Source organism: Sorex fumeus, unplaced genomic scaffold (assembly GCF_029834395.1).
Source record: "Sorex fumeus unplaced genomic scaffold, SorFum_2.1 ptg000033l, whole genome shotgun sequence".
Taxonomy (NCBI): domain Eukaryota; kingdom Metazoa; phylum Chordata; class Mammalia; order Eulipotyphla; family Soricidae; genus Sorex; species Sorex fumeus.
The window spans coordinates 32,019,224-32,091,312 of NW_026606090.1; positions in this window are offsets into that span (position 1 = coordinate 32,019,224).

Genomic DNA, 72,089 nt, shown 5'->3' on the forward strand with positions numbered 1-72,089 from the left:
GAGCTGTATTACAGAATTCACTACCAGGATCTCACCATTTCACAAGAAAGTGATCATCCATGTCAAGAGAAGGGTTTGGCAGGGTGATACGATTCCACCAAAACTCATCAGTACCACCCTCGAGAATGTCACGTGACAACTGGAATGGGAAGGAATGGGAGTGAAGATAGACGGTCCGCAACTACACTATCTCCTCTTCGCTGATGACATCATTCTAATAATACCAAACATTAGCCAAGCAGCACAAATGCTGGCCGACTTTGACCATGAGTGTTGAAAGGTCGAACTACAGCTGAATCTCACAAAGACAATGTTTATGAGAAACAGTCTCATTCATGCCTTTCCATTTGCTCTCAATGGAACAAACATCTCCAAATCCAACAGTTGTGTACGTAGGTGGAAAAGTCAACATGACGAATGATGTGGAATCTGAGTTGCATAGGAGGAAGAGAGTGTCTTGGAATGCCTTCAAGAGATCAAAGAAATAGCTAAGAAGATGAAGAACCTCCAGCTCCGGGCACAACTCTTCGATTCCACTGTTCTTCCTGCAATAACATATGCCTCAGAGACCTGGGCCCTATGAAAACAGGATGAGAACACTATTCGGGTCTCTGAAAGAGGAATCGAAATAGCTATGCTTGGGGTATCATGCTTCACTCAAGTGAGAGAAAGACTCCAGAGTTCTGACCTCCATCGACGATCAAGAATCAGGGATGCTGTCTTGTTTGCCAAGGCATCAACAATCAGATGGGCTGAACAAGTAATGAGGTTTGGAGATGACCACTGGACTAGAGCCATTATCGACTGGATTCCGTGGGATGTCAAAAGATTGTGGCTGCCCACCTATGAGATGGTCAGACTTCTTCGTCAAGACCCTGAATGATTGGTTTGAGGCTCCTCGTGTTCCTAGAATGAGCAGACACCATTGAGTTACACTAGTATGTGACAGGGACAAATGGAGATGTTACTGGTGCCTGTTCGAGCAAATCAATGAGTAGTGTGAAGACCTTTCCAACTATTTTTTTTAAATTTTTATTAGTGAAACACCATGAGGTACAGTTGTAGAATTACAAAGTTTTGTGCTTGGGTTTCAATTATACAAAGATCAAATACCCATCCCTCCACCAGTGCCCATTTTCCATCACCATGGATTCCTGTATCCCTCCCACCCCCATCTTCCCCATTCCACCCTGCCTCTGTGGCAGGGCATTCCCTTTTATTCTCTCTCTCCTTTTGGGTGTTGAGAAGACCTTTCCAACTATTAATGAGTTTCTTTTGTTCAACTCTTTCTAGAGTTTTCTAGAAGAATATGGTTTCTAAGTAACTGTGTAACAACTCACCTGGATATGCTACAGGAAGATTTACCACAACACTGCAAAGCCAAAATTTCTTCATTCTGCTTCCAAAATTTCCTTTTTAAAAAATAATTTCTATTAAAACCCACCTAAACACCTAAATTAGAAATCTCAGAATCTACTACTCCTCCATCTTCTAATTTTCCACTTGCAGTATGATTTATTCATTGTATTTTGGAATTATTTTCTTATCCAATTTTAATCCATTCCCACTGACACAATCCTGTTTGAAACAATATCATTACTCCCAATAAAATCCTGGCAATCATTTCCTAAATCAATTTGTACAGTCACCTTCTATTAGCTATAAGAGATAGGTGTTTAACATAGATTTATAATTTCCCCTTACAGCTTTGATAATTCTCTTTGCTAGTTCTGTTACTTATGGAAAAATATCAACTTTCTGAAATGTCAACTTTCTGAGTCAGACCTTAAATGTTGTGTATCATTGCCCTTCCATCATATTTTTAGACCCTTCATTCCCCAAGTATTTTACTCTCAGTTTGTGTTGGTATCCTCTCAGTGCCTGTCAGCAGTGGTAACTTTCACTTTATACAGTAAATATGATCCATCAAAGCACATTTTTCTATATTCTAAAAATTCACCATCAATGAATTTCTTTCCTCTTTTATGAGCTACTAAACATAAACTTGCACTCATGTATACGCTAGTTGAACTGATCAACGGGTTCATGTAAGTAGTCTGAAATTTTTGCCACTATACTTTTGTTTCAATATCATTTATACAAGAATAATATTTCTGAGCTAAAGAGATAATACTGTGAGTAGAATGCTTGCCTTATATGTGCCTGACCCAAATTCAATTCCCAGTACCACAAGTGCTGATCCTCTGAGCCCTGCCAGGAGTGATCTCTGAGCTCAGAGTCATAAGTTAGTCTTGAGCACTGCTGGATGTGACCCAAAATTGAAAATAAAATAAAATAAAATGATGCTTCTTTTTTTCCTGTTTCTAAAAATAGAACTTATTTTTTTCGTTTTATTATAATAATATTAACACATAAAAGTTACACACAAAAAAACACTGTCCTCCCGTTGTTCGTCGATTTGCTCGCGTGGGCCCAGTAACATCTCCATTTTGAGACTTGTTGTTACTGTGTCTGGCATATCGAATACATCACGGGTAGCTTGCCAGGCTTTGCCGTGTGGGCAAGATACTCTCGGTAGCTTGCCGGGCTCTCCAAGAGGGGCAGAGGAATTGAACCCGGCTGGGCCCGGCTGGCTGCACACAAAGAAAACGCCCTACAGCTGTGCTTACACAAAATGTATAAAATCATACTTTTATGATACCTTTCTTTTTAATTGAATCACTATAAAGTACAAAGTTATAATCATTCGTGATTCAATTCTAGACGTACAATGCTCTAACACTAATCCCTTCACCAGTGTCCATTTCCCTCCAAGAGTATCCCCAGTATCCCCAGTATTAATACTTTTATTAATTTATTAAATTGTCAATAAAATACAGGGAATTCTTATTGCTTTTCATATTATATTTAGTTATTAAGTCAATGACATTTGTGGATATGGGGTAATTTTATTGAATTCAACAGACTTTGATTGTAACCAAAGAAAACTAAAGGTAAAAATCATTTTTCACTGATTCTTATCACCATATGATTGAAGTTACTAATTTCTGTGAGTTTCAAAGTACTATAATTTTTATATAGTTTTATCATATTTGTATTCTCTGTTGTATTCTGGCATCCGAGGCAGAAGTGGTCATCGAAGCCCTAGCCAATCAGGGCATTCAAGCCCAATACATCAAGATCCTCCGTGAGCTGTATTGCGGATTCACTACCAGGATCTCACCATTCTACAAAGAAGTGATCATTGATGTCAAGAGAGGGGTTTGGCAGGGTGATATCATTTCACCGAAACTCTTCAGTGCCACCCTCGAGAACATCATGCGACGACGGGAATGGGAAGGAATGGGAGTGAAGATAGATGGTCGGCAACTACACCACCTCCGCTTTGCTGATGACATTGTTTTAATAACACCAAACATCAGCTAAGCAGCACAAATGCTGGCCGACTTCGACCGTGAGTGTGGAAAGGTAGGACTACAGCTGAATCTTACGAAGACAATGTTTATGAGAAACAACCTCGTTCCTGATGCCCCATTCGCTCTCAACGGAACGACCATCTCCGAATGCAACAGCTATGTGTACCTAGGTCGAGAGGTCAACATGAGAAATGACCTGGCACCCGAGCTGCGCAGGAGGATGAGAGCGGCTTGGAACGCCTTCAAGAACATTGAAGAAATAGCTAAGAGGACGAAGAACCTCCGGCTCTGGGCACATCTCTTTGATTCCACTGTTCTTCCTGCATTAACATATGCCTCAGAGACCTGGGCCCTACGCAAACAGGAGGAGAACACTATTCAGGTCTCCCAAAGAATAGAAAGAGCTATGCTTGGAATATCACGTTTCACTCAAATGAGAGAAAAAATCCGGAGTTCCGACATCTGTCGACGATCAGGAATCAGGGATGCTGTCTCATTTGCCAAGGTGTCAAAAATCAGATGGGCTGGTCACGTAATGAGATTTAAAGAGGACCGCTGGATGTCAAAAGACCGCGTGGCCGCACACCTACCAGATGGTCAGACTTCTTCGTCAAGATCATAAACGATCGGTTTGAGACCCTTCATGTTCCCCGAGTGAACAGATGCCATTGGGCTACACTAGCACGCGACAGGGACAAATGGAGACGTTACTGGCGCCCGCTTGAGCAAATCGATGACTAACCGGAAGTTAAGTGATTAAGTGATTAAGTATTCTCTGTGAAGCTTTTTCAGGGGCACTTTTCTATTACTGGTGTTTCTAACACACAGTTTTCTGATTCTTGTTAATCCATGAAAAGTGGCTTGCCAATACAAGTATTTCTGGATTTGTCAATGTTCCAACTAGGTAAATGGTTTTCTGAGAATACAAATGGAGAATAAATATATTTTATTCTATTGATATTATTTATTCTATTTATTCACTTGAAACCAGAGCAGCACTGCTTTGACTTCTTAGAAAATCTCCTGTTAGAGCAAATATGTCTCTATATTTATTGGATATATAACCTAAGAATTTGTTTTAAACTCTCCATTATCTGCTAGTAATAATCCTTCTTTGTGTTTTTTTTTTTGCTGGGGACTGAATTCAGGGTCTTTTATATGCAAGACAAATGCCCTACTGGCTGAGTCATATCCCTAATACAATGATTGCATTTTTATTATGAAGATCAATCCCTCAAAAACTGTCTCACTATTTAGCTATTTAAACATCTCTACTCCACAATTAAACACCTGACTAAAATCTAAGCCAAACAATAGTACAGGCTTATTTGACAAAATGTGTTTTATGTTAATGCAGTAAAAAAACTTAGATATTGATCGAGGCTACTAGAATTGCTCTGAGGAATGTGAACCTAAAAAGATAAAACTCCTGCAACCATGATCTTATTAAGAAAAAAGACAAGAAATAGATGAAGTTAGACATGGAGAAAGAGAGAAGAAACTGATGCTATCATGGTAAACTCTTTGTCAGATGATTCTAAAACCTGGCAGTTACTGAAATACTGTCTCATAAGATAAAAATTACCTGTTTTGTCCAAGTCATAGTTTTGAGCTTGGAATTTTCTCTCATTGCAAAACGCGAGTGAATTGAAATGGGCTGAGATATTAGTTTATTATATCATTCTCTAATACTGTAATCACCGTAACCAAGTAATGTGAATGAAAATTCCCTATTGGAGTTAAAATATTTAATCACCATTAATTGCAAAGTTATTTATGGTTGGGTTTCAAATGTGCAATGTTCCAACCAATCACTCCATAGGGTCCCCAGTTTCCCTGTCACACCCCAAGCCTGCCTCTATGGTAGGTAAAGGAAAGGTAAAGGCCCTCCTGTTGTTCATCGATTTGCTCGAGCAGGCCCAGTAACGTCTCCATTGGAGACTTTGTTGTTACTGTGTCTGGCATATCGAATACGTCACGGAGAGCTTGCCAGGCTCTGCCGTGCGGGTGAGATACTCTCGGTAGCTTGCCGGGCTCTCCGAGAGGGGCGGAGGAATCGAACTCGGGTCGGCCATGTTGGCTGCGTGCAAGGCAGACGCCCTACCGCTGTGCTATCGCTCCAGCCCGGTAGGTACTTTTTCATTTTTACTTTTTCCTTGTATGCACTGTGGTTTTAATACTGTTACTCACAGAGGATTATGCGTAACTTCCATCTCCATGTAGCACCCAGTAACCACTCCTTTCTATCACTGATATCACATCCCTTCCTTCAGCTTCCCTCCCGCCCATACAGTAGCAAGCTCCTACTAAAAACCGTTTTTCCTGTTCATCATTTCTATTGTCTTTGGCTTTAATTATCCTCCTACTATGTTTCTTTATATTCTGCATCTGAGGGAGATCTTTCTGCATCTGTCTGTGACTCATTTCACTCAGCTTGGTATTCTCCAGATCCTTTGTTCTGATCTGCATTTTTTAATTTTTATTTTGTCCTTTAGGTAAATGCCCAGGGGTAGAATTGCTGGGCCTTATGAAAGCTTAATTCCTAGTTTTTGAGAAACGTCCATGTTTTCTTCATAAAGCTGCACCAGATGACATTTTCACCATCAGCAAATGAGGGTCCCCTCACCTGCATCCATGCCAACGCTTCCGGTTCTTTTTGATGTGTGCCAGTCTCTCTTTTGTGAAGTGATATCTCATTGTTGTTTTAGTTTGCATTTCCCCATGATTAGTGATAAAGGGCATTTTTTTCATATACTCTTGACCACTTTTATGGTTTTTGGGGGGGAAGTTTTTTTTTAATTATTTCTTCTTCCCATTTTGTGATGGGATTGGATAATTTTTTCTTGATTTTTTTTCTGTGCTTTATATGTCTTGGATGTTCACCCTTTATCAGATGAGTGTTGGGCAAATAATTTCTCCTGATCTGTGGATTGTCCTGTATTCTGGTCATCACTTCATTTTAGCCACATAAGATTCTTACTTTAGTGTAGTCTTATTTTTTTATCTTTGCTTCCACTTGGGCAATAGTGATTAATCTTTAAAGATGCCTCTAGCTTCAGTGTCATGGAGAGTTCTGCCTATGTTTTTCTCTATGTGTCTTATGGATTCAAATATATTATCATAATATTTAATCCATTTTAATTTTCATTTTGTGCATGGTGTTAGACAAGGGTCTAAGTCCTTGTTTTTTTTGCATGTGGCAGACAAATTTTAACATCAACACTTATTGAAGAGGCTTTTCTTGGTCCACTTCATAGGTTTTGCTCTTTTGTCAAAAATTAACTGTGTACCTGATGGTCTGTTTCTGAATTTTCAATTCTATTCCATTGATATGAGTGTCAGTTTTTCTTCCTGTACCACATTATTTTAGTTGCTAGAGCTATGTAGGATGGTGTGTAGCTATGTAGGTTGGGAAAAGTGATGCCTTCTGTTTTTCCCCATGGATTGCTTTGGCTATGTGAGGGTTGGGGAGAATATTGTTCTGTATAAATTTTGGGAATATTGGATACTTTTTTGAAAACTGTTATGGGTATCATTATAGAGACTACATGAATCTGTATAATGCTTTGGGGAGAATTGCCATTTTGATGAGATGTTTATCATTCTGTAGGGATGTTCCCATTTCCGCATGTCCTCTTTAATTTCTTTAAGTAGTATTTTGTAGTTTTCTTTGCATAGATCTTTTACCTCTTTGTTAAGTTGATGTCTACTTACTTTTTTGTGAGACATAATTGTGAATGGGATTGTTTGAAAAAAAACTCTTCTATATTATTATTTGCAAATAGAAAAAAGTGGACTTTTGCATGTTGATTCCTGCCATTTTGCTGATTAAGTATGTTGTTTATAAGTGCTTTTTTTAAAAGAGTCTTTGGGGTTTTCTAAATATAGTCAGGTCATTCACAAAGATTGAAATATTGACTTCATTTCCAAAATGGATGCCCTTTTTCTTACCTAATTTTTATGAGAAGTACTTACAGTACTAGATTCAATTGAAGTACTTCCAGTACTATATTTAATAAATGTGGTGAGAGTGAGCAACTTTGTCTTGTGCCTAATCTTAGAAGTATTTTATTTTTTTCCCCATTGATTATAATATTTGCTGTGGGTAGTGGTAAATGGCTTTGACTAGGTTGAGGAAAGTTCCGTTTTCCTATTAAACTGATTTTGACTCCAAGATATATTTGGTTCTTTGATATTAATACTTGAAATAAAGTTAAAAAAATGATAAGAACTTTTATGAGACTCAAATTTGGAGACTAGAGATAAGTAAGCAAAATCTGTCAGAACAATGTTTTCAACTATGTGACAGAAGCCAATCCAATTCATTAAAACATAAAGGGCAACAAGAAACAACTCCAGAATATTTGGATTTTTCATTAATTTCCTCCTTTGTTCCTAAGGTAGTTCACATACAGAATTGTGACAGGCAATAAGAAAGTAATAAGCACCACACTGAAATCTAAGTATATTGGACCCCAAAGCACATTCAGACCACTCCTATATTATTTTTTAAGTATCTTTAGTGCTTGATTCACATGGCAGAGTGAATGCATTTCTTTCAGTTATAGTCATATAATAAGTTCATGTTTTATAAGTACTTTAAGTATTTCTTTTATTGGCTATAAAATACTTATAACAATTATTCAAAATTGTATAGGAAGCCCTTAAATCAGAGCTTCTCAGCCTCATTTGGCTTAGTGACCTACTTTTGAAGAAAGTTCCTCAGTGTTCCCTTTGAAACTACCTTTTATTATTTTTATTTATTTATTTAGGGTTTTGAGCCACACCCAGAAGTGCTAGTTGCTTATTCCTGGCTCTGCATTCAGGGATCACTCCTGGGGTGGGGGTGTCCGGGCAGTAGGTGTTACTGGGGACCTACCATGGGGTGACATGCGGGGCAAGTGCACTTTCCACTGTCCCATTGCTTGGCCCCTAAAATATTCAAAATAATGGACGCAAAGTGCACTGCATGCCATCGTCTCTGTTCACCAGAGGTCACTACTGCCCGTCATAGCATTCCAGACTGGCCCCCCATTTGGAGAAAGGTGCTCTAGCTACTTACCAGAACTGTGTCTGAGGAGGTCCTGGTGCTCGTGCCTCTCTTCTCCTGGGTTGCTGTGTTGCCATTTTTCTCTCTTTTACCCTGTAATTGTTGAGGAGCACAGAGTGCATCTATATGAAGAAAGGTGTGTTTTCTAATGAGGCAGAAAATAAAAATGTGAAAACGTCTCCATGCCTTTTCCTGAGAGACGTAGCTTTTATCTATGTTAGCCTCATTGGGCATCAAACCCAGGACCTTGACACAACTGATGCAGGTACATCACCGCAAACTCATCCCTGACTCCTTGTGTCTATTTTTATTTATTCTTTTTGTTTGTGCAGAAAGACTGTAACTTTTAATAGAGCAATATTTCTAAACAGATATTTTTCTCCAGTACAAGTAGTAAAAAGGTTGTCTTCAGTCAGAATTTCCAACAGTGTCAGATTTGGCCTAATCGTTACTAGACCCAGGTCTAAGTTTATTGATTAAAACAATAAATTCTTACATTTGTTTCTTTTGATATCTGATCTATGATGATTTAGCAAAGGTAATTAAATTTTTCTACACATGCTGTTTAAGTTCTCCCCCAAAATAAATCCCTGAAAACAATTATGATTGCTGCTTCTTGATAAAGCCTGTTGAGAAGTTAATTCCAAACAGTCCCTTCCCCGCATGGGAAGGATATGAACTTCATCTTGACTTATTGTCATCAAGAGGGTTAAGTAATGCTTAGTTCAAGAGTTTTATACCTGGTCTCTCTTTTTGTTGTTGTTAGCAACTTATCAAGTATTTTGAGATGAACAGAATTAAATATAAGTTCTGTTCCTCTTGTCATCCAGTCAGTAGCACTCAACCACCCTGAGGAGATCATGTTATCCAGAAGGAGCTTCTGTATCTTTCCTCTGTGTAAGAAGGTGTGTAATGTGCAGTGTCTCCACGAGTAACAGGTTGGAGTGGAGAGGCCAACGGGACTCTGAAGGATATGGTCTCACTTTCAGCCAACTTATTAAGCAATCATTGTTCATTTTGAGAGTATCAATGGGAGGAAATGTGTCAGGGAGTATATTCTTTAATAAAGGTAAGATAAAGGCCCTCCCGTTGATCGTCGATTTGCTCAAGCAGGCCCAGTAACGTCTCCATTGGAGACTTTGTTGTTACTGTGTCTGGCATATCGGATACTCTCGGTAGCTTGCCGGGCTCTCCGAGAGGGGTGGAGGAATCGAACTCCGGTCGGCCATGTTGGCCGCTTGTAAGGCGAACGCCCTACCCGCTGTGCTATCGCTCCAGCGATAATTTAATAAAATTATTAAAGAATAATTTTATTCTTTAATAAAATTAAAAAAGATAAAATGTGTATTTTTATTATACTTTTTCTGAAAATATAATAAAATTTTACTTTGAGAGGCAGTACTACACATGTATTTATTTTGATTACTACTAAGCATGATAGCACAGCGGGTAGGGCGTTCACCTTACAAGCGGCCAACATGGCCGACCCGAGTTCGATTCCTCCGCCCCTCTCGGAGAGCCCGGCAAGCTACCGAGAGTATTCGATATGCCAGACACAGTAACAACAAAGTCTCCAATGGAGACGTTACTGGGCCCGCTCGAGCAAATCGACGATCAACGGGAGGGCCTTTACCTTTTACCTTACTAAGCATGAAAGGGTACAGGGGTGCACAGAAAAGCAATTCAAAGAGCTCAGTCATAAGCAGAAGATAGAAATTAGGATTACTGGGGTCGGAGTGATAGTACAGCGGGTAGGGCATTTGCCTTGCACGCGGTCACCCTGGGTTCAATTCCCGACATTCCAAATGGTCTCCCAAGCACGTCCAGGAGTAATTTCTGATTGCAGAGCCACAAGTAACCCCTGAGCATTGCTGGATGTGTGACCCAAAAAGCAAAAAAAAAAAAAAAAAGGAAATTAAAATTATCAATATAAGAAAGTTACAGTTTCAATATATAAAGATGAAAATAAACAAGAATGCTATAAAAATCTCTAGAGGTCAGAACAATGGCACAGTGCATAGGGGGCTTGCTTCACGTGCAGCTGACCCCAATTCGACCCCCGGCATTCTGTGTGGTTCTCTGAGCACGCTAGGAGTAATTCCTGAGAGCAGAGCCAGGAGCAAACCTTGAGCACTGAGAGGTGTGCCCCCCCCCCCCCCAAATAAAACAATCAAACAAACAGCAAGCAAACAAAAATAGGGATAAGATCAAGCTTGTCAGGGCTGGAGAGGCACTTAGTGGACTGAGCATACGCTCTGCGGGCAGGAAGTGCAAGTCTGTCCCTGCCACCACGTGGCCCTCTGGGTCTCTACTAGGAGCAAATCCTGAACATAGAGCAGGGACGGTCCCCCAGTACTGCCAAGTGTCACGTCAAGTGTTGTTTAAAAAAGGCCGACACATAAACTATCAAAACAAAACACACTATAATACATCAGTATGATATCATATTATTATTCTGCCATGCACACGCATACATTATACACGAACACAACCTCAAATTGAATTGTTAGTGGAGTTACCTGCTAGGGAATATGGTGGGAAATTATGACACAAAGGTGGTAAAAAATAACTTTTTTACTTTACAGAGAATGGATTCATCTATGACTTGTGCAATTAAAAATAAATTGTATAACTTTAATGAGAAAAGAAAAGCTTTTCTTCTTTTTACTTCATATTTTTATTACATTATTTCACTTAATCACTTAACTTAACTTCCCGTTAGTCATCGATTTGCTCGAGCGGGTGCCAGTAACGTCTCCATTTGTCCCTGTCGCGTGCTAGTGTAGCCCAATGGCATCTGTTCGCTCCGGGAACATGAAGGGCCTCAAACCGATCATTCATGATCTTGACGAAGAAGTCTGACCATCTGGTAGGTGGGCGGCCACGCGGTCTCTTGACATCCCGTGGAATCCAATCAGTAACAGCTCTAGTCCAACGGTCGTCTTTAAATCTCATTACATGACCAGCCCATCTGATTTTCGACACCTTGGCAAATGAGACAGCATCCCTGATCCTTGATCGTCGACGGATGTCAGAACTCCGGATTCGTTCTCTCATTTGAGTGAAACGTGATATTCCAAGCATAGCTCTTTCTATTCTTCTTTGGGAGACCTGAATGGCGTTCTCATCTTGTTTGCGTAGGGCCCAGGTCTCTGAGGCATATGTTAATGCAGGAAGAACAGTGGAATCAAAGAGATGTGCCCGGAGCCGGAGGTTCTTCGTCCTCTTAGCTATTTCTTGGACGTTCTTGAAGGCGTTCCAAGCCGCTCTCTTCCTCCTGCGCAGCTCGGGTGCCAGGTCATTTGTCATGTTGACCTCTCGACCTAGGTAGACATAGCTGTTGCATTCGGAGATGGTCGTTCCATTGAGAGCGAATGGGGCGTCAGGAACAAGGCTGTTTCTCATGAACATTGTCTTCGTAAGATTCAGCTGTAGTCCTACCTTTCCACACTCACGGTCAAAGTCGGCCAGCATTTGTGCCGCTTGGCTGATGTTTGGTGTTATTAAAACAATGTCATCAGCAAAGCGGAGGTGGTGTAATTGCCGACCATCTATCTTCACTCCCATTCCTTCCCATTCCAGTCGTCGCATGATGTTCTCGAGGGTGGCACTGAAGAGTTTCGGTGAAATGGTATCACCCTGCCGCACCCCTCTCTTGACATCAACGATCACTTCTTTGTAGAATGGTGAGATCCTGGTAGTGAATCCGCAATACAGCTCACGGAGAATCCTGATGTATTGGGTTTGAACGCCCTGATTGGCTAGGGCTTCAATGACCGCTTCCGTCTCAACAGAATCAAAGGCCTTCTTTAAATCAATGAACGTTAAGCAGAGCGGCATCTTGAACTCCCGAGAAACCTCAATGAGCTTGGTTATCGTGTGGATATGGTCGATGGTGTTGAATCCTTTGAGGAACCTGGCTTGCTCGTATGGTTGTCCTTCATCTAGTGTTCTGCCAATCCTATTCAGGATGACTCGAGTGAACAACTTGTAGATGACAGACAATAGGCAGATCGGGCGATAGTTGCCAATGTCATGGATGTCTCCCTTCTTGAACAGTAGTACGGTCCTGCTGGTTTTCCATTGGGACGGAACCTTGCATTCAGACAGGTAGCGAGTGAGGAGCCGAGCCAGTGTATTGATGAGTACTGACGGCAGGTTCTTCAGGTGTTCAGGTCTGACCTTGTCTGGGCCGGGTGCTGTTTGTTTCTTTACCGACGAAATGGCGTGTCGGATTTCGGAGGGGAGAACGTTGGGAACAACATACCCATCCTGTGGAATTTGGTATGTTGGCAAGTGGACATGGCTATTGAAGAGATTTGAGTAGAAGTCATGGATAATCTTCTCCATTGCCGTTCTGGAGGATGTGATGGATCCATCAGGACGTCGGAGGGCAGTCATCTTGGTCTTATAGTTGGCGAAGGACAGGCGGGCCTTACGAATACTTTTCCCGGCTTCTGCCGCATCTACCAGTACTTCTGCTCTTCTCTCTTTGAGGTCTTCCTTGATCGCATCTCTGCACTGCTTTGCGAGCTCGGACCTTAGCTTGCGGTTGCCTGAGGCATGCGCCAAACCACGCTGGCGAATTAGCTCAAGAGTTTTCGAAGATAGGCGACTTTTTGTGGCTATCTCTCTCTTGGCGTTCCTCGCACTTTCATGGAGGTGCTGAACCAGTCGATCGTATTCCTCGTCAATGTTGTCAACAATGGCATCTTCCCATGTTGCCGCAATAGTACCAAAGAGTTCCCAGTTGGTGGTCATTCTGGGAGTTCTCTTTTTGAACTTTGCAGCCCTTTCTCCCCGCTCTGTGAAGTAGAATTTTGCACGAAGGAGACGGTGGTCCGATCCCGTTCGAAATTTTGGGACAACAGCGACATCAGTCAGGCAAAACCGTCGATTGAATATGATGTGGTCTATTTCGTTGTGGAATCGTCCACCGGGAGACTCCCATGTCCATCGTTTAGATTCTGCCTTCTGGAACTGTGAGTTACCATGGATGGTCTTGGTCGACATGATGAACTCTGACAGTCTCTCACCCTGTTCGTTCCATTCTAGGCCATGGGTCCTGATGTGAAGTTCTTCAGCTGATCTTCTCGGTCCTATCTTGGCATTAAAATCACCCACAATGATCTTGTAGAAGGTGTGGTCTTCTTTATAGAACTTCTCAAGCTCCATGTAGAACTTCTCGATTTCTCTTTCATCATAATGAGATGTTGGTGCGTAGACAACGAAGATAGAAACTGCAGGCAGTGAGCCACATCTATTCAAATGTAAGCGTCCGATTAGGGTTGTTAGGCATTCGAATGAATCAATGCTCTTGGCCAAGTTTGTGTTGACAAGGACACCGACGCCTCCGACACCTCTTTTATCGCATGTTCCGAGGAACAATTCTTCTCCAGTGTCAAAAACGGCATGGTGAGATTCGTGCCTTCTTGTCTCGGTCAGACCAATGATGTCGTACTTGATCATTCGTGCTTGTACCATCAGGTCCTCGATGGATGCATCTGATGCTAGCATACGTGCATTGAAAGTACAGACGATCATTTTTGTCTTCCTTCGTTGTGGCAGCCTAGGTCGACTTTGAGATTTTGTCGGCCTCTCCTTTCTCATCCTTCTCAGTGCTGCCATGTCGGTGAAGCCTTCAGGGTCAGGTGAATGAGACCAGTTGTAGTTACTGGTTTTGGCATATCGAATACACAGCGGATAGCTTGCCAGGCTCTTCCGTGCGGGCGGAATACTCTCGGTAGCTTGCCAGTCTTTCCGAGAGGGATAGAGGCTTTTGGGGTGACTTACATTATTTAGAGTAAGTAAAATTGAAAAAAACTAGGATGCAATTTTTAAAAAGAAATCTCGTACTAGATTTAATTGCCCTTCTCCATAAAAATATAAAGTCTGCAAAATTGTAAAAGAATAGCAGTCAAAAGCAAATTGGACAAAGAATTTTTCCTCTTAAATAAGTAGCACTGTAGCACTGTTCTCCCGTTGTTCATCGATTTGCTCAAGCGGGCCCAGTAATGTCTCCATCAGGAGACTTTGTTGTTACCGTGTTTGGCATATCGAATACGTCATGGGGAGCTTGCCAGGCTCTGCCGTGCAGGCGAGATACTCTCGGTAGCTTGCCGGGCTCTCCGAGAGGGGCGGAGGAATCGAACTCGGGTTGGCCATGTTGGCTGCACGCAAGGCAGACACCCTACCCGCTGTGCTAGGGGAGATCACTGTGCACGATAAGTAGCACCTAGGCTAAAGTTCCGTTAACCAAGAATCTTTTTTTAAAAAGAAGTCCTAAATAAGTAAAAGTTACAAAACAAATATAAATAGCAAGCAATCATGGGTAGTTAATTATAGAGAAATATGAATTATAGTGATAAACTGTGATTTTAGTCCATAAAATTGTTAAACACTAACAATTTTATAGTCCTTAGAAGAGAGTAAATAGGGCCTCGCATAAGTTGGGTCAGCAGAGTTTAAAATAGATAAAAAATAAACATTTTGCACAGTAATTATTCTTTGTGTTTAAAGTTTCGAATGTTGTAGATTGATCAAAGTTTATTATGCAGGGATATGTTCATTAACAAATATTAATATTGATTGCCAAGTTCTTTTCTCAAATGTTTTATATAAGTAGTTTTACTTATTATTTACAGTACCACTAAGAGTAAACTTCTGAACTGTCAGAGGAGAAAACTATGTCAAAACAAATTAAAAATCTTGCTTAGGACCAGAGAGATAGTACAGTGCATAGGGTGCTTGCCTTGAACTCAGCTGATCCTGGTTTTGATCACCCAAACCTCAAATGATTCCCACCAGGCACTGACACTTGTGATTCACTGAACTCAGAGCTAGGAGCGAATTCTGAGCGCTAAAGTGCTTGATCCCTCTAACGAAGAACAAAGAAAGGAGAGAAAAGCTTTCTTAGGCCCTGGGGGCCTATTGCAGACTTAACTTTGTCTTACACATCACAGTCACAGATCTGAAACCCTAGAGAACCACATCTGCGGTGCGAAGGGTAACGGTGTTGTCTGTGACTTGCCAACTCCACAGAGACACGTGTGAGGAAGTGTCGCAACTAAAGGTGCAATCACTCAGAAGTTCTACACTGAAGTATGTGCATATGGCATGTGGGGTGTGAAACCTTGGTGTGCGCCCTGCGCAAATGTGCAAGCACTACACTCTGGTGTCCAAGCTCTGGCTAACTGTGTGAGAACGGGCAAGTGTGCAATCCTTAGTCATCGCCACAGCACTGAAAGGAAGGGAAAGCAGGACCGAAGAACAGAAGCATTCGCTGAATCAACAGCTATCAAGTTAGGAAAGCCACCACTCAAAGCCAGACAACTTCATCCCAGAATTCTATTCTTAGCATCTGAGCATGATGTCAAGAATATTGGGTACTGAGTGAATATCTCAAAGGGTGTTTAGTTGTATTCTTTCCATACTCCAGCTAAGAATCTATTCAAGAGATGGCAGAGTTCTTATTAGGAGATGTTCAGGAAACTAACATCTCCATACCTATTCATGCAGTGAAATGGACTGGCTTAGTCATTTAAAAACTTAGTCATTATAACCACCTTCTTTTTAAATTTTTTTTTCTTTTTTGGTTCACACCCGGTGATGCTCAGAGGTTACTCCTGGCTCATGCATTCAGGAATTACTCCTTGTGGTACTCGGAGGACCACATGGAATGCTGGGAATCAAACCTGGATCAGCAGCTTGCAAGGCAAACACCCTACCCGCTGGGCTATCACTCCAGTCCCAGATCCCAGTATTTTAATTTCAGTTTATTAACTACCTTAATTCTAACTCCAAAACAATTTTTTCCCTAATAATCAACATACTCACAAGACTAGACATTAAGATAAAAGTTCATCAGAGACAATAATTTCAACTTCTTTTTTTAAATTAATTTTTATGTTGTTGTTTATTTTAATTTGAAAGACAATTTTATTCAAGGCACTGCATTTTACAAACTGTTAATGGTGTGGCTTTATGGGTAAAATATTCCAGAGTGTCCCAGTGTCCTCCTTGCATTTGCCAACTGTGATAACTTCCGTTTCAGTGCCTTCTGTTGTCCATTGGTCCTCACTATATGTCTTTATATCCCATACTTGTGGGACACAATTCTGCCTCTCCTTCTGACTAACTTCACTCACATGCTGCTCTCCGAATCCCTTCACATAGAGGCAAATCGCATGAATTTATCTGTTCCCAAGGCCGAGTAGCATTTCATTGTGTATATGTACCGCAGTTGTCTTTATCCATTCATCTATTCTTGGACATTGAGGTTGTTGTTTCCATATTGGGCTGTTGTGAATGGTCATCCAATAAACATCAGAGTGCAAATGTCTTTTCTGGAATAGGGTTTCGGGGCCCTTTTGCCTTTTATAGCAACAAAGCAGTAATCAGTTTTGAAAACTTTGATCTATGCTACTTAAAGATGATGGGATAATTAAATATTCCTATTTAAATATCTATGCTATTCAAACAATTTTTTTCTAACTTCATCTTTGTGAAACTGAAGTAGAGCAGTGCTTTAGATAACAGATATACTAATAATTGTGGTATTTTGGTGAAAATTTTGTGTTCATAGATTTTTTGTGGACAAATGAAATTACAAAAGTATTTTGAAGCTCTACCATTTAATTTAAGCAAGCTGATTTTATTTCAGATATGTTAGGAGTTTCACAATGTAAATTAGAAATCTAATTGTCTGAGTCCTGGAAAAGGATCTTTATAACAGTGAGTCTATTTCTCCACCAGCACTGAAAAATGTGTTTTTAGGATATAAAATACAAAGGTTGAATAAAGCAACTTTCAACATGACCTCCAATAATTGCCAGGATTTGTTTTATGTGTCACATAGATAATTTATCTTGTAGTAATACCACAGTTTCATTTAGATAAAATGTAGGAAATAATTGAATTTAATTCATACAGTGCAGAGTCCATCTTTTCAACAAGCTACTCTCAAATGGTAATACCAGAATTCTATGTTTACAAATATTTGTAATTTTTTTAATAATGCAATTTGTTTATTTTTCAGTTCTGTACAAAAGATTTTGTTTGCAAGTCAAAAGGAGTGTGATTGAGGGAATATTTAATATATTTAAATTTTCAGAGATTTCCTTCCAAGGAAATTAAGCCATATAGATGAATGGATAATGAAAGTATGAGTTTAGAAGTATTGAAAGAGGTTGGAGGCCAAGAATAAAACATTATAGGATTAATATCTAACTAATTTGGATAGTAAAAAGAACATTAGCTAAAATTGGATGTGATAATTAAGATTTGAAGCTTTCTTTTTTTGGAGAAGGAAGATATACAGTGTGTAATGGGCTAGTGGAATGGTTCAGGGCATTCCTAATAGTGCTAAATTTAGTTTGACTTTAAGGTCATTGAAAAGAGTAATTTTCATTTATAATAAAGAAGTAAATCCAAATATCAACATATAAGATCTAAAGGAGACTATTGTCACCATAAGAGTAAGAGGGGGAAGAATCCCCTCTCCCCTTGCTTACTCTTTGTTTCTCGAATAACAATGCTTTCAGTCTATATCCACTAAACTGAGTGTTAGGCATTAGTGTTTTTATTTAGGTTATCTCCTCTCTATTCTCTAAATTCTTTTACTATCCAGTAATAATAGACCCTTCACTTTTGTGGAATGGAAGGTAATGCCAAGAAACAGATTGGAAGTTACATTCCAATTATTATTTGTAATAATGCCAATGTTTCTGTGGAATTTTATAGTTGTGTTTACTTTAGTCAGGAGGGGCTTTAGAAGTGACCTGAGGATTGCTCTCAGTTACTTTTGGTCGAACAGTGGGGCAGGGCCCAAGGATATCTGCTTCTCTGACTTTGCCAGAGTCCATTGTGTCACTCTGGTGGTATCCAGCACCAAGCCTGGTGATTCTCAGAGGATTATGTTATGCTGAGGATCAATCCAGACCAGACAATGCCAGGCCCAGCCTCTAACCACTGCACCATCTTCCCAACCCATTTTTGGGATAGTTTTAAAATGCTCTTAAAGTTTGGATCATGGGAGAATAATCAGTTCTAATGCTTTCAAACCTTGTTAGCAGAAGGTTTTTGCTGAGAACTAGTGACAGAAAATTTGCTGGGAAGCCCTGAGGAAAATTTTTAGCACTCATGTAGTGAAATGGAATTGGTGATTTTTTTTTAAACAACTCATTGTCTTGCTTAATAGTGATTTCAGAACTGAGAATTACTCATTTACAAATGATCGTTTTCATTTCTGTTTTCACTCCCACCTTTTCCCTCATCTCTGATTTTTTCCTCTTATAAGGTAAAATTTACATACATTGTAAGTAGGTCGATGGAAAGTGGTGTTGACAAGGCTTCAAAATAAAGAAACCCTAAAATATACTTGATGAAATTATATATTGTTATTACTTTTGGAAGAAAGATTTGCATGCATAAACAAGTTATTGAGGTAATATTTTTCAAGTCTGTATATGTTTTAGGGATACAATTTCACAATGATTTAAAATGTTTGTTAAACATACCATATTCCTCACTCAAGTACTAAAAAATATGCCTGCAACCTTCTGTGGAACTCCTCCACTCTTTTACCCTTAGTTGTCCTGTCGAAGTTCAAGCTTGATGGACTTTGTTCCTTTGCTTTTTTTTTTTAATATCCTCCACACATGTGTGAATCATCCAATTTGTATCTTTTCCTCGACTGACTTACTTTGTTTAGTAAGAACCCTCCAGTTCATCTATACTGTGGTTGTATTTAATCTAATAACTGAGTTATATTCCATTATCCATCAGAGTAGTCCTAAAATATCATCAATCACTGAATGATCAGATATTGAACAGTAGCTACAGGGTGAAAGAAAAAGGGAGGAGTACATTGAAAGGCAAATATTGATATAATGGTTTAACACGAAAGACTTTATTATAAAATATTAATAAATTATCATCATTATAAAATATGATGCCACTTACTTTGAGAGGATGTCTAACCTTAGTGACCTATAATCCTTAAGGTTGTAGGGAATTTAGACGTATTAATGCAAACAGTTATCTCAGAAAACATTAGGGCTAAAGAATTTTTTGGTAGTACTATGGATGTTGAGTATATCCTCTCTAGGCTCATCCTTTATGAAAAATAAACTCCAGAGTTGCTTGACTTGCTTTCAGTTCTTTCAAAGGAGAACCCAACAAGGAATTGATTTTTTTAAAAAAAAAAAAAAACTTCTTTTATTGAATCACTGTGAGATAAACCACTACAAAACTGCTCATTCTTGGATTTCAGTCATACAGTATTTCAACTCCCATCCTTCCACCAAGTGGACATTTCCCAGCACCAGTGTCCCCAGGTTCCCTTCCATCACCCCACACCTCCCACCCCTACCTCCCTCCAATGGAGACGTTACTGGGCCCGCTCGAGCAAAATCGACGATCAATGGGAGAGCCAGATTTGTTACTGTATGTTCCCCAGATGAATGCAATCTTTCTACGTCTATCCCTCTCCTTCTGACTCATTTCGCTTAGCATGATACTTTCCATGTAGTACCACTTGTATGTAAATTTCATGACTTCATCCTTCTGACAGCTGCACAGTATTCCATTGTGTAGGAATTGCTTTTGATTTTTCAGTGTCAGATATGGAGAAGATCAATGCTACAAGAGAAGAAAAATGGATCTCACCTTGCATAGTGCAGGAAACGTTTATTCTAAAGTTAATAGAACCTTCGAAGTATTCCTAACACAGAGAAGCATTGTTTTGAATCATAGAATAGTAAAAATACAAAGCCAGGGGCATGAGCAACAGCATAGCAGGCTGCCTTGCATGCAGCCTAGCCAGGTTCAATCTCCAGTATCCTGTAGATCCCCTGAGCACTGTCAAGGGTGATTCCTGATTACAGAGCCAGAGCCAGTGAGCACAGCCGGTGTGACCCCAAAATGCCAAAAACTGAAAGAGAAGCATAAAGCCAGATTTTATAATTATGGGACTATTTCCCTTGCCATTCGCAGAGGCTTAAGCTCCTGTTTACTTCTCATGAAAATCTTAACAGTGTCTTTGTCCCAATTAATTGGTTCTACTTCTTCTACTATTGATATACTTTTTACTTTTTTTTCAATGCAGAAATATGTACTAGGTATTTGGGTTTCTTATTTTATTCAGGGTGCTGTAAACACTGGGGCCTGAACATACATGGGAGCATGGGTAATGGTTCGTGTTTATTAATTTCTGGAAGCTTTGTAGAGTGAAAAGAGATGAATTTAAGTACAGAATGATGATGATGGAGAGAGCCTGTTCATCGGACTCAAAAGGTTTATTTAATGCAACAGTTATTTTTTGTATCAGTAAATCCTGCACATTTGAATTCATTTCCCGTTGCTGTTTCTGTAATGCCTCTTTCTGTGGGTGTCATTTTTTCCCTTCATGACCATCAGGTAGGAGAAAGAGTTGTGACCTCGATACGTTGGTGGCTTACTGAGTTCACTCAGAATTTTCATCATGTCCATACTTTCCAAATCCTCTCCCCAATTCTCACCCTTTCAATCTGAATGGAACTGTACACCTACCTTATGTCTATGAAATGCAGGAAAAAATAATGTGTGCTATCACCAGACCAGAAGAGTTAAAGTGAAAGTGTGCTGTCTACACCTTACAAGCAATTTGCCCCCAGGTATACACATGGAAACTGAGAGTTTGCAACGTAGACGGTAAACAACAGAGGAGAAAAACAGTCTTCAAGACCTTCTGGAGGACACCTTAGGACCAAGAAGGAGCCCCCGTTTCAGTTCTTCCAATAATGAAGAAGAAATAAACCTTGTTCTTGTTTAAGTCATTTTACATCCTGACTTGTTACAGCAGCTACTGTCACCTTGATTTGGGACTCAAATATTTTCATGCTCTGAATTTTATTATTTCAGTGGCTGAACATCCCTAAATACATCAGGTGTATGTGTGTGTGTGTGTGTGTGTGTGTGTGTGTTTGGGGGTGGGGAGTGGGGGCTTCCAGCTATTTTCTGTTCAAGACCTTTGTGGTGCCCCTGGTTGAAGTGACTGAACTGGCATCAGCTGTGTGGAAGGCAGTGCCTTAATCTCAGTGATACCCCCCCGCCCCGACCTCTTCACTTGCTTTGCCTGGTGCCGGTACAGAAGCATTTGCTGGATCTATTCTCGGCTTCTAAGTGCTATCCCTGTTAAGGATAGTTTTGGAGTTCTATTTTTACCAAAGTGAAGCAGAGACAAAGTCTCATTTCAACAGGAAGGGACAGGTTCTGTGACAATGTTTTCTGACACCAGCCTTGATCCCTCTGCTCACACAGGCATACCTTATTGCACAAGTAGGAACTGAGCACCGTTTGCAGGTAAAGTATGAAATCCTGCTTTAACTTAGTAGTAAGCCTAGAGAGCCCCTCAGAGAATCTACCACTGAGAATTTAATTTGGACAGTTATAGTGCAGTGAGGCAGTGAGTTTTGTATTCTGAAAATCTTGACTTCTTTACCTATTTAGTGGTAAAGGTAAAGGTAAAGGCCCTCCCGTTGATCGTCGATTTGCTCGAGCGGGCCCAGTAACGTCTCCATTGGAGACTTTGTTGTTACTGTGTCTGGCATATCGAATACTCTCGGTAGCTTGCCGGGCTCTCCGAGAGGGGCGGAGGAATCGAACTCGGGTCGGCCATGTTGGCCGCGTGTAAGGCGAACGCCCTACCCGCTGTGCTATCGCTCCAGCCCTATTTAGTGAGACTTTAGAAATATTAGGTAGTTTCTTGGTGACTTTCTTCATATGTAAAAAAATATGAAAATTATTGTAAAAATTAAAATTTTATAACGTTTATACAGGAGTTCTGCCAAGAAGTAACTTGCCAGAGATGAGTTGATGTAAGATCATTTTTTTTTTAAATTTTTGAGACCAAGGTATATGCAGAGCCCGATCCTAAAGGGCAATGCAAATCACTCATTAGGGTTAAGTGAATCACATGGGACTCGATAAAATAATCACTATGTTTTAAAGAACGTTAAACAGAGCAGCATCTTGAACTCCCGAGAAACCTCAATGAGTTTGGTTATCGTGTGGATATGGTCGATGGTACTGAATCCTTTGCAGAACCCTGCTTGCTCGCATGGTTGTCCTTCATCTAGTGTTCTGCCAATCCTATTTAGGATGACTCGGTGAACAACTTGTAGATAACAGACAATAGGCAGATTGGGCGTTAGTTGCCAATGTCATGGATGTCTCCCTTCTTGAACAGTAGTACGGTCCTGCTGGTTTTCCATTGTGATGGAACCTTGTATTCATACAGGTAGCGAGTGAAGAGCCAAGCCAGTGTATTGATGAGTACTGACGGCAGGTTCTTCAGGTGTTCAGGTCTGACCTTGTCTGGGCCGGGTGCTGTTTGTTTCTTTACCGACGAAATGGCGTGTCGGATTTCGGAAGGGAGAACGTTGGGAACGACATATCCATCCTGTGGAATTTGGTATGTCGGCAAGTGGACATGGCTATCGAAGAGATTTGAGTAGAAGTCATGGATAATCTTCTCCATTGCCATTCTGGAGGATGTGATGGATCCATCAGGACATCGGAGGGCAGTCATCTTGGTCTTGTAGTTGGCGAAGGACAGGCAGGCGTTACGAATACTTTTCCTGGCTTCTGCCACATCTACCAGTACTTCTGCTCTTCTCTCTTTGAGGTCTTCCTTGATCGCATCTCTGCACTGCTTTGCGAGCTCAGACATTAGCTTGCGGTTGCCTGAGGCATGCGCCAAACCACGCTGGAGAATTAGCTCAAGAGTTTTCGAAGATAGGCAATTTTTTGTGGCTATCTCTCTCTTGGCGTTCCTCGCACATTCATGGAGGTGCTGAACCAGTCGATCGTATTCCTCGTCAATGTTGTCAACAATGGCATCTTCCCATGTTGCCACAATAGTACCAAGGAGTTCCCAGTTGGTGATCATTCTGGGAGTTCTCTTTTTGAACTTTGCAGCCCTTTCTCCCCGCTCCGTGAAGTAGAATTTTGCACGAAGGAGATGGTGGTCCGATCCCGTTCGAAATTTTGGGACAACAGCGACATCACTCAGGCAAAACCGTTGATTGATTATGATGTGGTCTATTTCGTTGTGCAATCGTCCACCGGGAGACTCCCATGTCCATCGTTTAGATTCTGCCTTCTGGAACTGTGAGTTATCATGAATGGTCTTGGTCGACATGATGAACTCAGACAGTCTCTCACCCTGTTCGTTCCATTCTAGGCCATGGGTCCCAATGTGAAGTTCTTCAGCTGATCTTCTTGGTCCTATCTTGGCATTAAAATCACCCACAATGATCTTGTAGAAGGTGTGGTCTTCTTTATAGAACTTCTCTAGCTCCATGTAGAACTTCTCGATTTCTCTTTCATCATAATGAGATGTTGGTGCATAGACAACGAAGATAGAAACTGCAGGCAGTGAGCCACATCTATTCAAAGGTAAACATCCGATTCAGGTTGTTAGGCATTCGAATGAATCAATGATCTTGGCCAAGTTTGTGTTGACAAGGATACCAACGCCTCCAACACCTCTTTTATCGCATGTTCCGAGGAACAATTCTTCTCCAGAGTCGAAAACGGCATGGTGAGATTTGTGCCTTCTTGTCTCGGTCAGACCAATGATGTCGTACTTGATCATTCACGCTTGTACCATCAGGTCCTTGATGGATGCATCTGATGCTAGCATACGTGCATTGAAAGTACAGATGATCATTTTTGTCTTCCTTCATTATGGCAGCCTAGGTTGGCCTTGAGATTTTGTCGGCCTCTCCTTTCTCATCCTTCTCAGTGTAGCCATGTCGGTGAAGCCTTCAGGGTCAGGTGAATGAGACCAGTTGTAGTTACTGGTTTTGGCATATCGAAAACACAATGGATAGCTTGCCAGGCTCTTCCGTGCAGGCGGAATACTCTCGGTAGCTTGTCAGTCTTTCCGAGAGGGATAGAGGCTTTTCGGGCGACCTCTAATCACCCTTGTAGGTGTTAACATATTTGAACCCTATCAAATATGGTACGATAATTCCGGAAGATGGGTATTTAGTGTTCGCGGCCGTGCAGGTCCGAAAAGCGTCCTGAAGTGTGGCGACGGCTGGGTAGTGGAAGTAGTGTATTATTATTATTATTACAAATATTATATTATTTGTAATATATTAGAAAAAATAGTTACTGTCAAAACAACTACTATTGAAGATTTCTGGGGCCAGAAACAGTACAAATGGTAAGGCACTTGCCTTGCATGCAGTCAATCTGAATTCAATCCCTGGTCCAAACAAAGGTCACTGGAGCACCCATAAGGAGTGATTCCCTGGGCACAGAAGCCAGGAGTAGGCCATGAGCACCACCAACTATGCTCCCTCTCCATAGAAACCTGAATTCTTACTCAGGCTATTAAGGGGTGGTGGAATAAATGTTGCTCAATCTTCTGCTAAGGTGATAAATATAATTTAGTTAATTTTTTAAAAATAAAGCAAATATAATTTAAATTGTATTTGAATAAAGAATATTTAAAATTAAAGTTAGGAGTTAAAGACTCAGAAGAGAATTTAAGGGTTTAACTTCTTAATGATGAAAATAATCCCCAAAAGAAAAAAAGATATAAGCATTACATGAATGCATCAGTTCATCTCTTATAACAATAAATATAATAAGAAAATAGAGCTTCAGGAAAATATTTTTATTCCAGTTCAAAATGAAGACTATCTGTAATAAATACCCCACAAAAAGGATTTTGGGGTGGGCTACTTCAGTGGTGGCTTCTGGCTCTCCTTATTGGGTCTTGCGCTATCATGACATCTGGGAATGAACCCAGGGGTATCACATGCAAGTTATGTGTTTTGGCCCTCTGAGCTCTTGCCACGAATATTTGTAAATGCACTTATATGTGAAAAAATATGTCAGAATACTGTATCACTGTATCGCTGTCCTCCCGTTGTTCATCGATTTGCTCGAGCGGGGCCCAGTAACATGGTGAGACTTGTTACTTTGTTTGGCATATCGAATATATCATGGGTAGCTTGCCAGGCTTTGTTGTGTGGGCGAGATACTCTCGGTAGCTTGCCAGACTCTCTGAGATGGGTGGAGGAATCGAACTCGGGTCGGCCATGTTGGCTGCATGCAAGGCAAACGCACTACCCACTGTGCTATCGCTCCAGCCCATGGTATAGTATACATTTAAAAAATAATTCTCTTAGAAAATTTAGTTCCTAAATAATTATGGTTTTGAGATACATTTTAATATATATATATATAATCATCCATCATGAAATTAGTCCCCAAAATGCTACTTACTTTTTTCCGAAAAAATTTGTGTAAAATTATTTTTTTAATATTCTTTTTTGTTGTTCTTGTTATTAACTCAGGAGCTGTTGTCAGAATACGTGCTAATCAAATTATTTTATAATTGAACATTCATAAAGTATTATCTACATAAAACATTCATGATAATTACAACTGTAAAAATTAATAATAAATGCTATATGGTATAAACTGGGCCTGCTCGGTTCAGGACAGGGCCTTCTCCACCCAGATCCCTCATCTTCCAGTAGCTCGACAGTTAAACCCACCAACTGCCGTGTAACCCCATCAACGGCCAAGATCCAGAGACTATAAAAACAAGCTCCCAGAAGAACTAGACCTCTTATTGTCTAGTTCTTATTCTCAGAGAACCCAGCAGGCTACAGAGAGTATCCTGCCCACATACAAGCCTCACTCAGAACACCTGTAAAGGTGATTAGAAGCTGTCCCATAAGTCTCCATCCCTCTCGGAGAGTCCAGCAAGCTATGCCGCCCGGATAGCAGAGCCTGGCAAGCTACCCGTGGCATACTTGGTATGCCAAAAACAGTAACAATGATGGTTCTCATTCTCTTGACCCTGAAAGAGCACCCAATATGCCATTGGGCTACTCTAGGACATGACAGGGATAAATAGAGACATTACTGACGTCCACTCGAGCAAATCGATGAACAACAGGGTGACAGTGATAGTAATAATGATGGTCCACGGTCCACGGTCCTCCCGTTGTTCAATTTGCTCGAGCGGGTCCAGTAACATCTCCTTCGTGAGACTTGTTGTTACTGTGTTTGGCATATTGAATACGTCACGGGGAGCTTGCCAGGCTCTGCCGTGAATAATGATGGTATAACACTAAAATATATGTTGGATATATAATATAAGTTCTTTGACTAGAATTTAAGAATTTGGGTAAAACATTACTAATGAACTAGTATCCTTTTATCCTTTTGCTACTTTATTAATCGAGGGTATCCAGTTGCACTCAGCAGCGCGGTCTGTTGGTTGGTGCACCAGACCTGTGAGTTAGGGGTCCCTGAGTATGGCAGAGTAGCTACGTAATACAAGGCTTGCACTCCAACCTTCAAGGTGGGCCCTTTTATTTTTTTATCTTATTTTATCATTAGTTTATTTATTTATTTATTTTAGGCACTGTGGTTTACAATGCTACTACTAATTGGGCTTTATGCATGATGCATTCTGACACAGCTCTCCCATAGTCTAAAAGTATAATCGATATGAGTTCTAGCTTATTAAGTGTTTTTTTTCCCCAGTGGGATATGTTAAGGGGAGTGCACACCATCAATGCTGAGGGATTATTCCTGGCTCTGTGCAAGGCAAGAGCCTTTCTCACTGTGGTATCTCTGAGCCCTATCCTCTTGATTCTGTATGGTATGTCATATTTTATGGAATTTATGTTTGTGGAGGGCATATTATATGACCCGGCATGTAGCCTATCTTGGAAATGTCCCATGTGCATTGGAAAAGAATGTATATTTGAATAGGGGATGAAGCACTGTAGCACTGTCATCCCATTGTTCATGCATTTGTTTGAGTGGGCACCAATAAAGTCTCCATTGTGAGACCTGTTGTTACTGTTTTTGGCATATGGAATATGCCACGGGGAGCTTGCCAGGCTCTGTTGTGGGAGTGGGATACTCTTGGTAGCTTGCTGGGCTCTCTGAGAGGGATGGAGGAATCGAACCAAGGTTGGCCACGTGCAAAGCAAATGCTCAGGGACTGCTCATGACAGTTCTCAGGGGATCATATGGGGTGCTGGGGAGTGAACCCCGGTCGGTCAGGTGTAAGACAATTGCCCTACTGGCTGTATTATTGCTCTGGCCCTAAATTGAACATGCTTTTAAAGGATCAAAAGATTTACATTTTCTACTTCCTACTCTTATCTTAGTTGGGGCTATAAAATTACGTTATTTTTCTTTGATGTGGTTCAATACAAGTGAGAAAGCACCTATTAGAGGGATGAGATGACAACGTATACATGGCATTGCTGCTACAGTCAGGATGCTTGGTAAGTGCTGGATAAACAGATCACTTGCCCAGAATTTTTCAGAGATCTGAATGTCTTAATAGGTTAGGGGCAACATAGAGTACAGGAACTTCATTGCTTGTCAAACTTAAGGCAAGAAAAAGAAAAAGGAAATCTTTTATTTTTTTTTTCAGAGTCTCTCAGGGTCTAGCCTTCCATTGAATATGTGTCGGGAAAGTTTATGTTAGGGGATAAAAATTGAGATCTCTAGATAATTCGGCCTTCAGATCATTTGGTGCAGCCAGAGTAAGTCACCGGGATTTTTTTTGTTTTGTTTTGTTTTTGTTTTGGGATGGTGCTTTTTTTAAAAAATTTTATTGAATCACCATGAGATAGTTACACGCTTTCACGTTTGGGTTACAATCACACAATGATCAAACACCCGTCCCTCCACCAGTGCACATTCCCCACCACCGATATTCCCAGTATACCCCCCTTTCCCCACCCTCCCTCTGCCTCCATGGCAGACAATATTCCCCATAATCTCTCTCTATTTTTGTCACCAAGAACTCTTAAAGAGTGTGCCTTCAGGTAGGGCAAACAATCCAAGTTCTATATAGTCTTGAGAGCCTCTATTTACATAATACTAAAGTATGTTCATGCTTTTATATTATCTAAGTTGTCCTAAAAGTTTGTGACTTGCAGCGCTGGCTAGAAATAAATTCACAGTTGCCAACAAATTAAGTGTTAAAAATAGTTATAAAAGAACAGCGCATTATGACCTAATGGAGTTGATTTCTTAACTGCAAAATATACTTCAAAATTGACTATTATAATAATACATTCACTATGTTAATAGGAGGGCTGGAGTGATAGCACAGCGGGTAGGGCGTTTACTTTGCATGCAGCTGACAAGGCCCACCTGAGTTCAATTCCTCCGTCCCCCTCTGAGAGGCTGGCAAACTACCGAGAGTATCTCGCCTATACGGCAAAGCCTAGCAAGCTCCCCATGACATATTCCATATGCCAAACACAGTAACAAGTCTCACAATGTTACTGGGCCAACTCGAGCAAATAGATGAACAACAGTGACAATGTTAATAGGAGAAAGGAGAATTATCATTTCACTTGTCTCCAAAATTGCTTCTGATGAAACCTAAAAAAAATACACCTAAAAAAGTGCACTATTAAAAGATAGATCAAATAATTTGAATGTGGCTGTGTTTAGTGTGTGCCTCATGGATATGAGTCCTGGATTTAATTCAGGAACTACAAATACCTAGATAAAAAGAGAAAAAAATACATGCTTAGAATTGTACATAGAAAATTATAAAACTTCGAACAACCTCAAAGCAAGTATGAGACACACTATTAAACGCTCTCAGAATGATGCTGTGGAGAAAACTGGGCATGTGGCTTCCTCTCACACTGAAGTCCAGTTTTCATATTTCAAAATGAAGAATATGTACTGAAAATTAAAAGGAAGAGGGAACTATCAGTATACTAAAAGTTACAGATGAACCAACAGTAGACTGGGATCTGTGGTGGTGGGAAGTGGGCACTGGTGGAGGGATGGGTATTTGATCATTGTATAATTGAAACCCAAGTACAAAAATTTGTAAGTCTGCAACTGTACCTCATGATGTCTCACTAAAAAAAAATAAAAAATAAATAAAAATAAAAGTTACAGATGGACTAACAGTAGATTCAACTCTAGCAGAGTTGAAAAACAATTATAATTCAAAATTTATAAAGATTCGTGGCATCTTCAACAATTTCTAAAGCAAAATATAGTCACACTCAAAATTATGAAATTTCATCATTATCTTACACTATGGACCAAAATAAACTCAGATGGATTAAAGGCATACATATTATGTCCTAAAGCATAAAAGACAAAGCACAATGCTACATGTACTTGCCTCAGAGGTGAGTTAGGGGATTTGACTATTGTCAACAAAAACAATAAAAAGTATTACCTCAAAATTATTGCCACTCAATGCCTCTTTTGCAAACCACAACACCCAAAAGGAGAGAGAGAACAAAAGGGAACGCCCTGCCTCAGAGGCAGGGTGGGATGGGGGGATGGGGGGTGGCAGGGATACTGGGATCCGTGGTGGTGGGAAATGGGCACTGGTGGAGGGACGGGTACTTGATCATTGTATAATTGAAACTCAAGCACAAAAATTTGTAAGTCTACAACTGTACCTCATGGTGTCTCGCTAATAAAAATTAAAAAAATTAAAAAAATATAAAACTCTACATGGCAAAAGAAAGTATTATTAAAGCAAAAAATACATCCTACCAAAGGAAAGAAAATATTTTTATCTTCTAACAGTTATTATACAAGATACATAAGGAAATCATAATGAAAATTTATTGGGAAAATATTCTTGAAGAAAAATGAGTATCACTTGTATCACTTGTATCCCTTGTCATCCCATTGCTCATCGATTTGCTCTAGCAGGCACCCGTAACATCTCCATCCATCCCTGTTGCGTGCTAGTGTAGCCCAATGGCATCTGCTGGTTCCAGGAACACAAAGAGCCTTAAACTGTTTGTTCAGGGTCTTGACGAAGAAGTCTGACCATCTCGTAGGGCCCCACCTCATCATGGCAAGAGGGTGGCAACGGTGCCATCTGGCCAAGAGCAAACCAACATGCCACTCGTACAGCAGAGCCTGGCAAGCTGCTCATGGCATATTCAATATGTCAAAACGAGTAACAAGGACGAGGTAAAAAAATGAGTAATGAGTAAAAATTAAGTTAAATTTGCAATAGTTCTGGGTCCAAGAAATAGCATAGTTGGAAGTGCTCTGCTTTGCCTCAGCTGCCGCAGAGTCAGTCTCTGGCACTTGATGCTGTCCTCTCACCACCATCAAGATGACCCTTAGCAGGAGCTGGGAGGAAGCCCTGATCACAGCCCAGTGTGACTGAAAACAAAACAAACGATAATTTTTACTATTATGAACCATGGTTGTAGAAACAGTATAGTATTGATGCAGAACGTGTATGTTCATACATGCATCTAAGCACACAGAGTTATATCAGAGTCCAGAAATTGACATAAGTTTCTATGGGAATTTGGTATGTAATACCTACAGGTAAAGGTAAAGGTAAAGGCCCTCCCGTTGATCGTCGATTTGCTCGAGCGGGCCCAGTAACATCTCCATTGGAGACTTTGTTGTTACTGTGTCTGGCATATCGAATACTCTCGGTAGCTTGCCGGGCTCTCCGAGAGGGGCGGAGGAATCGAATTTGGGTCGGCCATGTTGGCCGCTTGTAAGGTGAACGCCCTACCGCTGTGCTATCGCTCCAGCCCTACAGTATTTCAAATATCATAGATAGATTGGTCAACAAATTGTGTTGCTGAATATGAATAGTCATTAAGGAGAAAAACTCGATCATTGAATCAATTCTTATGTAAAACATAAGAATTGATTATGTAAAACATAAGAGAGATTACGTTAATTGTAAATGAGAATAACTTCATTATTTAGCAATGTTTAAAGCAGAACCACATGACCTGAAAAAAAGAAGGGAACAAAAATTCTGTTCTGATTTTCTGAGTCTGTCTAGGCTATCTCCAGCACTTTCTCAGCTATACTCATCAGTGATTTGTTTCTGCTATTAGTAATCTCAGCAGGAAACTCAGTGATTAAGGATGATTTGGCGCAGACAGGAATGGATTGAGTTACTCTTTCCCTGGTGATATTATTTTACTTATCTGTGTGTGTGTGTTGGGGGGGGGTGTACTGTTCTACCCAGATGTGCTCAGGTCAGGGATTTCTGTCTGGCTCTGTGTGCAGGAATCACTCTGTGGAGGTCAGAGACTTTAAATGATGCTTGTTATAGAACCACAGTTGGTACTACGATGCAGTACTAGTCTTGCACACTGCACGGTAATCTCTCTAGCCCTTCCTATTAATTTTATGTATATTTCGTGGGTAGAATAACACTGAGAAATTCTAAAATAAGTATTGTCTTAAACACTATCAAATCCTAAGTTTTATTTACAGTTTTCCCATTATCCCAGCTATGTGAACATTTAAAAATTTATTCACAAGTGCCAGGACAATGGCCCATAATTAGAATGGAGTTAAAATCTTATAAAATTGTGACAAAATATAGAGCTGTATAAGCTTCCTTCATTTAATCAGATTGAAGACACAAGATATCAAAATCATTTTATTCCTCTTATGATAAGAAAATAAAAGCTATTTATTTGAGGAGATTTTATTCTTTTTACACAGTTTCAAGAAGTTTTGTAGGAATTGAACACAAAATTTTATTAAAGCAATTTGCTATTAATTTTCATATGCTTCAAAACAAAGCATATAATCGTCTTCAACTTATGTAAGTACCAAGTTGTACTTTTCTTTGGCTCTCCTAGTGATGCAGTGTCTGTGGCACATCTCGGCAGACCTTAATTGTTGCATGTGCTCCTCCAGGGGACATTGACAATGAGAAATAACTCTGCTCTGAACACTTTCTATTATCAAGAAACATTCTTAACAGTTTTCTTTACCAGCTTGCCATTGGCTTTATGAATTTCCATTTTAAAATAAATTTTAACAACTCTTTTGTGCTTAAAAGCAACATTTTTTTGAGGTTCAAAACCTTGGAATCTTGCTATTCTGCAAATGAATTGCGGCCAGCAGCATGAATGACTAATGAGAAAAGCTGAGTGGATGGCTTGATCCAAGTGTTTACATGAATTAAGTGGAAATCTTTGCATGCTTGCGTTATTAATGTTAAACATATGCCAGACAATATGTCTGATATCTGTCAGCTAAACAATCATTAGAACGGCCTCTGTGCAGACCAAGGTCACGAAAGCCATTACAGTTCAGAAAGTGTGATTTCTAAATGTAGAACACGCTATGAAGCACATGCCATTCCAATCACCACATAGCCTCCGTATGTTCTTTACCTGGAGGGCAACACGTGGTAAAATAAAGAAACCCACTCATCAATCCCAAGATTCCATTTCCTACCTGGCTAGGTCTGTTTCTGAAGAACACAGAACTAAACTTTTCCCAAAACTATGGTTCTAGCACATGCTCGGTTGATTTCTTCTTTTTCCTTGGGGAAGCACATTATCCACCTGTGCAACACAGTCTCATCAGGATTGGTAATTGCTGCCAGTGGTTGCACAATAACACGGCAGATGCTATGTTCAGGTGAGTTGAACTTTTTGAGACTAATATGTCACAAAACCATTTCTGCTTTGAAACAGGAAATTTATATTTAGTCCAAAAGATCATGGATAAATAATTCTGTTTATTAATATACACACTTCTAGGATATTGATATGAATAATTAAACTATTGTGTGTTACTATTTTCTCTAACAGACTTGATTTTTGCGATGTGGTCATTATCAGAATGTAGGAGAAAAACCATTAAGTCTAAGTCTGGAGTTTGAATTCAGTCTCTGCTTCATCAATGATCTGTAAATGCTCAGCTGTCTGACTTTCATTTTCTTTATATTATCTGGGAAAACACCTGAATTGTTTTCATCTTCATTTTCATGTATTGGAGTTTCTAAACACTGATATGATCTTTGAAATTTGGGACATTGTTATTACCATTGTGGTTTCTGTGATTAATCATAGTAGAGATAGTTGATGCCATAATATGGTAGGAAATTTTGGTTTTGGTTCAATAAAATAAGCTGCTAAAACTCCAGTCCAGTTTTGGACAATGTATAGCACTGAAGTTCATTTATTTGTAATATCAATGCTTTCAAAACTCGTTAGTATTTACCTACAATATTAAAAGAGTCTGACCTACTGGTAATGAAGCTTTCCAGTCGAGGAGAAATGATACTGCTTTGAAAACCAAGGACTTATTTTTAAATCAGGAGTCAATGCACTTACGTGCCGGCACTTTATTCACCTGGACTGGGGCTATGCGGGTGGTGGTGCAGAGGAAGGTGAGGTGGAAGGACAGAATAAAGTGAATATCCCTGGTTCTGCTTGAAAAGAATGATTCCTCAAAAACTTAAAAAGAGCAGGGAGCCAGGTGGCAGCTAAGTTTCTCGGAAGAGCAAACTTCGAGTTGGAATTTAACTTAAAGATGTTTATCAAATAATGTTCCCAGGACCAAATAGAGGAGAAGCAATATTAGTGGCAGAGCGAGAAATAGAGCTGTGACTCAGGGTTGATGATAACCTCAGAGAGCCTAGAGGAAAGCTTAAAAGCTGGGTCACCCCTCTGAGAGAGAAGGCCTGACCTCTTGGTGCAAGTGGGGCTGTGCTACCTCACATGGCCTTCCTCCACCGCAGTCCGACTTTTCTTAAGCACCGAGCAGCAGTTCAGGCAAGGCTGTGCAAGGCTCTCTGCAGGCAGCACTCGAGCTGGGCAAGACCTTGCTCCTTGAAAGTGAGTCTGGCACATTGTAGGGTTCACAATATGCCTTTGCTAACTGGAGGAGAGACTAACTGGAGGAGAGGCACAACAAAGGCAGAGGAATAGGTCAAACCTGCAACAAAGGACTAGGACCACATTCCAGGCACTGTACTAGACATTCTCTTGGTTATGCCATTTCAGTGACGATTTTAAAGTCAAGACAACTATCGTTCAGAGAAGTTAAGGACTTTGCCGCAGGTCACACAGGAGGTAGCCAAAGTAAGGTTGCTGCAGTTCAGGGTTCACAGCATAATTTATTCCTACCCCTCAAGCTAGAGGAGAGACAGAAAGTCAAAATTCAGGTGTAACTAGGGCGAGTTTCCAAACTTCTCTTTTGACTTGAATGTTCATTGAATACTGAGCAGGTGTTTAATGACCACTCAATCACACATGCCTTTTACAGCAGAGTTTCTGAAAATGCTAAAAGAGTCATCAGAAAAATGTTACACACTGTTACAGATGAGAATAAATACCTTGTTTTTTGGAGTAATTCAACCAAAGTCTAATGGAAAAATAATGAGGGAAATATTTGATTTGAATTCTCACAACCCCCAAAGCCAATTAACATTGCTGTCTTTTTGTTCACTGTTTAATTCAGCTGAACAGGTTTATATTTCTGTGTGAAGTTATGCTGTATGAAATGAAAAAGATCCTTATCACTTTAATCAAATGAGTTCCAAATTGCAAGCTTCCAATATATCATGGCTTCATAATAGATAGTAATACAAAGAAATGGGAAAGGGAAATATTTCCATGTGAAACTGCAATAAACTTCAGCGGATAATAGTAATTATCTCTGTTACAAACTATTGCAATACCAGATAATACATTATTTCAAAACTGTTTTTTTTAACTTTTTTCATGTATTTTATCTAATCACATATATATGATAGTTTCCCACAGCCAGTTATTTAAACCCTCAAAGTAAGATTATTAACCCCAAATTTTCCAATGGTAGATTTATTTTCATTCCCTTTAAAACAAAGTATACTAAATAAAAACATTTCTTAAATATTTAAATGAAAAAATAGGAGAAACTCCTTATCGTTGTTTTGTCTACTTCATCCTTCTCTTGATAGATCAATTAAATTAGGTTGGAAATGGAATGAAACCAATACATTTGCAGTTTTCATGTTGTAAAATGAAGTTTCTTTTATATTTATGGTATTACATAGTCACACACTTGACTGTAGTTTAGGTAACATGAATTAAGATAAGGGTTGGAGCAGCAGAGAGTAGGGTGCTTGCAATGCATGTGACTGACCTGGGGTATAGCCTTGGCATCCCATATGGTCCCCTGAGCACTCCAGGAGTGATCCTTGATCACAGAGGCAGGAGTAAGCCCTGAGCACCACCAGGTGTGGCCCAAATCAAAACATGGTCATGCTCACGGTCCTCCCGTTGTTCGTCGATTTGCTCGAGCGGGCCCAGTAACGTCTCCATCATGAGAATTGTTGTTACAGTGTTTGGCATATCGAGAATGTCTCAGGTAGCTTGCCAGGCTCTACCGTGCGGGCGAGATACTCTCGGTAGCTTGCTGGGCTCTCTGAGAGGGGCGGAGGAATCGAACTCGGGTAGGCCATGTTGGCTGCGTGCAAGGCAAACGCCCTACCGCTGTGCTATCACTCCAGCCCAAAGTTAATTCTAGAATGTAAAACTAATTGACAAACTCCATACCTTTTTCTCTTCTACATCACATTTTTTATTCTGCACAGACATCCATCCACTCAGGAAGTCTCCACTGTGAAGCTGTTTTCTCTATTTTTACTCATCATGGAAATACTAGTTTTTAACATGAATACGTAAGAATTCAAGTTTGTGCTACTGATGTACATACCAGTACCACTGCAGTGCTGTGATCCCCCATCGCCCTCTGGAAGTCACTTCCAGTCTGACCTTTTTTCCTCCTTCCCACATCTTTTTGTTGATTGACAGCTAGGGTTTTGCAGCATCCTGTTATCTCCCTTTGCATGACCCACACACTCCAGATCTGCCATTGTGTTCCCATATTACTTCTGGTCACCCTATTCATTCTCCTCCCTTTTCTCCCCTCGATCTGGTACTTTCAGGTGTGTATTCTTCTCTCTGAGATTTAACATCAATTGATAATGTCCCTATTCTTGAATTGCTTCTTTATATACCACAGATAAGTGAGATAATCAGTATTATTCCTGTTTTTTGGGTCAACAGGATATCTTCCAATTCTATTCAAGTTGCAAACAACATGGCTTTATTTTTCCAGTGACTACACACTATTCTATTACATATACATGCCACAAATTCCTTGTACCTCATTTATTGGTAGACATTTGCATTGTTACCATATTCTGGCTATTGTACTAAGAGCTTCCATCAATCCTGTGTAGATATCTCTTTTCTGAAATAAATTTACATGGCCTCTCTCTGAACTTAAAATTTCATGTTTGTGTTTTGTTTTTATATTTATTTATTTTATTGGTTTTTTTTAAATTCTTCACGTTCTTGTTTATTTCTTTTTCTCCAAAGGAATCTGCTTCTGAACTGAGTTTTAATAATCCCCATACATTCTTTTATACTTCTTATTCTTATGTATCAACATCAATGTAGAATGTAGCATGGTTCTGGAATTGAAAATCTCTTTATAAAATGAACTTTAAGTATCATTTTCTAATTTTTTGAATCACTATAAGATACACAGGAACAAAGCTGTTTCTTATGGGGTTTCAGTCATGATGAATGTTCGAACAGCCACCCCTCCATCAGTGCCCATTTCCCACCACCAATGACCCCAGTTTCCTCCCCGCCACCTCTACTCCCCTATTCCCCCAGCCTATATGGCAAGAACTCTCTCTCTCTGTCTCTCTGTCTCTGCTCTGTTTGTCTCTCTTTCTGTCTCTCTCACTGTCTCTGTCTGTATCTGTCTGTGTCTCTATCTCTGCCTCTGTCTTTGTCTCTGTCTGTCTGTCTCTTTCTCGCTTTATCTTTCTCCTCCTCTCTTTTTGGGTATTATGGTTTGCAACACAGGCACTGAGAGGTTATTATGTCTGTTCCTTTACCTACTTTAAGCATGCGGTTTTTATTCAGAGTGATCATTTCCAACTATCTTTGTTGTAGTGGTCTATTCTCTATCCCAAATGCTTTTTCTCCAAGCACTTGATGCAGGTTTTCAATTTTGGAATCCTCATCCTACCCATCAAAAACTGGAGAGAAGAAATGAACAAAATCTTCCTCAAAAAAGAAATACAAATGCCCAAAAGACACGTGGAAAATGCTCTGCATCACTAATCACCAGGGAGATGCAAATCAAAGCAACAATGAGATATCATCTCACACCACAGAGAGTGCCACACATCAAAAAGAACAACAGCAACCAGTGCTGGCATGGATATGGGGAGAAAGGGACTCACCTTCATTGCTGGTGGGAATGCTGAATGGTCCAGTCTTTTTGAAGAACAAAATGGGCATTCCTCAAAAAACTAGAAACTAAGCTTCCGTACTACCCACCAATACCATCTCTGGGAGTATACCTGGGGGCCCAAAACACACAGCGGAAACACCATCTGCACTTCTATGTTTATCCCAGCACTGTTATCAATAGTCAGAATCTGGAAACAACCCATCTGCCCAAGAGTAGACAACTGGTTAAGGAAACTATGGTACATTGCATAATAGAATACCATAGTATTCTATTATAGCAGTTAGGAAGAATGAAGTCATGAAATTCGCTTATAAATGGATGAGCATGGAAAGTATCATGTTGAGTGAAATTAGTCAGAAGGAGAGGGACACTCATAGAATGATTGCACTCATTTGTGGGATTAATTAAACATAATATGAGGCAAATACCAAAGGACAGTGTTCTGTTTGGGGACCACAACTGACAGGGCACAGGGCTTACTCCTGGCTCTGTGCTTAGGGATCATGTCTAGCAGGGCTCTTGGGACCATATGTAATGCCAGGATTAGAACTTGGGTCGGGAGAGTGCAAGGCCAATGCCCTACACAAGTACTATGACTTTGGTCCCTAAGCTTGAGATTTCTAATTTTTATAATGAATCTACAAAATAAATAACCTTTATGAGGAGCTGGAAAAAACAAATACAGTTAAAATACATGAAATAAACTTTATAGAAATTAAATCCTATGTCCGCCTTTTCATAACATAAATTATGTTTTAATAAGGGAGTACCAAGGCTAGTAATAGTTTGTGAGAGGCTGTTTACCCTAAACTTTTACCAGTAGAGTACATAAAGAAAACTTTTTTATCTTCCCTCAATTATATAAAAATCATCTAACATTTTGTTTTTAGGGCTGGGGCGATAGCACAGCAGTAGGGTGTTTGCCTCGCGCATGGCCATCCCAGCCGAACTGGGTTCGATTCCTTTGCCCCTCTCGGAGAGCCCGGCAAGCTACCAAGAGTATCTTGCCCACACAGAAAAGCCCGGCAATCTATCTGTGATGTATTCGATATACCAAACACAGTAACAGCAAGTCTCACAATGGAGTCGTTACTGGTCCCACTCAAGCAAATTGATGAAAAACGGACGGACAGTGCTACAGTGCTATTTTGTTTTAATGTACATTGCATTTATTTTAAGTGAGAGGGAAACCTTATATAATCTTCAAATATCTTCCTGCCAAGAACTCTCTGATCTTGACTTTTGGGTTTTTGTCTTTTACATATTAATTTTTAATAGTTCTTTAAAGTTAAAAATATTAATGTACTTAAGATATTGGCAAAATCTTGGTGATATTTTTATCTTTGCTGTTTGCTTACATTATCTGCCTTCATGTAGATATTTTAAATTTTATGGAGTCAAATGTTATTTTATTCATGATATCAACTTTTCATATCTCAGAAAAATATTTCTCTGTTCTTACAAATTTATTGTCCTATGATTTCTTTTAATGTTTATTGCAGTTTTCCCATTTAAAGTTATAATACTGGACTTTGACTGTGTTTACAGTCAAGATGAAGTAAGCTTAGTGTAATCTATCACTTCCACACTATATTATTAAAATATGTGGGAAAATACAAAAGTGTGTACTGACTTCAACACACTGGCAGATTGAAGAATATAGAGACTCCATAACTAGATCAGTTCTTAGTTAACTAATCTTGACAGGAGTACTAGGATACACTGCAGGGAAACCCCCAGTAAAATAAGGAAGTTATCTCTTTCTCTTTCCTCTCTCTTTCATTCACACACAACTCAAAATATATAAGACACTTAAATTTACTTTTGGTAACTATAAAATTCCAAAGGAAAATAAGGAGAACAATAAAATATTGGTCTTGGCAATGATTTTCTGCAGAGGACACTGAAAGCATAGACGGTTAAATAAAAATAAACACATCTGTATGGCAAAAGAAATAATTGTTGAAAATGTAAAGTGTGGAGTGGAAGTAAACTTCAAGAAAATATAGCATATAGGACTCCTATGGTTCAACAGTGAAAGAAGAAATCTAATGAACTGATTTGTAAATAAGCAAAGAACCTGAATAGACATTTATTCAAACAGGTCATGTATGTGCCTATTAGCATATTGAAAGATAGTCAAAATGACTAATTATTAAGAAAATGCCCTGAGGACCACAGAGATATTGTTATAGTAGGCAGGTTCTATACTCTAGCTACAGAAGATTGGAAGCAAGAAAAGAAATAAACTGGTGGAAACCCTGCAGAATTGTTGGGAGGGACGGGAGGCTGCATTGGAGAGCCCTGAGGATGTGGGTGACTAGGGGCTACCCCTACTTTTTATACCTTTGGGTCCAGGGAGGAGGTCAGGCATAGTTTTCATTTTGCTGTTCAGCATGGGCATGTTTTATATTTTGCTGTTAAGTCTAGATATGCTCTTTTAAAATTCTAAATGACATTGCATTTCATCACGTTAATGCATATCCAAAAGTAGCAACACTATTTGGCTAGAAGCTAGTGAAATTCAGATATTATTCTTCCCTCTATCTTTTTCATTTTTAAAATAAATTATTAAGTACTTAGAAAGGTGCCTGTCAAGAGGGCAGATATAGATAATTTTTTTTATCTTGTTAAAACTCAAGCTATGTAGGATGTTAAAACAGGAGATTTAATATGGCTGTCACTTTGTCCACTTACCAGATTTGACCTTGGAGAATTCTAGTTTTTTGTTCTCAGGGCAAAATCAAAATTTTCTTGCCTATATTTTCCCTGCATATTTCCCTGACCATTGTTATCCCCTTTATCAATATGTCATAGTACAGCTCAATAGCTATTATTGAAAACACAAATTATATGTATTTTTAAGAATACGGAAAAATGGAGCTCTTATATACTACACTGTTTATGGGAATATAAAATGGTGCTGTTGCTATGGAGAACAATTTAGAGGCTACTAAAATTGAAAATTCATATGGCTTAGCAACCCACATTCATTTACCAAAAATAATTAAAATGGAAATCTCTAAGTGATATTAGTGTTCTCATGCTCTTTTAACACTATTTGCAGTAGCCAAGGTATCTAAAACCAGCACATGCAGAGCTTAAGTCTTTGACAATACTGCAAAGAGAAAATACAATATACATATATACGTGAAGAATGCTACTCAGTCTTTAAAAAGAAAGGACAAGTCTTCTATATATGTGATAAAATAGATGAATCTTGGGAATGTAATGCTAAGTGGAATGACAGTCATAGAAGTACAAAATATTACATTATTCTACTTATATGTCGTATTTGAAATAGATTTTAAAAAAAATCATTTCATTTTTCATTTCATCATCCTGTTAGTCGTCGATTGCCTCGAGCAGGCCCCAGTAACGTCTCCTTCATCCTAACCCTGAGATTACATTCAAGGCTCTTTAGGAGAATGAGACCCATCATTGTTACTGGTATTTGGCATATTGGGTACGCCACAGGGAGTTTGCCAGACTCTGCCGTGTGGGCAGGCTACATTCGGTAGCCTGCCAGTTTGTCCAAAGTAGGAATGAGACAATAAAAAAAATCAAAGTGTAGAATAGTGGCTGTCAGGATGTCGTGGGAAGAGAATTTGGGCAATTACTCACTGATGGTAGAGTTTTCACTCTGCAAGATGAATAAGCAAGTGGAAAGACAGAAGAGGTTCAACCGACTCAGTAGCAATTAACTTAGCAGGGACATTCTATGATTTGCTCGAGCGGGCCCAGTAACCATACTATGATGATGTCCAGAATACCAACACGGACCAAAATGGGATGTAACTATGTATCTTATGCTATAACAAATGGAAATTCAACCAGACGAGTTAGGCAAGAGTGAAATGAAGTGGCAGCAACCATAATTGCTGAATATCCATCAGTTCTTGGGTTGTTAAAGTATAATAAAGGTAAAGGTAAAGGTAAAGGCCCTCCCGTTGATCATCGATTTGCTCAAGTGGGCCCAGTAACGTCTCCTTCGTGAGATTTGTTGTTACTGTGTCTGGCATATCGAATACGTCACGGGGAGCTTGCCAGGCTCTGCCGTGCGGGCGAGATACTCTCGGTAGCTTGCCGGGCTCTCCGAGAGGGGCGGAGGAATTGAACTCGGGTTGGCCATGTTGGCTGCGTGCAAGGCAAATGCCTTACCGCTGTGCTATTGCTCTAGCCCTCGTAATAATACACGTAAAATTAAAACAGTAGTAAAAATGAATATTTACAATTGTAACAACAAGAGAATTAACCTCAAATAGGTTAGATTAAAGAGGCCTCATAATGGTACACACTGTAATGATTCTGTATATATGTCATTTTTGAAAAAGTAAAACTATACAGTTAAAAAACAGATCTGTGGTTTCCAGGGGCTAGTAATGTGGAAACAACTATAAAGAAGCAATATCAGAAACTGTTTTGGGGATGACAATATATGATGCTGTTTATTAAGATGGCTGGATTGCATGAGGTTTCTGGAATCTTCAATTATCAAAGTTTATTACATGTATACAGAAATATATTTTTCTCTTAAGATAAAAATTAAGAAGTAAAACATCATGATCGGTCTGCTATAACTTATTTTGTTGCAGTTATTAAGTCCAATTTTGTAATTATTTCCCACTTTGACCATAAAACAATTATAATTTCTCATTTACGATACGATCATTTACGATTTTCTCATTTTCTCATTTACGATTCTCAATACGATCGACTGGTTCAGCACCTCCATGAATGTGCGAGGAACGCCAAGAGAGAGATAGCCACAAAAAATCGCCTATCTTCAAAAACTCTTGAGCTAATTCGCCAGCGTGGTTTGGCGCATGCCTCAGGCAACCGCAAGCTAACGTCCGAGCTCACAAAGCAGTGCAGAGATGCGATCAAGGAAGACCTCAAAGAGAGAAGAGCAGAAGTACTGGTAGATGCGGCAGAAGCCGGGAAAAGTATTCGTAACGCCCGCCTGTCCTTCGCCAACTATAAGACCAAGATGACTGCCCTCCGATGTCCTGATGGATCCATCACATCCTCCAGAACGTCAATGGAGAAGATTATCCATGACTTCTACTCAAATCTCTTCAATAGCCATGTCCACTTGCCGACATAACAAATTCCACAGGATGGGTATGTCGTTCCCAACATTCTCCCTTCCGAAATCCGACACGCCATTTCGTCGGTAAAGAAACAAACAGCACCCGGCCCAGACAAGGTCAGACCTGAACACCTGAAGAACCTGCCGTCAGTACTCATCAATACACTGGCTCGGCTCTTCACTCGCTACCTGTATGAATGCAAGATTCCATCCCAGTGGAAAACCAGCAGGACCGTACTACTGTTCAAGAAGGGAGACATCCATGACATTGGCAACTATCACCCGATCTGCCAGTCGTCTGTCATCTACAAGTTGTTAACTCGAGTCATCCTAAATAGGATTGGCAGAACACTAGATGAAGGATGACCTTGCGAGCAAGCCGGGTTCTGCAAAGGATTCAGCACCATTGACCATATCCACACGATAACCAAGCTCACTGAGGTTTCTCGGGAGTTCAAGATGCCGCTCTGCTTAACGTTCATTGATTTAAAGAAGGCCTTTGATTCTGTTGAGACGGAAGCGGTCATTGAAGCCCTAGCCAATCAGGGCATTCAAGCCCAATACATCAGGATCCTCCGTGAGCTCTATTGCGGATTCACTACCAGGATCTCACCATTCTACAAAGAAGTGATCGTTGATGTCAAGAGAGGGGTGCAGCAGGGTGATACCATTTCACCGAAACTCTTCAGTGCCACCCTCGAGAACATCATGCGACGACTGGAATGGGAAGGAATGGGAGTGAAGATAGATGGTCGGCAACTACACCACCTCCACTTTGCTGATGACATTGTTTTAATAACACCGAACATCAGCCAAGCGGCACAAATGCTGGCCGACTTTGACCGTGAGTGTGGAAAGGTAGGACTACAGCTGAATCTCACGAAGACAATGTTTATGAGAAACAGCCTTGTTCCTGACGCCCCATTCGCTCTCAATGGAACGACCATCTTTGAATGCAACAGCTATGTGTACCTAGGTCGAGAGGTCAACATGACAAATGACCTGGCACCCGAGCTGCGCAGGAGGAAGAGAGCGGCTTGGAATGCCTTCAAGAATGTCGAAGAAATAGCTAAGAGGACGAAGAACCTCCGGCTCCGGGCACATCTCTTTGATTCCACTGTTCTTCCTGCATTAACTTATGCCTCAGAGACCTGGGCCCTACGCAAACAAGATGAGAACGCTATTCAGGTCTCCCAAAGAAGAATAGAAAGAGCTATGCTTGGAATATCACGTTTCACTCAAATGAGAGAACGAATCCGGAGTTCTGACATCTGTCGATGATCAAGGATCAGGGACGCTGTCTCATTTGCCAAGGTGTCGAAAATCAGATGGGCTGGTCACGTAATGAGATTTAAAGACGACCGTTGGACTAGAGCTGTTACTGATTGGATTCCACGGGATGTCAAGAGACCACGTGGCTGCCCACCTACCAGATGGTCAGACTTCTTCGTCAAGATCATGATCGATCGGTTTGAGGCCCTTCATGTTCCCGGAGCGAACAGATGCCACTGGGCTACACTAGCACGCGACAGGGACAAATGGAGACGTTACTGGCGCCCGCTTGAGCAAATCGATGACTAAGGGGAAGTTAAGTGATTAAGTGATTAATTTCTCATTTAATCAAATCTTGGATATTAGCTTATTAAATATACATATGAATTTAAGATATACTTATTCTATCCATACATGTTTAATTATTGTATTTTCTTAACACTTGAAATAAATTTGTTAATCAAACTTTATTTTTTAATTGCTTTACATTAATTTTGTTTTATAATATATTTTTTGTTTTATAATAGATCGTTCTTAACATTTTTATTTGCCACAATGAAAATTTTATTCCTATAACTATGTAAGCAGATGCCTCTTTCATTAGGGAAATAGATGTCAGGATTCATTTCATAGAGCCCCCTGAGTACTTTGAGGACTAGAAAATTCTTTTTTAAACATAATTTCAATATTATTAGCACATTGTACAAAAATTACAAATAGAAAAGTATAAAACTATGACTATACTAAACTAAATCTCTATTAGAAGACATCTTTATTTAAGTGCAAAATTGAGAACATGTAATATTATAGATTTAAAAAGCACTTCTACTTATTTTTTAAAATTTGTCCAATACTTGCAAAAATCAAAGTAAATTATTATAAGCTAGAAGTATGAATGGTAGATTATTTTATAGTTTGCAAGATATCGTGAAACATGTACAGGACTTATAACAAATAAGTATATATATATCCAGTAACATGTATTAGTGGAACATGCTTGCTAACTTTAAAATTGGTACATTGAGAGCTGTTCGAAAAAGTGTTTTGCAACACCACCAGCATTGGGTAACAATAACATTTTAATAAGTTTGTTGTCAAAGAGGTACCAGTTTTGAAATTTAGCTATCATTAAAAATGTTTTTTTTCACTTTTTGTTCTCTTTGCATTACTCAATATATGTATTTATAATTTTGATTGTAGTAAACGGTTAGTTTGGATTACCTTAGGCATGAATGAATCCTGAGGACAAGCGTAATGAATTTCTGTAGAATGCTTAGAAGTAAAAAGTATTTTAGACAAAAAACATGAAAACTAAATGCAAATTTTTATCTTCTTAACCTAAGGATTATGCGTCAGTGTTCCCCATGTCTGAGTAAGGAATGAGTAAAAGTAGGGTTGTGTGTGCTTGTGGATGGTACAAGGAGTCCATTCCAGTGAAGCGTCAAACTTTTTCAAACGATCCCAATAATTTTCAGTTGTGCTAGTCTTGAATTGCTCTGAAAATATTTTTAGTCTAAAATACTTTTAGTATGGATTGCGACACGGCAGAGTCTGGCAAACTCCCCGTGGCGTACCCAATATGCCAAATACCAGTAACAATGATAGGTCTCATTCTCCTAACCTTGAAAGGGCCTTGAATATGGCACTTTTAAAAAAAAATCTCAGGGCTAGGACGAAGAAGACGTTACTGGGGCCTGCTCGAGGCAATCGACGAAGAACAGGATGGTCGTGATCGTGATGGATTGTGACTTATATAGATAATGAGCAAAAAATAAATACATAAACTGCATATATTCCATGATATTATATGATAAAATAAAATAAGCACATATATTTAGTTCCATTTCTACTTATTATATATGGCCCTCCCGTTGATCGTCGATTTGCTCGAGCGGGCCCAGTAACATCTCCATTGGAGACTTTGTTGTTACTGTGTCTGGCATATCGAATACTCTCGGTAGCTTGCCGGGCTCTCCGAGAGGGGCGGAGGAATCGAACTCGGGTCGGCCATGTTGGCCGCTTGTAAGGCGAACGCCCTACCCGCTGTGCTATCGCTCCAGCCCAGTTATTATATATACCATCTATAAAATCACATATGTTTTGTATCTTTAAAAATGTTAGTATGTAAATGTTAATATATATATTCCAAACACACATAAGTATATACTTAGTGTATCTAATATGATACCGTTGTGGCAGTGATTTGTATCCTCCAAAGAAGACACAGTCCTAATACCTGGTCTTCCTTGTGAATATAGCTTCATATTTTACATATGTAATTAAGATAACTTCAATACTAGTTTCTGCAAGAGGAGCATGGGCCTCTCCTAAGAGTGAGGTCTCTGTGGGAAGATGCAGTGACAGAACCCAGGAGAGAGTGCGTGCAAGCACAGAGTGAACACAGAGAATGCCACCTGTGGCCGGACGGGAAGGAGACAGTGGTGCCACATCTTCAAACCAAAAAAGAGCCAAGGACTTCCAGCAACACCAGAAATAAACAAGCTAAGGAGAACATGGAACACATTTCCCTCTAGAGCTTTCAGAGAGAACATTTCCCACCTCCCAGGCCCAGAGCCAACATTATGATTTCAAATAACTTGTAGCCAGAATTTTCAGAGTATTTTCACTCTAATTTCTAATGCTTTATGCTACTCAAAAAGTGTGATTCTGCATTATGTTCTTTACTAGAGACATCTAGAAAACTGATATAAACACTAAGGTAAATGCACAAATACATACAGACCCATGCATATATATATGTATATCTATATATACAGACAATTAAATGAGCATATTTCCAAAAATAAGTGACCAAAAACAGAGTGTATTTATAGGGTACATATAGGCTATTGTCTAGTTCTCACTCTGGGAGAAACCGGCAGGCTATCGAGAGTATCCTGCCTGCACGGCAGAGTCTGGCAAGCTCCCCGTGGCGTATTCAATATGCCAAAACCCAGTAACAACGATGGGGCTCATTCCCCTGACCCTAAAAGAGCCTCCAATGTGGCACTTGCTAAAAAATCAGGGCAAGGATGAATGGAGATGTCACTGGTGCCAGCTCAAGGAAAACGATGAACAACAGAATGGCAGTGATACAGTCATAGGTTTATGTATATGAAATATCAATGTGTATATAAACACATCATTTTATAGTTTTATATTTATAAATGCAAAGTATATAAGCAAGTAATGCAACAAATATTTAATACATTTTTTATGATATAGATTTTATAGAAACTGCGTTTGCTGCTTTCACTTGAGGTAAGCCATACTTTTTCTTCCTGGCCATATGAATAAGTACGTGGGGTTTACTCCTGGCTCTGTTCAGGGCTCACTGTGGCAGAACTTGGGGAATGACTTATAGAGCCAGAGATTCAGCTGGGGTCAGTTATATGCAGGGCAAACGCATTACTCTGGTAATATATCCCCAGCCCAACAAATCTTGCATTTTAACTTTGGTTGTTATTCTAGTTCATATGGCACGGTTACAATGGTATTGGTGCTTATGATTTTGCGGCACAGTTATTGTACCTCACCACCAAGTGTCAACCCCTCTACAGCTGCCCTAATGTTAGTTGAAGTTCACCTCTTCGTTCACAATCTCTGTTCTCTGCTCTGTCCTGTTTGAAATGTTTCCTCTTGAAATATTTGTATTTTATTTATTCAGAAGTTGTCTTTAATCATGAAATTCATCTGTCATCCTCTCCTAAACTTTCCCTTCTCTTGTGCCTTAACTTACACATTCAAGTATACTACGATCATGGTGTCAATAATTTCTCAAATCTTTTAATTAAAACCCATCTCATATTTCCCATTGAGATAATCAGGGATCATTTTTAAAACTAGCTTTATGACAATAAACATTCTGATGCTCATTTTTAAAACGTTACTTAAATATGTTTTACCAAGTTGTTCAACGAGCACTGAGCGTTAAATGTTCCAACACAAATCTCACCTCCAGTGTCACCTCCTCTCAAACACTGTCTCCAGTTTACTACCTATCCCGTAAGCCAGACCGCTTAGCAAACTCATAATAAATTATTTTATATTGCCGGTTACAGCAAAATGGCTAATGGAATTGTTAAAAAGTACTTGAAAAAAAAAAAAGGGCCTCCCGTTGATCGTCGATTTGCTCGAGCGGGCCCAGTAACGTCTCCATTGGAGACTTTGTTGTTACTGTGTCTGGCATATCGAATACTCTCGGTAGCTTGCCGGGCTCTCCGAGAAAAAAAAAAAAAAGTACTTGAGTAAAATAAAAATTATGAAACATTGTTCTGTAGAATAGCACTGTCCTCCCATTGTTCATCGATTTGCTCGAGCGGGCCCAGTAACATCTCCATTGTGAGACTTGTTGTTACTGTGTTTGGCATATTAAATACGTCATGGGTAGCTTGCCAGGCTTTGCCGTGCAGGCAAGATAATCTCGGTAGCTTACCGGGCTCTCTGAGAGGGGCAGAGGAATCGAACCTGACTTGCAAGGCAAACGCCTGCCACTGTGCTATCGCTCCAGCCATTGCTCCAGTATTGTTCTATCTTACATTTAAAGTCATTGTCTGAGAGTCACTGAGCTCTTTATTGCTGGTTGAACTTACGGTGTTCCTGTTTCGTTCACTGAGCGCAGTTGGTCTCTAAGCTGCATTCCCATCTAGTTTGGTGTGCTCTTACTGGGATGTCAGTATCACGGAATTTAGAGGTAAACTGTTACTGTGCATTGCCTCTCCCTGGAGGAACTCCAGAATATGTGGAACTGAGCCAGTGAGTTTCAGTGGCTTCATCTCCTCATAGATTAGTCTTGGAGGCCATAGATGTAAATAGTTGGGATTAGAAATGATCTTGGTTGGCATGAACTGGGAAAGTTTTTTAAGAAGTATAACATAAATGAGGTTTATTACAATTTCTTGGTGGTTTGGGGATTCAACTAAAACAATTTGACTAATTTTATATTTTAAGTAGTCCCTTGCATGTCAATAAATTATATAAATATAGAAGCTTATATCTGGTCTTGTAGTAAACTATTTTTATTCAACCCAAGTAGATATTTTTTAATTGATATACTTACGGGGCTGGAACGATAGCACAGCGGTAGGGTGTTTGCCTGGCACGCAGCCAACCTGGCCGACTCGAGTTCGATTCCTCCACCCCTCTCGGAGAGCCTGGCAAGCTACCGAGAGTATCTCGCCCGCACAGCAGAGCCTGGCAAGTTACCCATGACGTACTTGATATGCCAAACACAGTAACAACAAGTCTCATGATGGAGACGTTACTGGGCCCGCTCGAGCAAATCGACGATCAACGGGAGGGCCGTTGACGTTGACGAAACACTGAAATCATATGGAATACAAACTACAATGCTCAAGATTAGTGTTTCAACACTATTATAAAATATATGGTATACAGAAGCTGAAAGGAATAAATTGTAATTGCAATGAATAGTTTGGAATAATTTTTATTTTAATGAATTCTTTCATTGCTGTCATCTTTTGGCCACACACAGTGATTCTGATTCCTGAGGGTGCTCAGTGAGCTGTGTAAAGAATCAAACCAGGATTGGCCACATACAGGACCCACTCCTCTACTATCATCTTTCCTGCCCAGGGACACATTTTTAAAATTCAAGTAAATTGTAACAAAAATTGTTTATTTCTTTCTATCCAGACTTTTTCTTCTCCAATTTAATTTTCTATTTCTTACATTTCATGAAGGAGGAAATCAGAAAGTGAAAGCTGATGAAATTCTTAGTAAAGTAAGAGTAAATTGGTGCTCAACGCTGACCCTTGATTCAACATTTTATGTACAGGATGTGAACTATTGTATATTGATGGGCTAGAAATACTCAATACCTTTATTGCAAAACACAACACCCAAAAGGACTGAGAGAGAGAGAGAGAGAGAGAGAGAGAGAGAGAGAGAGAGCGCAAAAGGGATTGTCCTGCTGCAGAGGCAGGGTGGGCTAAGGGGGGATTAGCTGATGGTAGTGGAAAGGATACTGGAAACATTGGTGTTGGAGAATGGGCATTGGTGGAGGGATAGGTATTCTATCATTGTATGACTGAAATGTAAGCTCTAAAGTTTGCAAGTCTGTAACTATCTCATGGTGATTCAATATAAAAATAAAAAAGAAAAAAAGAAATATCATATAAACTGCATCATTCAAATGCTCTTAAACCATATTTTGCCTTCTCAGAAAAGTTTTAGGCCCTCCTGGTAGGCTCTGCTTTGTTTCGTCCTGGTCCCTAAATTACACTGTGTATTTGATTGTATCTGTTCTGCAGCATTTTGCTGACCTTAAAGTCCTCCCACCTCTGGCAGGAATCTAAGAAAGCCGGCTTTGTGGGTTTAGCTGAATTTTGTTTTGTCCTTAATCTTTTAAATACAATTTAAAGAAGTGACTGCTGCACACAATTCTTTCCAAATACAAATATTCTGAAAAAAATAGAATGATTTCCATTTTATAAGAAACTGAATTTCAGAGTCACTGATTTTCTCTGTAGGTTTTAAGTAGAAAGTGACAACATTGGAATTCTGCTCTATTCTGTCCATACCTAAAATTGCATTATCTTTTATGCTCTACTTCTCATTTTGAGGCCCTTACAGAAGTCTTCAGTCCATCTCCACTAACAGGACAACAGCTCTAGAAATTATTTAGAGATGTGTTTAGATAGATGAGTCTCTGCATTTTCCTTTTGAGAATGTTAGAATGTCCCCAGTTATGACCAAGCGTGGAATTCTGTGACATTAGAGTGGAACATTCCCCGGATACTGTTGGAATTGCACATTAGTACTGGAAAGAAACCAGGAGATAGAGATGAACAGCCGACAAGATAGGCAGATAAAAATGTCAAATACTAGAATATAAAGTGTATATACTAGATACCATGGCCAAAAGAAGGAATCTAATTTCTGATAAACCAATAAAGACTTAGGATTAGAATTAAGGTTGTCTTCAGGGAGGAGTGGAGCCCAGGGCTTTTACAAGGAAAGCCACATGTACCTACTATAGGTCCAAAGACCCTTTGGGGTTGAATAGAAAAGGTGTTTGATTTCACAGCATTTCCAGAGTGCTCAGAATTGCACGTTATTTGTTGATTACTGTACTTAAGGGATAATTTAGGATTGGATTAGCGTGAAGCATCAGGCAGATGTCTTTGACACAGAACCTAAGTGACAGACTAGCGTAGAGAGAAACAGTACCTGGATAGTAAGAGAAAGGCCAGAGAAGGGGTGAGCGCAGTTGCAGAGAGTCACATCTTCTACCTCTATTGTCATGAGCAAGTACTGTTTTAGTGACAACTATGTAAAACGAGACATTCACTATTGGTAGCATTGGTCATACATTTGAATTCTCCCTCATCCTACCTGACTGGTCTCCCAATGAATGACGATGTCTTTGACATGTGTTTAGTTTGTTATTAATGGCAATTTTACAACTAGAAGCACTGCAAAGTAACCCCCTTGCTTGTGGTATTAAGAACAAGTGGTCAGTTTTTTTATTCACATCAGTGCTGTGCTCTGGGCTATGAGTTTTATTTCTGCTAGCACCGTCACTGTCATTATTCTTTTCTCAGCTTTAGCCCTGAACCCACAGGCTCTTTTGTGACACTTGGGAATCTCTGGAGCAGTAAGAAACAAACACTGCCATATGGGGAAGTCATTCTGTTAAGGTTCTAATACACTACTTTTTCATGAGGTAATTGACATTGAGAATTATCAACACATTTGGGGGAGTTTACACATGATTTATTAGACATTTGGTTACATTATGTTGCCAAAAGTTGGTTGAAGTTTGGCTTTTCTGTTGGAAACAAACACTTTATCATCAGCATATTTTTTCACATTCATTGGGTAAGAGAGTTAGGTAGGACATAGGTTTTAAGGTGCTGTACTTTTGCAAGTCACTTCAAATGTGAGACTGTTCTATATGTGATAGCTCATTTTCATGACAATCAAAAATTATAATCTATAGGGGACAGTGAGATAAATCAAAGTGGCAGAGTGGCAGAGTGAATGTCTTAGAAACTAGAGGCTGAGTTTAGCTTTTTAAAAAATAATATTGGATTTATAGTATTGAATTTTAAATAATATTTGATTTATTTGAATAAATAAATACATTTACTCATATAAAACTTAAATTTACTCAAATTTACTCACATTTACTCAAATAAATCTCTACTCATTTATTGAGAATCTTATTTCTGTACACTGTGTTCATTTCCCCCATATTCCTAATAAAAATTTTTATATCCCTATAGTTCAGCTAATAAAGTTATAATAGTATTCAAGTTCCTGGTACTGACACGGAGATTAATGTTCTTAATATATAGATTTTTTTCACTTATAGAGTTGAGGACTTAGCACAGGGGTTAAGGGAATAAGCATGAACTCAGTCCCAGTCCAATCACTGTCACCACAGGGCCTGCCACCACCATTGCGTGGTGCTACCTTGGATGTCCTGAGTACTTCCAGGTGACCTCAAGAGCCCCACTGTAGGGTCTGAGTAGCAGAATATTCTCAAGCCCTAACACTGTGCTATCTAGCCCGGTGGCCTGGGGTGTCCCAAGAAGTGACATCCAGGCACCAAGATCACTGCTTAACATTTTTTTGACCTGTTCAGAAACTTTTCCTTATAAAAAAAAAGTTGCTGTAGTTTGCTGATGGATATATTTATATCAGATGAAAATAAATCAATCTTCTCCTACATGCTCAATGTCAATTCATTGTGCATCTAAAAATAAATGGGGAAGGTAAAATCATAAATATTTTGGAAAAAAAGTAATCAAGGGTAAAAAACATGTCTTGCAAAAGACCCTATATAAACCATAAGGAAAATGATCCCTAAATTAAAATCACACTAGAAAGAGAATGAGAAGTCAACCAATGAGTTGGGATAAAAATGGTTACAATGCAAATGATTTTCAGATGATTATTTTTCAGGATAAAGCATTGTTAAAGCTCAGTAAAAGAAGGATAAAGAAAAATATAAGCTAAAATATTCCGAGAAGATGCGACTCTGATTAATGAAAGAAAACATAACCCAAGAGTAGCCAGAGAACTACAGTAAAAGTGACTGGATAAAGTACTTACATACTGATTCCCAGTGGGATATTCAGCTTTTAGGAAACATAGAACCTTGCAGTTCTGTGTGGCTGAAACTGGAGCGCATCATGCTGTAGGTAGTCAGTTAGAAAGCAAGACAGATACAGAATAATCTCTGTCATGTGCGGATATTAAAAAAAAGCACAGTAAGGGAAAAACAGATGGTGCAAGGCAGCGGTCTGAGCTGGTCAACGTAAATGAGCTTACCACGAAGGGGAGCTTGGGTGCGGGAGAGGAAGGAGGGTCACGGGGGCCAGGAGATGATGGTAGAGGGGAATAGACCCTCGGTGGTGGTATTGGAACGTAATATGCCTAAAACCCTATCGGGTACAATATTGTAAATCGTGATGACTACAATAAAATTAAAAATTAAAAGCACATATTCTATATGGCCAAAATTTAAATTGATGACAATTTTAAGAGTTGACAAGGATTTGGCACACTGTACTTTGCTACTCCAGGTCTAAAACAGAAAGCAATTAGCCATTGTTAATTTATCATTGCTGATTCAAAGTGTCAGTTTCTATGTTTTAATCTCCCGCCTATATCAAGGCAACTTTTGTATATGATACAAAATTTAGGGGAATCATATTTTGTTATCCCCAAACTGTTTCTGAGGAGAATAGTCTTTCCTTTGCTTCCTCTTGCACTCTTGTGAAATAGTGGTTGAGTATAGAATTGGGAGCTGAATTTCTGAATTTCCTGTCAAATAATGACTTTTTTCTTATTCCTCTCCAGTTCTATATTTTACATTGGAATATTTTTATGCCTCCATTTTACCTAATTACTCTAACTAGGACTTTGAATGGCTGGAGTGATAGCACAGTGGGTAGGGCGTTTGCCTTGCATGCAGCCAACCTGGGTTTGATTCCTCTGTCTCTCTCGGAGAGCCCAGCAAGCTACCAAGAGTATCCCGCCTGCACAACATATCCTGACAAGCTTCCCGTGGCATATTTGGTATGCCAAAAACAGTAACAACAAGTTTCACGATGGAGATGTTACTGGTGCCCACTCGAGCAAATCAATGAACAATGGGAGGACAGTGCTACAGTGCTACAGGACTTTGAATAAGAGTTAGTGATAAGAGACACTTATTTTTTGTTCCTGGTAGTAAAGGAAAAGCTTTCCAACTTCACTACTGAATAGAATGTGAACTGTAGGGAGATGCCGTTCTTTCATGTATAATACAGCCAACACAATTTTGTTCAAATATATAATAATATAGTCCCATTTGTCTATCTCTGTTTTCACTTGCTTGGCCAGTGGCGTGACATATTTAAAGATACCATTAGCTTCAATGTCATGGAGGGTTTTGCCAACTTTGTCTTCAATGTACCTTATGGATTCCAGGCTGATGTTGAGGTAAAAGATACATTTTGATCTTACTTTTCTACATGGTGTCAGACAGAGATCTGAGCCCATTTTTTTGCATATATCCATCCAGTTTTTCCAGCACAATTTGTTAAAGAGGATTTTCTTGCTCCACTTCACATTTCTTGCTCCTTTATCAAAGATTAGATAATCACATGTTTGAGGGGAGATGTCAGTATATTCAACCCTGTTCCATTGGTGTGCAGCTCTGTCTTTGTTCCAGTACCATGCTGTATTAATTATTACTGCTTTGTAGTAGAGTTTGAAGTCAGGGAAGTTGATTCTTCCCGTTTTCTTTTTCCCAAGAATAGCTTTAGCTATTAATGTTGGCTTATTGTTCCATATAAATTTCAGGAGTGTTTGCTCCATTTCTTTGAAGAATGTCATGGGTATCCTTATAGGGATCACATTGAATTTGTACAATGCTTTGGGAAGTATAGCCATTTTGACAATGTTAATTCTCCCTATCCATGAGCAGGGGATATCTTTCCATTTTCTTGTGTCCTCTTTTATTTCCTGAAGTAGCATTTTGTAGTTTTCTTTTTACAGGTCCTTTACCTTGTTAGTTAAGCTGATTCCTAGGTACTTGATTTTCTGGGGCACAATTGTGAACGGGATTGTTTTTTTCATGTTGCTTTCTTCTCTCTCACTGTTTGCATATAGGAAAGCCATGGACTTTTGGGTATTGATTTTATAGCCTGCAACTTTACTATACAAGTCTATTGTTTCTAGGAGTTTCTTGGTAGCGATTTTAGGGTTCTCTAAGTATAGTATCATATCATCTGCAAATAGTGAGAGCTTGATTTCTTCCTTTCCTATCTGAATGCCTTTAATATCCTTTTCTTGCCTAACCGCTATTGCAAGTACTTCACTTGCTTCAAAATTAACTGTGTCACAAGGCTCTGATACTTGGCCAGCTATTATTCTGTACATGCCTGTGGATGTTTTCAGATGAAATTATCATCTCATTTTACAGAGTTAAGCAGACTTTTCTGCCTATTGTGGGTGGTCCTGTCCAGACAGTTCCGAAAAGTATAGAAAAAAAAGACTGATCTTTTTCAAAGTCTCAGAGACTGTTGCTGGAAGGACTCAAGGGATAGCATGTGATATCAGGATTAAATGTGAGTCAGTTACAGGCAAGGCAAGCACCTTCCATACTGTACTATCGTCCTCACTCTGAAGTTGATAGTTATTCATTATTGACAAAAGTTCCAACGAGCTAGTTGTGATTCTGGCTACAGGTGGACAAGAAACTGAGTCTATTGTTTGGGTGATATCGGTTAAGACTGTGTTGCTTCTGTGTCCTTTAATTAGATTATTCTGTTTACTACGGTTGTCATACTCTTTTATTAACAAAAAATATTTACAATTGGTATTCTGAAAATTATGGCTAATACCCCCAAATACATATAAAATATTAATTCCCATAATTATAAAAGCTACAACATTACAATATTTAGAAAAAGTAAATTGAAAACACAAAATTGCAAACAATGGAGCTTCAGTCTAAGTTGGAAAATCTGAGAACCAAGAGCATAAACCAGGAGTCAACCCTGAGAGGGATTAGCTGTACCACTCCCACCCCTCAAAAAAAAATAGGAGTTAGCTTTAGAGTCAGTTTATCAAGTCCATCCCCAGGTGATAGAACACAGTCTGATATGTGTGATGTAAATGATGGTATGTGTGATGAAGAACAGAACCTCTGAGGACATAATGTCCTGACATCTGTAGAAGAATATGAAGAAGCACATCACGTGCTAATTTGCTCTGATTGTGTTCTAAGGAAAATGACCTGAGGCAGCTAGTATTCCCAGAGTCGCCGGCTCCCAGATAGCTCTGAAGGGAACTTAAGACTGGAGCTAACCAATAATTGATGCATAATCTATAATTCACTATGGCATGCTTCACAGAAAGTTCTGCTATATGGAAATTATATCATATGCGCACCGATATATGCTTCCCAAAATATATTTCTTGAAGCAATATTTGTAAAAACAAACAAACAAAAAATACTGGGAATGGGAATCAGAGCTATGGTATGTGTGGTCCTCAAGTCCCACCAGGAGTGACCCCTGTGTGCAGAGCCTGAAGGAGTGGAGGAAGCCCTGATCAACTCCAGCTGTGGCCCCCAAACAAAGCAACAAACAAATACAGGGAACAAAAAAGTGCAGTATTTTTTAAAAAGTCACATAATAGAACATGCGCCAACATTAAAAATGAATAATAATAATTGTATCATCATTAATTTAGCTCCTATCGCACAGAGCAAAGAAGCAAGTCGCAAAATAATAGATATAAAATAAACATTTACTACAGTTATTTATATCATGCTATGACAAACATATTATAAGTTATTTCATATTATTAAATAACTAGGTATAAGTATAAAATATAAGTAAAGTATAAAGAAAAAGAAGAAAGTCAACATAAAATCACATGATTATTAATCCTTCTGGAAGAGAATGAAATTGCATATAATCAGGAAAAGAGCTTCAAAGTTAATGAAAACACAAAAAGAACTTCAAAGTTAATGTCTTTTTTTCCCCCTTAAAATGGATGGTGATTCCCCACGTGGTCATTGTTTCATTATGCTTAATGTTTTCATAGGTTCTTTATTATAACCTTATCATATTTAAGTAGAATCAAAATACCCATAAAATATATTTCTTATTTTTAAATTAGACTAGTAAAACAAAGAACAATTATGCAAGTAAATGCATTCGCATGTGGAAAAGTCATACAAAAACAATTTCCCAGGAAATAAATTCTGAAATGTCCTAAAGGAGAGAGAGAAAACGTTTACCTACTTGAATAGGTAATGAGACTGGAATGGAGTAGAAGACGAGCAAAATGACCTGGCAGAGGAAAAAGGAAGCATCATTGAAAAATTAGCGGTAAAGATGTAATTTTCCAGGGCAGAAAGAAGTTCTAGAACAGAATATTCTTCAAGGTGAAAACGCTTCAAAGAAATAGGCACCAAAGGTAGCAGTTTCCTCTTTGGCACGTCCCTGCGGATAGGAGAGCAGATGATCTGCTGAAAGCTGAATGGCTCATCTCTGCAGTCGCGTATTGCTCTGCTAGTCTCAAGAAAGTCCTGTCTCCAATTCCTGTTCAAAAAGATCATCCATACCCCTCTCCTGTGTAAAGTATCTTTCTTGACAGTACCTTATAACGTCTGGAAAGAGTACCTTCAAAATGCTTATTTTACTGGGCTTATTAAACTGGATGAATGTATCTGCAGGTGTTAAGTCAGAGAATGAGAAAGAACCCAAGTCCATGGGATGACTATTCAGTTATAGGTGCATCAATTTGACTTAGCGTCCTGGCCCCTTATTTTCTACTGCATAGCAATCCTTACAGCTTTTTTTAACTTCTTCCTGTATGCAAATACAATCATCTTACACAATCACAACTAATGGAGGTGATATGCATAATTTCCCAGACAAAGTACTTTACAGAGTAAAATTTAGAACTGAATTGACCAAAAAATATAGTAAATCTTTTCCCTCAAAAATTGCACACTTGACAAAAAACAGTTTTTACATCCTTTCTCCTAATCTTTTTTCGTAGAAAACCTGTTTATTGTGAACATTTTAAAATTTAGTTTACAAAATATGTGAAAAATATATATGTTGTATATTTTAAAGTTGAGGTTACATGTTTGATGCTACATAAGGAAGCAATAAAATTATGGGCTAATCACAATTTCAAGTTCACCGTCAGTCGACTTTATCAGCAGTTAATATAACCGAACTGGCTGCTGTCTATCACCTGCATGATAGATTCTTTCCCGTTTCCTTCCCTTCAGCCTGGCTCTCTTTCAAGTCAGGTTTCATGGATATCCTATAATTGAATTTTAGCATTTGGACCGTTTTTGCCTTTTAATTGGATGCTTACTTTGTTAACACATAAGGTACTTGTTTCTCTGGTTGGGTCTTTGTGGATCATTTTGCCATTTGACTTCTTCTGTTTGTCCAGACTCTACTTCCGTTTTTCTGTTTGGGGGAGTTCCTCCTTTCCTTTTATTTCTATATAATCTAATTCTCATTGTCACGAATAGGTATAAACTTGCCAGGTTTATTGTGTAACAAAAGGAAAAAGATTAGAGTTGGGTCAGGCACTTTTGTCACCTACCGGGGCCTCCAAATTAAAAAGAAGAAATGATTTCCCTGCTGGTGCTGGAGAGTGGAAGCCTGAAATCCAGGGATCCCATCAGGCCTCCTTGTCCAAGGCTGGGGGCCCCACGACACTCCCCACTCTCTGCCTCCAGCTTCTGGTCCTGCCCGTGATGACAGCACAGTTAGCATCCATATCCCGCCTTCCCTTGGGCCAGGATCTCCTCGGCTGTTTGCCGCAAATGTCCCCTGCCTTTCTCTTAGACATCTGGGGATGCTTTTCCTGGACGCTGGGGTTGGGATACCAGGCCCAGGTAAGCGCCTCAGCCTGTAGTTGCCCGGCCTCAATTGGCAAACTTTCAAGGGCGTTGGCAGGCTTGGGCACAGCTATGAGGTGGTCTCTCTGGGGGCCTCTGTCAGTCCTGCTCAGTTCATTGAATGCCCTTCCGTGCCATGGCTCATCTCCCAGTGAACCAACCTGGAGTTCTGGAGTCGGATCCAGCCGACCAGGAGATGGCTAAGTTTGATGCCTGAGTCTGTGGCCACTGTGAATTCTGGTCCGCAAGTTCTTTCTGATCTGTCCAGATTGTGGTGCAGAGCGGGGCAGGTCATAAACGGGATGGTTAGTGTTCCCCTCTTGGTGTAGAACTCATTTATTTTTTTAATGTTCGATTGAATTCCATGCATAAGGCTACCTGACCTGGAGTGTTCTTTGCTGAGCAGTTATCTTTAACTACAAGTGCAGTGTCTTTCTTAGGCATCAATATTAAATCTATTTCTTCTGGGGGGGGGGGTGTTGGCGGTTTGGGTTGAGAAATTAACCCATTTCATACTGTCTTGAATTGCTGATGTAAACTTGTTGATGATTATATTTTTTTTGGTCCCTCCTACCCAGATATTGTGTATTTTCTCCTTAATTCATTATGTTGGAATGTCTCTTTTCTAAAACTTGGGCCACTTGATTGATATTTTCAATGAACCAACTCTTGGTATCACTGATTTTCTCTGTTGTTTTTCTATCTTCTCTCCTTTTTTTTTTTTCAAACCTATCTATATTTCCTTCTCTTTTTTTTTTGGTATTAATTTTCTTCTTTGTTTCTATTTCTAATAGGTAAACTTAGGACTTTGGTTTGAAATATTTTTGTTGTTTTTTGGGCCATGCCCATTGATGCTCAGGGGTTACTTCTGCCTCTGCACTCAGGGATTACTCCTGGCAGTGCTCAGGAGACCATATAGGATGCTGGGGATCAAATCCAGGTCAGCCACGTGCAAGGCAAGTGCCCTCCCCCAACTGTACTATATCTCTAACCCTCATATGGTGGCCTATCTTGGCAAATATTTGATGAGCATTTTAAAGCAGTGTGCATTCTAGAGTATTCTGTACATGTCAGTAGAGTCCGATTGTGCCCTTAAGTCTATGTTCCTAGAGTGCTGTCTGCTTGTTCTGTTAATTATTGAGAAAAGAAATGTTGAATTAGCCAACTCTGTGGATTTTTTCTATGTAGTATTTCAGTTTCACTAGCTTTTATTTCACATAGTTTGAAACTCTATTATGTTCTTAAATTTTAGTTTTATTCTGTACTTTAAGTTAATTGATCTCTTTATATAAAATATTCTTTTGGGCTCTGTAGTGTTCCTGGCTCTGAAAGATACTTTGCCTGATGTTAAGAGTCATTCTAACTTCCTCTTGATTAATATTAGTCTCATCTTTATCTTTTGTTTTTAACTGTTTCTCTTATAACTAAAGTGTCATTAGAAATGAAAAATTCTGGGCCTGGAGACATAGTAAAGCAGGTAGGGTGCTTGTCCTGCATAAAGCTGATCTAGGTTCTATCCCTAGCATCCCATATGGTCCCCCACGCACTGCCAGGAATGATCCCTTAGTGTTCATCTGAACACTGCTGGGTGTAGCACAAAAGTCAAAAATAAATAAATAAATAAATGAAAGGGAAAAAAAGAAAGAAATTCTGGTTGCTGGCATATAGACCATTTATATTGTGGTTATCAATTCAAAACAGAAATTAATGAAACAGCAAATAAGGAGGCAATAAAGCTGATCAACAGAACAAAAATTATTTTAATTAAAAATAAAAGTAGAGTCTGGAGAGATAGTTAAGCGGGGTTGGCTCTTGCTTTGTGGGCAGCTAACCCAGATTCAATCCGCAGCACCCTATATGGTCCTCTAAGCACTTCCAAGAGTGATTCTTGAGCACAGAGATAGGAGTATGACCTGAGCACTGTCAGGTGTGCCCTAAAACCAAAAGAAGAAAGAAGAAAAGCAACTCATTTAAGTTTAGAGACAAGGACAATTTGAATAGAAGAAATCTATATCGATAAAGTCGACTGAAGACTCAGATAGTTACCAGAATAAAGAGGAACTTCATAATGATGGCAGGGGCAGCCCGCGGGAAGACAGCAATGGGAAATACGGGATGTCCTGGAAAGGCCTGCGGAGGACAAGTGGAACATTATGCCACTTCCTGAAGCTAGTCCACTGCCAGAGACTAACAACGGGCCAGACAACTAGGACCGGCCTGGGTGTGTTGGGGAGGATGCTTGCCTTGCATGCAGTCAAACCAGATTCAATCTCCAGCATCCCATGTAGTCCCCTGCAGAGTCAGGAGAAAGCCCTGACATTACCAGTGTGGCTGTAAAGCAAAACAAAGAAAAATAAAGAGAGAAAAAAAGTTTCTTATAACAAATTCCAGACCTGGCCAAAGTACAATGAATCCCGACTCACCATCACCTAAACATAATTCTCATTCACATCTCTGCTTCTTTTCCCCTCCTCTCTCCAAGTACCTTTTTGTTTGTTTTCTTGAACCATAGCCAGTGGTGCTCATGGTGGTGACTTTAAGCCAAAGTTGACACAAGTCAGAGTCCTTGTAGAGGTCAGTGGGAAGTATCACACATAAGAAGCAAAAATGATCAACTAACCCTAATCAATGTGCCAATGGCTGTTTTGGGTCATGCCTGGATGCTCAGGGATATTTTGCTTTTGTGCTTAGGGGTCAGTTCTGGTGATGCAGGGAGAGCAGGGCATGCAGTGCTGGGGCTCAAGCCCAGACCACCTGCATGCTTTGCATGTGCTCAGCCCACTTGGCACTCTGTAGTCCTGAGAAAATTGTGTGTGTATACAGTAAAATGGTATTCATTAGAAAAAATGTGGGCCAAAGAGTAGAGCAGGTAAGATGCTTGCCTGCACACAGCAGGCCCGGATTAAATAGTTCCCAGCATCACACATGCTCCCTTGAGCACCACCAGGAGTGGTCTAAAATAACAAAAAAGGGAAATGTAAAGGAGAGTCAGAGAAAGTACCTCAGAGGTGAGATCCGGGCAGCAGACTGCCAGAGGAAATGAAGCTGATTCCTAAAGGAAAAGTTAGCTAAGCAAAAGTCATCACTGAAAGATTTAATCCAACAGTACAGTGAAGAGAAGAAAGACATTATTTACTTTGTGTTTTTTAAATCATTTGCTTCTGTGACCCGAGTTCAATTCCTCCATCCCTCTCGGAGAGCCCCGCAAGCTACCAAGAGTATCCAGCCCGCACGGCAGAGCCTGGCAAGCTCCCATTGGCATATTCGATAGGCCAAAAACAGTAACTAGTCTCACAATGGAGAGGTTACTAGTGCCCGCTCGAGCCAATCAATGAACAATGGGAATACAGTGCTACAGTACTTTTTAATTGAAATCTTAGAAACTAACACAGTTCTAATACCCTTTCATCCTAAGGAGCTAGTTATTTCTCCATCGTAATGTTTTTCTAATATCCTAGCAATGTCCTTTTGAAAAACCAAGAGGCCAAAAGTTTATGCTCACAAAATATATATCTGACTGTGCTGTAGCTATGGAATAATAGAAAAACTGAAAGTTCTGTTTATTTTCTGCCACTACAGTTAGTTGTGCTATTAAGAGAGAGAAGTAAATAAAATGTTTTTGTATTTAAAAGAGAAAAATGCTCTAGAAAACTCAAGCACATAATAAAACTAATATGGAATAAAAGAGCTAATATTTTTAGACATATTTTCTAGATATTTGATAACTGATACAAATAATAAAGTGTAATATATGGAAGATCTCTATTATTTCTCAATTTTTAAATTTAGTCTATTTAGAGGAACTGTTTCTTTGACTTTCAATCCAGGTCATTTTGTTCGGAGAGAACAATCACCAATTCTCTTCCCTTAGTCTAAGACTTGTGTGTGTGTGTGTGTGTGTGTGTGTGTGTGTGTGTGTGTGTGTGTGCATATATATAATGGGTCACTTGGAGTTTCCAGCTTGTACTTTGAACTGGAGCTTAAGAAGCATAGTACTATCTTCTTTCTGACATAAGGGTGAGATTATAATAATACATGTGGTAAAGAGTCTAGACTCCCAGGGACAGGGAACATGAGAAAATTACTATAGAGTGAAATGAAATCGAGAATTCTACCACATATCTTTTCATCATTCGGTCATGCCCATCAGTGTTACCTCTTGATTCAGTTAATTTGTTTTTCTGTTAAGAAAATATCTTAATATAGTAGAGTGCCTCATAATTCCCATAACAAAACATTATTTAGTACTTTTAGTGGTCACTTTCACTGTCACTGTCCTCCCGTTGTTTTTCGATTTGCTGGAGTGGGCCCAGTAACGTCTCCATTGTGACAATTGTTACTCTGTTTGGCATATCAAATACGTCATGGGTAGCTTGCCGGGTTTTGCTGTGCAGGCAAGATACTCTTGGTAGCTTGCCAGGATCTCCGAGAGGGGCGGAGGAATCGAACTTGGGTCAGCCATGTTGGCCTCTTGCAAGGCAAATGCCCTATCCACTGTGCTATCACTCCAGCCCACTTTTAGTGGTAAAGGATGAAATAAAATATACGTAGAATTTATGAATTAACACAGTAAAAACACATTAAAATACTACCAGTGTATAATATACCATCCTAAAATGCTTTAAAATGCTAGAAGGGCACTCATTAGCAAAATCAGACATTTTAAGAAAACTCTAACAATGGAGTTCAGTCCTGAAGTGTAGAATGAGTGGAAAAGTAAAATAGGATATGTGCGTGTGCCTGCAGACGCATGAACAGCGGCATAAGGATGTAAAATTCACCGCATGTTTGATAGAACAGTGAATGAACTGTCACAGCTAACAGACGGATCTCTGCATCTGAGAAGTGGCTAAAGATTAAGCTTTAAATGCAGATTAAAGGTGGATTTCTAGGACCAGGTTATTTTATGTTATGGAAAGTATTGTCAGTAAAGGGTTGAGATTTAACAATGAAAAATCCATGATATTAATTTTTGTTACAATGTGGGGATTGAACACAGGACTACACATAGGTGAGGCATGAAGTCTAAAAATGAGCTCATTCCATCCCATTTATTTGTCTATATATGTATATTTTTTAGGGAGCACATTCAGCAGTGTTCAGGGCTTACTCCTGGCTCTGTACTCAGAGATCATTCTGGCATTGCTTGGAGTATCAATATGGTGTTCTGGGTATTGAACCCAGGTTGGCTGTATGCATGACAAATGCCCTATCAGCAGTACTAGTTGCGCTAACCAACTATCCCAGTTTATTTTTAAAGGAACATTATGGGATCATGATATTTTTGGGAAAACCCTGCAGCTGGATGAGTGGCTTGCAAACCACTAAGCCAGACACAAACATTGCTTTTAGGAGTATCTTATAATCATGACTATTAAAAACAAAGACTTCACAAGTAAACAGTAGTCATAGACATGGAAAACACAAGTATTTCAAAAGATTCTAATCATACAATAAGCACTGTAGTCTCACTTACAATATAGTTTTATAAAGGATTCTAGAATATTTGAAACTTTTAGATAGTTCAAAGGTAGAAAAATGTGTATATGATTTAATGTACCCTTTATAGAATACAGACTAAATATCATATTTATGAGAAAAGGTGAATTTCAATTTTCAATGGATTACTGTATTGTGAAAATCTCTGGAATATTTACTAAATTCATTTGGAAATGTAGAATTAGAGATGAAAAATGAGATTAAAATTATAGGTTTTCAGTTCAAAAGTGGATAAGTAGTAAGTAAACACTTGAATCATTCCAGAAGAATGGTTAAAGTTTTAGGAAGGTAAATTTCAGGAAAATTTCAGTTCACATTTGTGATTCATTTCTTTTTCTAAATAAACTGCTAGCTAGGTATTCCCACAAATATAATAACCCTATTAAATGAGTCTGGGCTGGAGTGATAGCACAGAGGTAGGGCATTTGCCTGACAAGCTGCCAACATGGCCTACCCGAGTTCGATTCCTCCGCCCCTCTCGGAGAGCCCGGCAAGCTACCGAGAGTATCTCGCCTGCACAGCAGAGCCTGGCAAGCTACCCGTGACGTATTCGATATGCCAAACACAGTAACAACAAGTCTCATGATGGAGATGTTACTGGGCCCACTCGAGCAAATCAATGAACAACGGGAGGGCCGTGACCGATTAAATGAGTCTAAAGAAAATTACTATTATACAGATTTTCTTGGGTTTCAGAAGGGAAGAAGTGTTTTTGGTATATTTGGAGATAGAAGATGTAGAGCATAAACTAAACATCACACTTCCTGCCTTACTTTAGCTGAGGAGAGAGCTATACTCTCTCAACTTAGACCAAGACCTGCAGAGGTGAAGTCCTCCAAGAGCCAATGGCCCTGGGCAGGGCTCCATGTAGCCTGCATGGGCTGCCTACATATCCCAGGTCAGAAGGGCAGTAAGACAGCCCTTCTCAAGAGCATCTTAAGGAAATTAAGACATTAAACAGTCTCAGTGCAAGCATCAGTGGGAGGTATCCCAATATTGTCAGTTGACTTTATTTACTGCCTTGAAGGCAAAAGACTCCTGGGTGTCCAGTTCCTGGAGTATTGCCAATACCTAAGCAACCCTCTGTCATTGCATTTAAGGATGTGTGGGGGTACCTGAAAATACAAGATCCCTTATAGCAATTCTTAGTAAAAAAAAACAGGAAAAAGACTCAATAAAATAGAATAGTGGTTCCTATTGTGGCAAAACAGATGAAAATAAGAGAAAGATAAAAAGAGGAAATGAAGTCCTGATATATGATAGAAAATAAAAGTTAATTTTTGAAACCAAGAAAGCAGTACTTTTTCTTTTCTATAATTGTAGATTCACAATTATAATTAGTATTGTATATACTATAAAGTATAGTTTTTTGCAGTGGTTATAGGCAATGTCATATATTTCTTTTCTATAATTGTAGATTCACAATTACAGATTCACAATTGTAGATTCACAATTATAGATTCACAATTGTAGATTCACAATTATAATTAGTATTGTATATACTATAAAGTATAGTTTTTTTGCAGTGGTTATAGGCAATGTCATATATCAATATGATCCAATCTATATAGTCTGTACCATTTCATTTATATCTATGTCATTATCTACATTTATACACACAATGCTTGTCCTATATAATTGTCATTTTCTGTAAAGTCACCTCTAAAGTTGAATAAATGAATATTGAAACACTGCTCCAGGGATACGTACGTAGTTAGATTCTAATATGTCTTGGGTAACATTTTATCAACTGATGTATATATAACATTGTTTTATGTTTACTTCTGCTTAAGCTTTACTTAATTACTTTATTGATTAGTCAATATTGAACATACAACCAGCATCACTATAAATTTTTCTCAAACAAAGCATATTTAACACCGACATTTTTCCCATAAGACTCAGAGTAACCTTTTTGCACTTAGAAACAGAAATGTTACTTCAGCACTATGTCTGGGGGGCATTTTAAACAGGCAGTTTAATGATAAAAAGCACAAGGTTCAATTACTTTGCCTGGAAGTAGAACAGAGGGATACTTGTTTACTACAGAGGAAAGACAGAGCAGCTAAGAACCTGATTATCAGGTGACTCAAGTTTTCCCTTGGCACATGTCTGTAAAAGACCATAAAGTGCCATGTGCATGAATTTTGAGATTTTAAATCCATCTTTTAGTGAGTAGACTTCTTATAAGTACAAAATATTTTTGTATAAAAATACAAAAAAAACACAGAGGAGAATGACAAAACTACCCTGGCAACAAAGTGGAACAATCTAGAAAGCATAAATGCTTGGTCTGGATACAAGCTTTATGACCCAAGAGACAGGACCCTCGTGGGGAAGGATAAACTGAACTGGCCTGAGGACTTAGTCTGAGATGTACAGTAAAAGGCTTGCTTGCATGTAGCTGTCCAGTTTTGCCAGCACAATTTGTTGAAGAGGCTTTCCTTGCTCCACTTCAATTTTCTTGCCCCCTTATCGAAAATTAGATGATCATATGCTTGGGGGGAGATGTCAGTACCATGATGTTTTAGTTATTACTGCTTTGTAGTAGAGTCTGAAATTAGGGAGGTTGATTCCTCCCATTTTCTTTTTCCCAAGAATTGCTTTAGTTATTCGTGGGGACTTATTGTTCCATATAAATTTTAGGAGTGCTTGCTCCATTTCTTCGAAGAATGTCATGGATATCGTAATAGGGATCGCGTTGAATTTGTACAGTGCTTTGGGACATATTGCCATTTTGACAAAGTTAATTCTCCCGATCCATGAAAAGGGGATATTTTTCCATTTCCTTGTGCCCTCTTTTATTTCCTGAAGTAGAGTTTTGTAGTTTTATTTGTGTAGGTCCTTTACTTCCTTAGATAAGCTGATTCCTAGGTACTTGATTTTTCTGGGGCACAGTTGTGAATGGGATTGTTTTCTTTATGTCACTTTCTTCTCTCTCACTATTTGCATATAGGAAAGCCATGGACTTTTGGGTATTAAATTTATAGCCTGTCACTTTAATATACAGGTCTATTATTTCTAGGAGTTTCTTAGTAGAGGTTTTAGGGTTCTCTAAGTATAGTATCATATCATCTGCAAATAGTGAGAGCTTGATTTCTTCCTTTCCTACCTGGATGCCCTTAAAATCTTTTTCTTGCCTAATCGCTATTGCAAGTACTTCCAGTACTATATTGAACAGTAGTGGAGAGAGTGGGCATCCTTGTCTCATCCCTGATCTTAGGGGAAAGGCTTATCGATCTTGTTTATTTTTTGAAGAACCAGCTCTGGGTTTCATTGATATTTCTGATTGTTTTTGGGTTTCCATCTCATTTATTTCTGCTCTGAGTTTTATTATTAATTTCCTCCTGCCCGGTTTGGGCTTTTTTGTTGGTCCTTCTGAAAGTTCTTGAAATGTGAGGTTAGGTTACTTATGTGGACTCGCTCTTTCTTCCTGGGGAATGCTTGTAGAGCTATAAACTTTCCTCTTAACACAGCTATTGGCATGTCCCATAAGTTTTGTTAACTCATGTCCTCATTTTTTTTTGTTTCTAGGAATCTTTTGATTTCCTTTCTAAGCCACTCGCTGTTCAGTAGTGATCTCTTTAATTTCCAGGTGTCTGACTTGATTTTCTGTTCGTGTGTGTGGTTTACTTGTATTTTCAGTGTATCATGGTCTGAGAAGATCATTGATATAATCTGTATCTTCTTAATTTTATGGATGTATGTTTTGTGGCTCAGCATGTGGTCTATGTTGGAGAATGTCCCATACACAGTTGAGAAGAATGTATATTTTGCTTTTTCAGGATAGAGTGTATATATTTCTAAACCCCTTTCTTCCATTTATTCTTTCAGATAAAGTATATCCTTGCTAAGCTTGAGTCTGGTCGATCTCTCGAGAGGTGATAAAGTGGTGTTGAAATCTCCCACTAGCATTGTGTTGCTATCAATATCTTTCTTCAAGTCTATGAATAGTTGCTTTAAGTAATTTTTTGGTCCCTCATTAGGTGTGTACATATTTAGGAGCGTAAGTTCTTCCTGCTGTACAGATCCCTTGATCAATAATAAATGACCTTTACTGTCTCTTGTGACCTTCTTTAGTCTGAAATCAATGTGGTCTGATACCAAAATGGACACCCCAAATTTTTCATTGGAGTTATTTGCCTATAGAATTATTTTCCAGCCTTTGACTCTAAGTCTGTGTTCTGATGGTTCAGATGTGTTTCTTGCAGGCAGCAGAATATTTATCCAATACCAATCTGATAAGGGATTAATATCTAGGATATACAAGACACTAGTAGAATTGTACAAGAAAAACCTCCAACCCCATCAAAAAATGGGGAGAAGAAATGAACAGAAGTTTCCTCAAAATAGGAAATACAAACAGCCAAAAGGCACATGAAAAAATTCTTCCCATTGCTAGTCATCAGGGAGATGCAAATCAAAACAATGAAATATCATCTCACACTACAGAGACCGGCACACATTCTTCTTAATCACTTAATCACTTAACTTCCCTTTAGTCGTCGATTTGCTCGAGCGGGCGCCAGTAACGTCTCCATTTGTCCCTGTCGCGTGCTAGTGTAGCCCAATGACATCTGTTCGCTCCGGGAACATGAAGGGCCTCAAACCGATCGTTCATGATCTTGACGAAGAAGTCTGACCATCTGGTAGGTGGGCGACCACGCGGTCTCTTGACATCCCATGGAATCCAATCAGTAACAGCTCTAGTCCAGCGGTCGTCTTTAAATCTCATTACGTGACCAGCCCATCTGATTTTCGACACCTTGGCAAATGAGACAGCGTCCCTGATTCTTGATCGTCGATGGATGTTGGAACTCCGGATTCTTTCTCTCATTTGAGTGAAACGTGATATTCCAAGCATAGCTCTTTCTATTCTTCTTTGGGAGACCTGAATGGCGTTCTCATCTTGTTTGTGTAGGGCCCAGGTCTCTGAGGCATATGTTAATGCAGGAAGAACAGTGGAATCAAAGAGATGTGCCCGGAGCCGGAGGTTCTTTGTCCTCTTAGCTATTTCTTCGACGTTCTTGAAGGCGTTCCAAGCCGCTCTCTTCCTCCTGCGCAGCTTGGGTGCCAGGTCATTTGTCATGTTGACCTCTCGACCTAGGTAGACATAGCTGTTGCATTCGGAGATGGTCGTTCCATTGAGAGCGAATGGGGCGTCAGGAACAAGGCTGTTTCTCATAAACATTGTCTTCGTAAGATTCAGCTGTAGTCCTACCTTTCCACACTCACGGTCAAAGAACAAATTTCCACACATTCTAAAGAACAAAAACAACCAGTTCTGGTGTGGATGTGGGGAAAAAGGGACTCTCTTTCATTGTTGGTGGGAATGTTGACTGGTCCAGCCTTTCTGAAAAACAGTATGAACAGTCCTTCAAAAACTAGAAATTGGGCTGGAGAGATAGCACAGCTGGTAGGGTGTTTGCCTTCCACCCGGCCGAACCCAGGTTCGATTTCCAGCATCCCATATGGTCCCCTGAGCATCGCCAAGAGTAATTCCTGAGTGCAGAACCAGGAGTGACCCCTGTGCATTGCCGAATGTGACCCAAAGAGAAAAAAAAAATTAGAAATTAAGCTTCCCTATGACCCTGTAATACCACTTCTGGGAATACATACTGAGGATGCAAAAAAGCACAGTAGAAATGACATCTGTACTTATATGTTCATTGCAGCACTGTTCACTATAGTCAAAGAACAACCCCATGCCCTAGAACAAAAGACTGGCTAAAAAAATTTGGTACATATATACAATGAAGTACTATGCAGCTGTTAGGAGAGATGAAGTCATGAAACTTGTTTATAAATGAATAGACATGGAGAGTATCGTTCTAAGTGAAAAGATTCAGAAAGAGAGGGACAGACATATAAGGACTGCACTCATTTGTGGATTATAGAATAATATAACATGAGGCTGACATTCAAGGAAACAGTAGATACAAAGGCCAGGAGGATTGCTCATAGGTGGAAGCCTGCTCATGAGTAGGAGGAGAAGGCAGATGGAATAGAGAAGGGATCACTAAGAAAACGATGGCTGGAAGAATCAGTCTGGATGGGAGATGTGTGCTGAAAGTTGATAATGGACCAAACATGATGACCTCTCAGTGTCTGTATTGCAAATCATAACGCCCAAAAGTAAAGAGAGAGTATGGGGAATATTGTCTGCCATGGAGGCAGGGGGAGGGTGGGGAAGGGGGGTATACTGGGTATATTGGTGGTGGGGAATTTGCACTGATGATGGGATGGGTATTTGATCATTGTGTGATTATAACCCAAACATGAAACCTTGTAACTATCTCACAGTGATTTAATTTTTTTTAAAAAGAACTGAGTTTAAGGTAAATATTTATAGGAAATACTACAGCAGGAAATAATGTTACAAGAAATTAAAGTTTGAGAGAAAGAAGATTGTTAGTCAAAGGGATAAGAACACAATTCTTGTGAGGTGATAATAAGAATGAATGAATATAGCTAAGATTTAGGATCTTCTTAATAATCGCTTTGTGGCAGGGTGACACAAATATATTTAATCGATGTATAGGCCAAATAGAAAGCACTCACTCTTTGTGGATTGAATGTGGAGTTAATAAGACGTGTTCCATAAAACTTGCTCTTCTAGTCCTCCTTACTCAGAACTAGTTAGCTCTGACTGTTGTCAATGTTGTGGTGGTGGTGATTATGTTCCCAGACACCCGTCTGGTCCTTTGATTTCCGCTTATCGTCTCCTTTTCACACTAATCTATAACTGTGCTTCTCCATTCTCAGATTTAAATTTTCTTGAGATTAACAATATACAAATTTCATCTTTATCCTATCCTCTTCAGGTATGTGTGTTATAGTATATGTGCTTGGTTGTCTAATCAGAGCTTTATATTCAACATTTTCATTTTTTCTCTTTTTGAACTACAGTTGGTGGCGCTTCCTGGTTCTGTCCTCTGGGATCATTTGTGGAGGGGTTGTGACACCATGTAGAGTGCCTGGGATTGAACCCAGGTGAGTTGTGTGCAATGCAGGCACTCTATCCAATGTACTATCACTCCAACCCCAAATTTAATATTTTCTAAACAGAAATCTTGATTTCTATCTAAGGTTCTTCCAACGTTCATGCCTCCTCAATCTCCTCCACGTCAATAGAGAGATCTGCCTGACATCTGGTTGACCATATCAAAAAACAAGTGATCATGCTCATTTGATTCCCTTTAATTCCATACTCAATTCATTAATTTTTCTCTAAGTCTAATTTCTTTCCATATAGTATAAAATTATCATTTGTTACAGTCCCATTACATTTAAAAAATATATTTATACTAAAGGACTGCAATAAGCATCTGAGGGAATCCTTATGTTTTCATTCAGAAATTTTTAATGAACATATTATAATTTAAAGGTGGTCAGCTCATTTCTCTGTGTGAATACTTTTCAAAAGTTTACCAACATAATTAGAATAAAACTAATTTGCACCACAAAACTTCATGATGGGCCCTTTTTTGTCTATCTTACCACTGTTTACTCAGCATCATATGCACTGGCTTTATTTTCTATTAATATGTCACAGGACTCTTACACAATTTTCATCCACATTGCCATGTGGATGAGTAAAGTATATAATTATTAAAATTGTACTTCATGAAGACTGACTACCTGGATTTAAATATAATATTCTTTAAATTTGAGCTCTTATGAATTTTTTATAATTACTTAATTTGTCAGTGCCTTTACTTTCTTCTAGCAGTTAATATGTCCATATGGAATCATGAGAATTACATGAGAAATAAAGAGTATATCCTAAGCACTGGAACAGCCTCTGGTATTTACTAAGATTTA